This window comes from Gopherus flavomarginatus, chromosome 24 (genome assembly GCF_025201925.1).
Source record: "Gopherus flavomarginatus isolate rGopFla2 chromosome 24, rGopFla2.mat.asm, whole genome shotgun sequence".
NCBI lineage: Eukaryota > Metazoa > Chordata > Testudines > Testudinidae > Gopherus > Gopherus flavomarginatus.
Window position 1 is genome coordinate 5406067 of NC_066640.1, and position 69935 is coordinate 5476001.

General features: G+C 53.6%; 2 protein-coding genes and 1 long non-coding RNA gene across 6 annotated transcripts; 1 reads left to right on the forward strand and 2 right to left on the reverse strand.

The window, feature by feature from the left end:
- Positions 1-2412: 2412 nt before the first annotated feature.
- ABHD17A (abhydrolase domain containing 17A, depalmitoylase) lies at positions 2413-26169 on the reverse strand. Its single transcript, XM_050933812.1, has 5 exons — positions 25870-26169; positions 22782-23318; positions 11790-11984; positions 5564-5743; positions 2413-3576 (listed from the first exon to the last, which is right to left on the reverse strand). The coding sequence occupies exons 2-5, from the start codon at positions 23087-23089 to the stop codon at positions 3351-3353; spliced, it is 909 nt and encodes a 302-aa protein (XP_050789769.1). The 5' UTR covers positions 23090-23318; positions 25870-26169; the 3' UTR covers positions 2413-3350.
- Positions 26170-26917: 748 nt separating this feature from the next.
- LOC127040086 (uncharacterized) lies at positions 26918-35232 on the forward strand. 3 transcript variants are annotated; one of them, XR_007771337.1, is made up of 4 exons: positions 26918-27462; positions 31878-32207; positions 32465-32656; positions 32907-35232. It is a non-coding gene; the product is annotated as an uncharacterized LOC127040086 (long non-coding RNA). The 3 variants fall into 3 exon arrangements; XR_007771335.1 differs by having other exon boundaries at positions 31878-32656; XR_007771336.1 differs by having other exon boundaries at positions 31878-32656; positions 33099-35232.
- A 6313-nt stretch (positions 35233-41545) lies between these two features.
- On the reverse strand, positions 41546-57292 carry LOC127040063 (AN1-type zinc finger protein 5-like). Of its 2 annotated transcripts, none has more exons than XM_050933832.1 (7): positions 57183-57292; positions 55718-55819; positions 53213-53377; positions 51840-51933; positions 50279-50397; positions 48319-48429; positions 41546-43313 (listed from the first exon to the last, which is right to left on the reverse strand). In XM_050933832.1, exons 3-7 carry the CDS (start codon positions 53361-53363, stop codon positions 43165-43167), a joined length of 624 nt encoding a protein of 207 aa, XP_050789789.1. In that variant the 5' UTR covers positions 53364-53377; positions 55718-55819; positions 57183-57292; the 3' UTR covers positions 41546-43164. The 2 variants fall into 2 exon arrangements, with proteins under 2 accessions (XP_050789789.1, XP_050789790.1); XM_050933833.1 differs by having other exon boundaries at positions 51840-51930; positions 57183-57291.
- Between the last annotated feature and the right edge of the window lie 12643 nt (positions 57293-69935).

The following is a 69935-nucleotide window of genomic DNA, read 5'->3' on the forward strand; positions in this document are numbered from 1 at the left end:
CCGCCATAAGCAAAGGGGCCGGGGATGCACAGAGGGGCCAGGCCAGGCGGAGTCACCCACAGCCTGATTCGAAGAGACAGTTTGTTCCCAGCTTCCCTGGCGCTGCAGATTATTGTTCCCAGGAGCGGGGGCTGCAGACGGGCAGGGGCTCCTTGCAGGCCAGCCAGGAAGGCAGGAGATGGGTGATTCCAGAGAACCGGGTGGGTCCATTTCAAAACCCACCCCACACACATCAGGTTTCTTCTCCTCCCCCAGGCGTGGGGTTAACAGCAGCCCTCAGCCTAGCAATCAGGGCTGCTGCAGCTGGCAAAGGCTGGGCCAGACCTTAGGGCCTGGGTCACTATCTGTGGTTGCTTTGACCAGTCTCAGGGCTTGGGGCTTCCAGCCCCTCCCTCAGAGTGCTCCTGGGTGTGCACGTACATGGCCGTGGGTGTGAGTACACATGTGTGTGCATGCATGGGGGGGCACATGGGGGGGGACGTGGGCTCTTATAATTATGGCTGGGAGTGGAGGTGGGTGTGTACTCCCATGTGTGCAAATGTAAGTGTGCACACGGGTGAGCGTGAACACAGGGAGGTATACGTATGAGTGCACGTGGGGAGTATGCACATAGGGGGACAGGTGTGACCCTGTGGTGAGGGTGAATGCAGGGGTGTGCGGTGGACATGTCTCTCCCCCACATGCTGCCCCAGACAGAGGAAGGCCCCATCCCTCCTGCCACCCCTAGCGCTGTCGGGACTCAGAGCCACCAGACAGAGCCAGGCGCCAGGGCACCTGGGGCACAAGGCTTTCGCTGGCTGTTAGTTTGGCTTGTCTCCCTCCCTTCCCCCACCTCTCCCAGCCCCCCTCCTCTGCTCTGGGTCCCCTTTACAAGCTCCCCCTCCTGCAGGGCGGGATGTGCCAGCTCCCAGCATGTCTGCACAGATGTCAGTCCTGTCGCACTGACCCGCCCCCTGCCCCATCAAGGTTGCTGGTCATCAGAAGAGCTGGTAGGGGGAGCCTGGGGCTGTGGGGCACCGGCAGAGCTGGGGTGGGGGAGACCCCAGGCCTAGCAGAGCAGGGGGTGCAGATCAGGACAGGGGCACCAGCAAAGCTGTGTGGAGAACGCTTGCAGAACACCAGCCCTCCCGGCTTAGCTCCCACCAGCTTGACTAATCCCTCGTTCTCCTGAGTGCCACATTCACCCCGCTAGTTTTCTGTGCAGTACTGGCTGCCTTTGAGGTTAAAACTCAGCCCTGTGGCTAGGAGGATGCACATGAGGGCAGAATTGAGGGGCTGAGGCCTGGTCTGTCTTTGCTCCTCTTGCACTGGTTCTCACCTGCAGGAATGCGACCGGGCCCGAAGGGCCGGTGACTGCTTCACGCCAGCCCCGTGCCCAGCAATGGGGAGAAAACGCCAGCACAGCCAGAGAGCTCTGGAGAGGCTCCAAGCCTTCCATGCAGCACATCAGGAACTCACCTGGGGCAGAGATTCTGTTGTGGACTCTAATAAATGGGGCAAAGGGGGGAGTCTAGGTCAGGGGGACACATTCTAAACTGGGATAATTTCCACCCCTCAGGCCAGTCTGCTCCCTCCGGTCCCCCTACGCTGCTCTGGGGGCACAGAGGGGCCGTTATGTTGCAAGGCTCTGGAGGTGAATTCCCTAGCACGAGCCCAGCACAGAGCTGCCATAAGCAGCCACACAGTGCCTGCTTCACAAGCCCCAGAGCACACGGTATCAGAGATTCTGCACTGGCCCACCCTTCTGGGGAGAGGCCAGGCTGGGGTGCTAGCTGGTTCATTTCCCTGCTTGGCTACACACTCGCTGGGGGATCTTTGCTGAACTCCCACTACAATCAGCCCGAGATAGTCTCTTGGTGCCTCAGTTTCCCCTCTGTAACATGGGGATAAAAGCCCTGCTCTGTCTCCTGGGGGGCTTAGGATAAATATGTTAGTGATCGTGAGGGGCTTGGCTACTGCAGGGAGGGAAGCCAGAAATTGGAGCACAGATTGCCAGAGATTTTGAGCAGCCCAGGGCTGCTCTGACTTAGCCTGGGGGCAGGTTCAGTCCCAGCATGCGGAGGGCAACAGAAGTGGCATAAAGCTCCTATGCCCCTTTGCCCTGGTAGCACAGCCCAGAATGGAGAAGGCAAAGGGGGGATGCCCCAGTGGCTTCCATCCACCTCAGAGAGGAGGGCATGAGTGTGTGGGGGGGGGGGGGGAGAAGCGGGGGGGGGGAGGGTGGCTGCCCTGCTGGTGAACTCGTACTGTGCTCACAGGCCTGCAGTTGTGAGCTCGAGAGGAAGGGGGAAATCAGGCCTCTGGCACAACAAATCACGATGCAAAGCGCCATAAATCGCCCCTTGTGCTGGGCTCTAAAACCACCGTTCTCGGACCCCTCGAGATGTAAAAAAAGCTCAGATGGGCACCTGGTGAGAAGTCTTGTAAAATTTTACATCTTAAATCTTTATTCTTCTTTTCCCTGCTTCCAGTGTGACGTGAGGGATCTGTCTGTAGATATTTGGAGTAAAGAAAGGGGGTGCCCCAAATATAGGGGAGTCCTGTGGAAAGAGAAAACAGGCCGGATGCCGGAGATCGGGGACAGCGCACGTCTCCTAGCCACGCCTGCCCAACCCCTTTCAGAGAGCAGGGACTACACGGCAGGGCCATTCCTTCCCAGCAGGGAGATCAAATGCCGCTCGGTTCCCTCCATCCCTGCCCTCCCGGTTCTCACTGGTGTTCGATCCAAGAGAAGCTTTGCTCAGGGCCAGAGAGCCCTGCTCCTCCATTCTGATGCTACTGAATTGGGTAAGGCAGATGGGGGGTGAATCATGCAGTGATCAGATCCCAGATAGGAAAAGGCATGGGGCTCTGCAGGGATAATTAACCCCCTCAAATCTGCAGCCAGGCCAGGACTCCAAGCCATCTCATTGCTAATGTCCGAACAGCTGCATGATGGGAAAAGGAATAAGATGGCTCCCGAGCTGTTTGCAGTGGGATGGGGTGACAGAACCCACGGCAAGCTCCGGAGACGGATCGAAAGTGGCCTCAGCACTCGGAGCAGGAGTCGGGAAGGTGAAGCCGGTCTCCTCCCCACTGCATGGGGACTCCTCTAGCTGGGGCTGCCCAGGTTGAAATGGGATCCACCCAGCATGTCCCATCTGTAGTGTGTGGCTGGGAGGCGGAGGGTAACCCAAGCCGGGAGCACCGTGCCTTGAAACACAACGTACATTTGAGGACTGGCCACTTCCCACCAGCTCGCCAACCTCAGTGTGGGCTGGAGCTGGGGCCGCCCAAGTTTGTTACACCTCCATGGGGGCAGCATGGCCTGATCCCTCCTCCGGGTCAGAGTCCGGGATGGCAGCTGGGGCTCAGTTGCGTTGGCTGGCCAGCTCCTGGGAGATGAACTTCCGCAGGCGCTCGAGGTACTGGCTGTACAGTTCAATGTCATTGTGGCCAGCCCCCTCCACCCACAGGGGCTCCACGGCCTTGGGGCAGCGCTCGTACAGCGCCAGGCCGTGCGAGAAGTCGATGACCTCATCTTCGGTACCGTGGATGATGAGGACGGGTGAAGTGATCTTGGACACCTTCTCGATGCTGCAGGGAGGAGAGAAGCAAACAACCCCCTGAGCAAACGCTGCCCTGCATCAAGCACCTCCTGTCACCAGGGGCGCCCCAGAACAGGCTGCAGTCCAGACCCCATCACTGAAATGCAGCCACCTCTGGGGTGGAGGAGGAGAAGCAACCTACTAGCTCATAGCCTGGTGCACAATTTGTTGGGGTGGAGGGCCTGAGGAATTACAGTAAGGACTCACAGCAAACCCCACTCTGGCTCCCCCCCCCACACCATTCTCAGCTAGACTGTAAACCCCTCACAACAGGGGCTGTGTATCCTCTAACACCCCACAGACCAGTGTTAGCCCACAATAATGGGCTTGCTAGGAGTGCCAGGAAACCTGGGGCTAGGGCTCCACATGGACTGGCCATCAGGGTACGTCTTCACTGCCAAAGAGGTGTGTTCTGAACTCGGGTTGAAATAGCACATGGCAGCTCAGGCTGACAGCTCAAGATTCAGCCTGGGCTCCATCTGCATCTGCTCAGCCCAGTCCAAAGCCAAGCTGCCACGCCCTCACTACTGTTTTCACCTGGTTCGCTGACCTGAGTTCAGAACGCACCTCTTCTGCAGCGAAGACGAACCCCAGGGACTCTGGCTCTGCCATGCTCTGACTACAAGGGAAAACAGGGGGCTTCTCCAAGCCAGCGCTGTCAACTCCTAGATTCCAAGGCCAGAAGAGACTGGTGTGGTCATCTGCTCTGACCTCCTGCATGCACGGGTCAGAGGATTTCCCCCAGTGCTTCCTGCAATGGGCTCAGAACTCGGACAACCTGAGCGCATCCTTTAGAAAGAGCCGACTGATCACCAGTTAGAGATTCCAAGTGATGGAGGATCCATCACCTCTCTTGGCACAGTTCCCCAGGGATTTTCCTTTCGATATATCCCTGTTCCTGGAGGGTTTTAAGAATAGGTTGGACAAAAACCTGTCTAGATTTACTTAGTCCTGGCTCAGCCCCGGTGGCTGGACTAGACAACCTTCCCGGGTCCCTTCCAGCCCGACACTTCCATGAGTCTGTGATTGACGTTGCCTGTAACTGACCATTATGTGTACACGGCTATAGAATACCCGTGGCTGGCCTGGGTCAGCTGACTTGGGCTCGCAGAGCCATCAAATTGCAGTAGATATTCTGGCCCCAGCTGGAACGCTGGGACCCTCTCCCCTTTGCGGGGTCTCAGAGCTCAGCTTCCAGCCCGAACATCTACTCCACAATTTTACAGACCCACAGCCTGAGTCAGTGGACCAGGGCCAGTGTTTTACTGCAGTGTAGACGTACAAACTAGGCCACGGCTGTCACTGTGATTACACAGGGGCGCTGCCCGGAACATAACAACCCATTCTGCTGATGCTGCACAAAGCAGGAAAAACCTCCCACGCCCACTTGGGCAACTAATGTCTGCAAGGCGGGTCGAGGGCCCCAGGCTGTGGTTCCAATGCAAGCGGGGTGCTGAGGGTACAAAGTAGCGCGGTGCAGGCATCCCGGGATCTCACTGTTTGGGGGGACCCGTTGCCACTTCTAGAGGAGAATCTGCCTTCGGTCCCCAGGCTGGCTCTGGTGCCCAGCAGACGTGGCAGCAGCATGAGAATGGGGGAGGGTGGGATTAAACCGGTGCCTCCCCTCCCCCTTCCAGGGGTGTCTGAATTTCCAGAGGGGCGGCTGGCAGCCAGAGGGGCACCAATTTTCAGACCTAGGTTCTTTAACAGGTTGTCTGCAACCTGCCATCTGGGACCGATGGACATCCATGCACACCTGCGGAGACGGGCACCTCCCAGGGGATAAGCAGGTGTCACAGCCACACAGAAAGCAGCCCCAAGGCTCACCTTTTACCTACAATCCCTTGTGCTGCCCCACACCCCTCCAAGGGCCAGCTGCAGTTGGAGCCCATGTGGACACTGGGCCATCGTCCCCTGGCAGCTCGAGCTGAGCTCACTCCCCAGCTGGGGAGGGGCAGGGTGGAGGAAACACTCACTTGGGGAAGGCGTCGAAGCAGTACGTCTTCTTAGTGTCGGGGAAGGCAACCCTCATGCCCGAGGTGAGGGGCGAGTGGAGCACCACGGCGGCACACTCGTAGCGGGAGGCCAGGTCCACGGTGGGCACCGTGCCGATGCTCTGCCCATACAGGATGATGTTCTCTGGGCTGATCCCGTACCTGGGCAGGAAGGAAATCTGGGGGGTTAATTCCCAGGCGCTGTCCAACTGGGGGAGACATTCTCCCTGCAGCCCCGAAACCACAGGCTGATGGTGAACAAGGAACTGTCTCGCCCAGGCCAGGAGAAGGTCCCATAGGCCCAGATCCTATGACTCCCTGAGAGTGGGGGTCCTTGGGCAGAGGACAATAGTTGGCGGGATTCCCCCCTGCCCATCAGGGACCCCAGTACAGGGCAATGCAAAGGGCTGCCCGAGCTGGCTATCTCCCTGTAGGCCACCTCGGCAAAAGGCAGGTTAACCACCCCCAACCACAGAGACTGAGTGACTCCCCCATGCTCTCATAGCCTTGTACCCCGGACTCCCAGCCACGCAGCAGCCTGTTTCCATCCTTCCCAAGGAGGTGTTGCTGGGTGTGGCTCTGCACTCCCCCTGGGAGCCGCAGCAGGGAACCGAACCCTGCACTCAAGCTTGTGGCACTGATTTGCCTCCTAGCGAGGGGGGGGGGAGGGGGCCAGCCCCCAACACACAGGCCCCCCACCCTCGGCCCTGATCCCCCTCCTCCTGGCCGCTGCAACGGAGCTCAGGGCACAACTGAAACAAACACCCATCGCCAGGCCAACATACACGCAGGCACCGCAGAGACTGCCATGGTGACTGGCTTATTCCCTCTGGGTTTCGGGCCCCGCCCCTTCCACAGGTAGCTGGCTCCCCCCTCGCCCCCCGATTCAATCAGACCAGCCTGAGGTGCCTCCCCACTCAGTCCTGGGCACGCTAAGATCCTTGGGGCTGAGCTGCCCTGGCTCATTCCCCACAGTGAACATGACTGAGTCCCGTACACACCCTTTGCCCGTGCAGGCTTGTGGGGCTGATGTAGGGCAGGGAAAGCTGGGGAGGACGGAGGGGGAAGTGGGCAGAGGAGGGGATGGCTGCTCCAGCTGGGGGCATGGGCCCAGGGAGGTGCTGAGGGTGCGGGGGTGGGGGGAAGTGTTGGGAGTCGGAGCAGAGGCAGCAGCAAGGCAGGGAGGGCCATGGACGGGAGGGCGGCCCAGCCAGGAGCCAGCAGAGGGACTGTTGGGTGCAGGAGAGGCAGGGGCCATGGATGGCTGGGACGAGCCACCAGGTGTGGGGGGCTCCTTGTCCCACCCAGGATTTTAAGCAAGACATTGGGCAGGCCCAGGCGGGGGGCTGGCCCTGCAGCTGGAACTGTCGAAGTCAGCCTCCGAGCTAGCCAACCCCAGGCTCCCAGCCCTCCCCGCCAGCAGACGGCTGCAGCAACACGCCAGCCCCATGGTCTGCTCCAAGCCGCAGGGATTCTCTGGATTACGAGCCCTGTAGGACGAGGACTGGTCACCTGCCTGGCAGTGACCTACTTCTGCACAATGCCGAGGGCAGAGGCAGGGCCGCACGCGGGACCCAGGCAGACGCTGAGCAATTAGCAACGTCAGCGACTCCAGTGTTCATTTCCCCGGGGCGTTCAGTGCTGGGGAAAGATGCCACGTTGGCAGCCGTGGGGATAGAGGCTTCTGTTTACCCGCAGCCTGGGCAACAACCAGGCAAACTACCTCCCCCGATGTCCTCTGCTCCAGAAGGACACACCTCTCCGGTTGGATCACTGAGGCCCGGTCAGCACAGGGGGCTTGGTCTTTCCCCCGAGTTTGGAGCCTTCCCTCTGGGTGAAATACAACTGAATTGCCAGTTGGTTTTCTCGGTGCCAGTGCAGCCTGCTCTGGAGAGGGATACTGGTACTGAGGGACTGGCCAGCGAGCCCCACTCAGGGCTGGGAGCCTTGACTGGGCCACAGACCAACCTGCTAAAGTGCTGTGTGCCAGGAGGCTTCCAGTCATTTCTGCCCTGGGGCAGAGCTGGAACCTGGAGAGGGAAGTTGGCTCCTGTTGCTGAGTGCCCAGCCCCACTCTGTGGCTTCTCTCTTTTAACGGAGCCCAGCCCACGTCCTGCCTTCTCCCAAACCGGAAGGCTCCCCACGGTGCCGGGATATGAGTCACCCCAGGGCAGAGCTGCTGGGTGGGCTGGGACTGTCTAGCGCCACCATATAAATCGCGGCCTCCGGCCTCTCCCTCCTGCTTCCCCCTCTGCAGAGACGCCGGCCCCTGCCTGTGACTGCCCGGATGACAGGGCCTGGGGCTGTGACACCCCGGCCGCAGTGCAGGCTGCTCTCTGAACAGGCACTAGGCCACCAGGGGAGGGACAGGCGGCCTCCTCCAAAGACCACAGGAGGAACCCGCCTCCCTGCTGAGTAGCACGAGTGTAGCCGAGTGGTAGCACAGCAGCTTGGGACTCAGAAGAGCTGGGTTCTGTTCCTAGTGCTGCCACTGAATGGCCATGGGCAAGTCCCTACCCTGTGCCTCAGTTTCCCTTCCTGCCCTTTGTCTCTGTTGTCTAGCTAGGCCGTGAGTGCTCTGGGGCTAGGACTATCTCACTCCGTGTCTGTGCTGCACCCGGGACAATGGGCCCAGGTTTAGCTGGGCTCTAATACAACTAGTAATAAAGGGAATCTGGAGGGGAGTGTGGCATCCTCTAACGACAAGCAGAAAAGGTCTGAAGCTTTATTTGTTCCCTTGTGTGCTTTGTTACATTGGGAACTCAGGGGTCCTGGCCTGGTTAGACACTGAGCAACAGCAGAATCAACAGGGTTAGCCACGGGCAGCCTGTGCCCAGGGACTTCTACTCAGGCTGTTTCCACCACTTCCCTTATCACCTTATTTCCTGTAGGAGAAACACTCCCTGGAAAGAAGATTCAGCAATTCTGCCCAACCAGTTCAAAACTCCCGCTGCACATCTCAGAGTCACCCCAGGAGTTCTCCAGCTAAACCAGACCTGCCACCCCCGCCAGACCCCAAACCAGGCAGAACAAACCTTCCAGGCCCTTTTCCTACTGTATCAAAAGGGGCACAAACCTCCCCACAGCCCCTTGCTGGGCACCTTCCAGAGCAGCCTCAGAGACTCCCAGCCTCACTTCTGCAAGCCCCCAGCATCCAATCCACGTAGCCCCCCTTGGCGCTGATCGGTGCGTGACAGGAGAAAGCATCCAGGCCCGTCCCTTCATGCCAAGTCAGCAGGGCTCATGTACCATGGCTGGTTCTCCAGGATGCTTCTTTTTGCCACCTGTCCCCCAGCATCCCGCTCACCTGCCCCTGCTCCCCACGTGCTCCCATGGAGAGCTGCCAGCCTGCACTGGGAGTGGGATGGGAACGCCCTCCAGAGCCTGCTTGTTAAACCACCTGCAAGAGGTGCTGGGGAGACACAGGAGGTGCCCTGCCCTCCACCAGCTGAGCGCCACTCACACTGTCCTTCCAGCTGCAGTCCTGGCTGCCTGGGGCGTGAGCTTTCCCCATGCCTGATGCTGCCCCTGTCCCTGATCATACCCTGCCCAGGAAGGAGGGGTTCAGCCTCTGGGGCCCGGGCAGCCCTTGGCCTCCTCGCTGAGGCCAGTTAAAGCCACTATGGCCACTGGCCCTGCCCCCTGGAAGCTGAGCTGGGACTAGGGTGACCAAACAGCAAGTGTGAAAATTTTGGACAGGGAGTGTGGGGTAAGAGGAGCCTATATAAGAAAAAGACCCAAAGATCAGGACTGTCCCTATAAAATCGGTTCATGTGGTCACCCTACTGGGACCCACCAGCCCTGGACCACAGTCACACTGGCCACCCCAAGGGGAAGGCTCCGTCCCCACGGTTCCCCCGTAGCCTGCCCACCCCCGCCGCCCTGTGCTTTAGCTCAGCCCTGTCCCCACCCCACCAGCAGCCTCCCCTGCGAGCCCCTTCCGAGCGGCTGTCTCGCCCAGCGAGGTTTCCTGTTTTCCACAGCGCAGGCCACGGGGCTTTCCTGGCCCTCCCCGCCCCCACGGCACTCTCTGCAGCGACCTCGAGCTGGGCTGTCTGTATCTCATCAGGAGTGACGGGCTCCCAGCCACCTGAAATGCAGAGCCACTACACTGCTGCCTTCTATGCCAGCTGGGCCTCCTCCGGGCACGCGGCTGCCCTAGCGAGCTGCAGCAGTGGCTGCTTGATGTCTTGGATGTCCCTGTGGCCACATCTGGCTGTGACAGCTGCCATCTCGGCCAATGCACCGGGGGGCAAACCGGGGACTTCCAGAGCTAAAAGCGTGCCAGGGCTGCTACCGCCTGAGCAATTCTCCCAGCTGGGGCTGGAACAGACTCAGATCTAGAGCTGGGAGAGAAATGGAGTTTGGGGGTCGCTGGCTAGCTGTAAAACACTGGGGAAAAATTGCTGCGGGTCGCCTCAAACCCAAACCATTCTGATGTCTTCAGCAACTCGCAGAGTCAAAATAATTAGTCAAGTCTTTTTGATGTTGAGCTTCGTCATCCTCCATCCTCTCCCACACCCCCGTTTTTTCATTTTTTAAGAACAATTAAAACTCATTCTCAATCGTAAAATGAGATTCAGTTTCAAAAACGTCATAATAAAACATTGCTGCTTCTTCGGATTTTGGAGGGGGGGAGGGGGATTGAGACATTTTTTTCTGACCAAAACAATTTGCAGAACTCAAAGTGAATTCGCAAAATGTTTTGGTCAACCCAAATCTGCCTCTTTTGCTGAAAAAAGTTTTGGCGGGAACATTTCCCCAGCTCTCCTTGTACCAGCTGTGGCTTGGGCACGGAGAGGGAGCATCACACATGCACTCCCATATTGAGCATCCAACAACCCCCCTGTAGCCTGAGTCGGGGGATGCTGGGATTAGGAGAGCTCTCCTCACTCTGCATTGTCTGCCCTCTGCCTCAGCCACTTGCCTTTCACGCTGGTGCAGATCTAGGCTGACCTAGAGACCTGGGAGATGGGGCTCCTTGCTGGTGGAGGGGCAGAGCCAGGTGGCGGCCGCATGCTGCAGCCAGCGTTGCTTTGCCAGATCGCCTGACAGTTTCATGTTGCAGGGTGAGAAGATGGAGCCTGGTGAGACTCCATAGAAACATGAGATTTCCCAGCAACACTGGACAGTTCATCCCAGCAGAGCAAGCCTGGGTCCTCCCCGTTGAACACATGGGGAAACAGAGGCATCGCAAGGTGGAAGTGACATGATCCACTGAGTCGATGGCAGAGACAGAAAGAGAACCCAGGAGTCCTAGCTCTCTGAGATTTAAGCCAAAAGGCTGTCTCTCCTCTGTAAATAGCTGAGAAATCTGCCCATCCCCCTCAAAATACTCCCCCATTTTTAGCCCAACGCTCAGGCTTTGAAACCTGAACCTTTTTTCCAGGCTCACAAAGGTGTGTAGTGGGTTCCCTCCTATCACTCCCCATTATATCAGTGACACGTCTGTGCTCTCTGGCTCCCCGCAGAGCGGCTCTGCGACCGCAGGGAAAGCTGCTCTCCGATACTGCGCACACGACTGCAAGCCCCAGAAATCTCACCCTACAGCTGCCCCAAAGGAGCAAAAATCCATCCCACCAGGTAACAGTCGTCCAGATCATAAATAACCCTTGGCCCTGCTCTAGCACGTGACCTGATCTGAGGCTCTCAAAGAACTTGATGCACAATAAGCAAAACCCGTCATCGCATCTCCTACGAGACAGGTGGGTATCGTTCTCCCTGTTTTACATGGGGGAAACTGAGGCACGGAGGGGTGACATGCCTAAAGTCACAGAGTGGGACTCGGCTCTCTGAAGGCCTATCCACTGGGCCACGGTGCCTCTCTCAACCCTAACCTGCAGCTCTCCCTCTCCCACGTGCTTCTGGCCCTGAGCTCCGCACATGTCCCTCAAACCTGAGCCACAGCTCCCATGCTATGCCAGCCCTTGGATCCCCCCAGCTCTGCCAATACCTCCCAGTCCTGACCTGCAGCCCCCTGCTATCTTGGCTGTGGGGGTCCTTCCTGTCCACAGCTCTGCTGATGCCCCTCAATCCCGACCCATAGCCCCCATTATGCCAGGCCTGGGGTCCCCAGGCACTGACTGCCTGAGAAGGACTCCGGGAAGGCCAGATCTTCCTGTATTCATTTCCCTTTACGACCCCCTCCACAGCAGTCTTGGGCCTGTGGGGCCACTGGGGAGGCTAGCCGGCTCCAGGGGGAGCTCACCTCGTTCTCAGGGCCTGCCAGGCCGCGTCGATGTCGGCGTAGAGATTCTTCTCCGAGGGCTTCCCCGTGCTCACGCCGTAGCCCGAGTAGTCGTAGGAAAAGATGTTGCAATTGATGCGGGTGCCCAGGCCGATGTAGAAGCTGCTCATCTGGCCCAGGTCCACGGCGTTGCCATGGGAGAAGAGCACCGTGAACCTGCCGGGGCAGAGCCGAGGGTTAATAAACAGGGAGAGGCGGCCAGAGGCCCTGGGGCACTGCTGGACACCGCAGCCTCCCGCCAACTGTCCTGCTGCCACAGGGACCCAGCACAGGGCTGGGGAGCCACTAGCAGCACCTCGCTAGCCAAGGGCAGGGGGAGCCACAGGAGGGGGCATGGGGGAGGGGAGTTTGGGGAGGGAAGAGGATGCAGGGGAGATCAGGGGGCACGGAGGAGCCGGGGGGGGCAAAGGAGCCCAGGGTGCAGGGGAGGGCCGGTGCCAATGTCATTCCAGAGGAGAACAGGGAGGAGGTGGGAGATGGAAAGGTAAGTCCAGCAGAATGGAACTCAACCCCTCCCCATCACCAGCCCCCTCCCCAACCGCCAGCTCAACACTGCCCCCCCTCGCTCAGTCTAACTAACGTTCTCCTAGGCCCCCCCGCCCCCCCGCATGCTTCTAGTGGGGGGGGCAAGAGGCTGGAGGCTGCACACCCCGACGGCACAGACCCCGTGAGCGCAGGGGGCTGGGCCCATCCAGTGCCCAGAGAGGGCAACCACCTTCCATTGAAATGAACAGCGACGTCTCCCAGACGCTGCCCCCTTCCCCACCCCATTGTCACTGCCCCAGGGGGCGGCATCTAGGGCCAGTGCAAGACACGCCTGGGGGGGGCTCTGAAGGAAGTGGTGACCAGGCACTAGGTGGCGCTCTCCCTTCTGAGTTCGCACTGGGCTGACGCCATGGGGTGGGCTAAGAACCTCCACATTAGAGGGAGGGGAGTGGGTGACTCTTCCCATCGGTTGTTTGCAGTGTAGTTGTAGCCGTGTGGGTCCCAGGATACCAGAGAGACAAGGTGGGGGAGGAGGAAACAGCTTTTACGGGGAACATTCCCACATTAGCGACAACTTCCTGGACACGAGGATCAGCTTCCAGAATGGAACCCTACAGACAACCATATATAAGACACCGCAGGATCTCCCCACCTACCTTCACAGATCCAGTAACCACCCCGAACATGCCAAGAACTCTGTTCTCTGCAGCCAGGCACTCAGACACCACAGAACATGCTCAACGGGGTAAGTCCGGGATACACACCTTAACACATTTAAACCCGCCATCATCAAACTAGGACATGCCAGCAGAGAAGTAGATCGCATTATGGAACGGGCCACCCCAAAACCTCAAGAGAACCTGCTTCAGGTCAGAAATAAACCCCCTCCAACTGCAGACCTCTAGTTTTCACCTACCATCCGACACTGGAATCCAACGGGGTGTCATCAAACAACTATAACCCATACTCAGTGGGGACCCCCCATGAAAGAAATAATTCCTGAACCTCCATTTCTGGCCTTCAACCCTTAACCTCTTCAAGATGACCATCAGACGCAAGCTCCCCACACCAACGCAAAGGGGCCCCAGACCCAGCCAGAACAACAGATGCAAAACCTGCAGAGAGATCTTCACCGCTACAATGATCAACACCCCCCAGCCCAACACACTTTTCCAGATCCACGGGTCCTACACCTGCCTGCCACAGCATGTGGTGTGCCTCCTCCAGCACACTAAATGCCACAATAACAGCTGTGTGGGTGAAACCAAACAATCACTATACTTCGAATGAGCTCACACAGGGAAACGATAAAAGCCAAACACACCCCATCACTCTGTAGGTGGACACTTTTCACAAAGCGATCACTCTATACCTGACCTGTCAGTCCCAGTCCTCAAAGGAAACCTGCACAATGCTTTCAAAAGATGAGCCTGGGAGCTTAAATGCATAACTTTGCTAGACACTAAAAATCACAAACAGCAGAGACACTGGATTTATGGCTATGACAACGATCTGTAACCCGCTAACCCCCCCCTTTTTGTCTTATGACTGCAGAGGTGTTAATGGACAACTCTGACTTGAATGGCCCCTTACTTACAATACATGCTAATCAAACTGTTCCCACCTTGCATTTTGCTGGGAGGCTGGAAGGACCTTTCCCAACCCTGAAGAGCCCTGTGTGGCTGGAAAGCTCCTCTCTCTCACCAACGAAGTTGGTCCAATAAGAAGCATTACCTTGCCCACCTTGTCTCTCTTTCCGCTGGGGCAGAGCTAACTTCAGTTCCGTGCTTAGGAGTGCTGTGCTCCGGGGTCCTTTCAGTGCCTTTGTAAGATGGGGGGCACTCCTCCCCTTCGGCATGTTGTGAGCCTCAAAGTGCGAATGCTGCTCAGAGCGAGGACGGGGGACGTGACTCGGCCTTACTCCGAGGGGAGAGCAGATCTTCAAAATGCACCAGGGAAAATCAGCTCCTGAGCAGTCCACAGCCCAGGGGAAGGGAGGGGCAGGGAGCCACACGCTCCCTGGATCCCAGCAGCCAGAGAGAAGATCAGAGACCGAGCACCTGGCAACCAGATGGGGCCGGCGTCTATGAGGCCGCCAAAATCGACAAGGCAGAGAGGCTTGGCCGGCAGCATCTGTAGCCGGACCACGTGCTAACACACTTGGTCGGCTTAGAGGCAAAGAAATCCCCTGCAATCCCGGCCTGTCCTAACGGTGCGCTAAACCCAGGAGCCTGCAAAACAAAATGGGGGCAGGTCTGTGCTTAGATCAGCTCTTTATGGCACTAATGGTACGACTGGCACATTTGGAGGCAGAAATCATGCTCGTGGGCAGCCAGTTCCTCTTTGCCAACCCCGGGCCCCCCTCGCCCTGCCTGCTCCGCCGCTGGGTCACAGCGCTGCCTGCAGGACAGCCCCACAGGACAGACGTGCAGTGACACATCCCAAAATCCGGGGCTTCTAGGCCTGGATGCAAGGTGGAAGGAACCCCGACCAGAGCTGGTGTCTCTGACAGACGGCGGGGTGACCTCATGCCAGCCATGGAGAGCCTGAACTGCCCATCGGCGCCAACCGTGCTGGAGGATGGGACGGGACGGGAAGGGGGCCAGGCAGCAGGTGGCCTGGTTGGGAGTGCAGCCCCCAGAGCAGCATCCAGCCCCAGACCTCTCCCACAGCTTCAAACCGTCAGAAATGGACTACGCGAAAACCTCCCATTTCTGCTTTGCTCAGCTCTTCAATTCTGTCCCCCTCAGCCTCCCCCAGCATTTAAAGTCAGGTCCTAAAGCCTAAATGGAAAGCTGAGTGGTTTTTAAAAATCTTGGTCATAGTAGCAAAGGGCTTTTAATCTAGACAAACAGTAACTGGGCTAATTTAAGTCAAACGGTTTCTAAATTAATTTAGATCAAACAGCCCTCTGGTGTGGACACTCTTAAAGCATGTTCAAGAGGGCCTCCTCTTGGGAAAAACTTAATTTGGTTTGTTACCAAATTCAGAATCTAGTTTAGCTAAAATCACTGTAGTTTCTGCATGCAGAGCAGGCCTCGGGCGCTGGAATTTACAGGTGGAGGAATACCAAAAAATAAGTCCCATTAAAATGTCTAAATCCATTTCTAGCATACAGTAGAACCTCAGAGTTACGAACAGACCAGCCAACCACACACCTCATTTGGAACAGGAAGTACGCGATCAGGCAGCAGAAGAGACCAAAAAAAAAGCAAATACAGTACAGTACTGTGTTAAACAGAAACTACTAAAAAAATAAAGGGAATGCAGCATTTTTCTTCTGCATAGTAGAGTTTCAAAGCTGTATTAAGTCAATGGCCAGTTGTAAATGTTCAATTACAAACATTTCAGAGTTACGAACAACCTCCCTTCCTGAGGGGTTTGGAACTCGGAGGTTCTGCTGTAGTTTCTCCTGTGACATGTGGTATACACTGGTTGCATGATGGTGGGAAACGGGATGTCGGCTTTATTAGCACTCATCTGGATACTCTATATACCTTACTTGTGTAATGGGCTTTCCAAACTCAGGCTGAGAAAACCTCTCTAGTATCATCCGGCATTCTCTGCTGACCCTGCTGTACGCTTACATTTCAGATCGACCTAGTCACATCACTTGGGGGGGGGGGGTGAAAAGTTCAGGCTCTCGTGCCGTAGTTCAGCCAACCTAACCCCCAGCGTACGCAACTGAAGAAGCAGTTACTTCCCTTAAGCTGTAACTGCAGTTCTTCAGGATGTATGTCCGTAGGGGCGCTCCACTTCAGATGTGCGTGCGCTTCTCGTGCCCTTGATGGGAGATTTTCTGATAGCAATGCCCGTTCAGCCCGCGCATGTACCCTTCAACGCCTCCTGCTGGACACCGAGGCTATACAGGGGTACGTCGGCAAACTGCCCTCCGTGCCTTCTCCACTCAAACGTCTCCGCAGAGAACCGTCTGAAGCAGAGGGGAAGGAGAACAAGTAGGGGAGCACCCATAGGGACACACATAGATTCACAGACTGTAGGGCTGGAAGGGACCCTGAGAGGTCACTGAGTCCAGTCCCCTGCCCTCATGGCAGGACCAAATACTGTCTAGACCATCCTGGATAGACATTTATCTAACCTACTCTTAAATATCTCCAGAGATGGAGATTCCACAACCTCCCTAGGCAATTTATTCCAGTGTTTAACCACCCTGACAGTTAGGAACTTTTTCCTAATGTCCAACCTAAATCTCCCTTGCTGCAGTTTAAGCCCGTTGCTTCTTGTCCTGTCCTTAGAGGCTAAGGTGAACAAGTTTTCTCCTTCCTCATGACACCCTTTTAGATACCTGAAAACTGCTATCATGTCCCCTCTCAGTCTTCTCTTTTCCAAACTAAACAAACCCAATTCTTTCAGCCTTCCTTCATAGGTCATGTTCTCTAGACCTTTCATCATTCTTGTTGCTCTTCTCTGGACCCTCTTCAATTTCTCCACATCTTTCTTGAAATGCGGTGCTCAGAACTGGACACAATACTCCAGTTGAGGCCTAAACAGTGCAGAGTAGAGTGGAAGACTGACTTCCCATGTCTTGCTCACAACACACCTGTTAATGCATCCCAGAATCAAGTTTGCTTTTTTGCAACAGCATCACACTGTTGACTCATAGGTAGCTTATGGTCTACTATAAACCCTAGATCCCTTTCTGCCATACTCCTTCCTAGACAGTCTCTTGCCATTCTGTATGTGTGAAACTGATTGCTCCTTCCTAAGTGGAACACTTTGCATTTGTCTTTATTAAACTTCATCCTGTTTACCTCAGACCATTTCTCCAGTTTGTCCAGATCATTTTGAATTTTGACCCTGTCCTCCAAAGCAGTTGCAATCCCTTCCAGTTTGGTATCATCTGCAAACTTAATAAGCATACTTTCTATGCCAATATCACATCTCGAAGAACTGTAGTCACTGCACAAGGTGAGTAATCTCTTCTTCAAATAGTGTCCCTATGAGTGCTCCTCTTCAGGGGACTTCTGAGTGATTTCCCCACAGGCAGGAGGAAGCTTCAGAACTGAGTCCAGAACTGAAAATAGTACTTCTGTACCCTGAGCCCCATCAGATCTGATGGCCTGTATCAAGGCGTAGTGCTTCGAAAATGTATGTACTGAAGCCCACGTGGTAGCCCTACATAACTCAAGACATCGGATGTTCTTAAGCAATGCTGTGGATGTTTCTTGTGATTTGGTAGAATGTCCTGTCACCTTTTGAGGATGATGAACGCTTGCGATCTCCTAACAAGTGACAATACATCCAGCTATCCACTTCGACAGTCTCTGAGCAGCAAACGCAGATCCCTTGGATATATCCGCGGAGGAGATGAACGGCCTGGGGGACCTCTGAAATCACTCGGTCCTATCCAAGTAGAAGGCCAGTGCTCTTCAAACATCCAGGGTATGAAAACAGAACTCCTACAGAGGTCTATGGCTCTTGGAAAACCAATGACATATGAATAGATTGGTTGGGGTGGAACTCTGAGAGAACCTTAGGTAAGAATTTAGGGCATGGGTGTAAAGAAATCGTATTCTTGTAAAGGGGAGATCCGCCATCAAAGTGCCAATCTCCTCAACTATACGGGCATTGTGATGGCTCCTAAAAAGGCTGTCTTCATAGATAAATGGAGTAGAGAACAGGTTGCCATAAGTTCAAATGTTTCATAAAGTAACTGAGTACCAGATTGAGGTCCCGGGTTGGGGTCAGGTCTCTCTAGTCTGGGGATAGAGATTCCCCAAACCCATAAAAAATCTAGATACAGGAAGAGCCAATATGGAAAATCCCTCTATATTTGGATGAAAGGCTGATATTGCAGCCAAATGGACCTTAACGGAGTTAAGTGATAACCTCAATTTCTTCAAATCCTGCAGATAATCCAGGATTGCCTCCTGTCGGGGATCAGCAGCCACTACCGCCAGACCCTCGGAGAACACCCTTGGGACCAAGGAGAGATCCAAGAGGACGCTAGGGCTCTGTCTCAGGCCAAGGTGCTGGAGAAGGAACTGAGGGCGGTTCACCCGCTCGTCCCTATGTGACCTCGGTGTTCGGCAGGAGGAGGCACAGGGTGCACGCATGGCCTAAATGGACACTGCTAGTGGAAAAGTCTCCGATCAAGGGCTCAAGAGGCACCTGAAGTGGAGCAGCCACAGGGACACTACTTGAAGAAGAATTTTTCCATCAACCTAGCCACTGCCGCTCAGAGAGTTGGGTTAACTTCCATTGCTTTAGGAAACATCTACACTACAGGGCTACAGTGGCGTAGACGGGGCCTTAGTCTCATGCTGTTAACGCTGTCAAAGCCCTTCACAAATGCCCTTTCATTAAGTTTAATTACAAGCAGGAACTGTACACCAATTGGGACCTTTTCAGCCACCACTAAAAGGCACCCACCTCTGGCAGCTGTTTAACCCTGCACTGGCACGCTGTGTAATCATTTAGGACAGGAAGTGTGCAATACCCTGCAGGGAGGATTCGCTTCAGAAGAAGGTAACTACCTGAGAAAGGATTCAACCAGGACCAGGAGCCAGGTCTAACATGGACAGAAAGACCCACTTCCACCCACACAGCGTGAGGCAGCACTGCCTCTGAGAGGGGAGTGCCCCCTGCTGAGTCACTGACGTCTGGACGTCTCCGATCCAAAGAGCAACCCATTTTGAGAGACCCAGTGCCCAAGGTGGCCCAAGCAACAGACATCACGCCGCACGTCAGCCATCAGGAACAAAGGCAGTGACACAGGAATTCCAAAGGCAGCTGCGAAGCTCTCGGCTGTGCAGACAGCTTACGCAGCAGCTGCTGGCTCCCAAACTCAGCCATGCCCCTGCAAGCCCTAACCACAGGCAGGATGAACGGCAGCCTCCAGGGCAGGCCACTTACAACATGAGGTAGCCTCGGTGCTGCTCCCTTGTCTGCCCTTCCCCAGCTGTCATTGCCAGGTGCAGCCACAAATGTTAGAGGTTTAGGAGTGGGCCAGGCAAGTCCCACTCCAGCCTACGGGGGCAGCAGGGAGCCTCGGAGAAGACTGGCACAATTTCAGCCCCACGCAGGCTAGCAAAACATACCAGCCCAGGCACAAAATCAACTGCATTGAGCACAACGGTGCCGCTAGATGCTCCTGTGTAATACACAGAATAAACACGCTCAGGAGAAAGGCACTCAGATACCACAGTGATGGGTAAGGAATCAGAACCTATATAGCACAGAATCATGGGGGGCAGATGGGGAACTAGTGATATTTCACTTGTCCATGACAAATAGTTGCCAGCCTGGGCATGTAGAAGGTTGTTAAGTATTTGAGACGCCCTCTATCTCGGGACTATTCTGCCGTGCAAGGCAGGTTGACAGCAAAGACCTAGGTCTCTACGTGTTAAGATGTTATTCACAGGGAACAAATCTATAATAACGGGCTCTTCAATCTACAGAGAAAGGTCTAACACGATCCGATGGCTGGAAGTTAAAGCTAGACACATGCCAACTGGACATAAGTGGCATATTTTTAACGGTGAGCGTAATTAACAACTGGAACAATTTACCAAGAGTCATGGTGGATTCTCCATCACTGAGAGTTTTCAAACCAAGATTGGATGTTTTTTTTTTACAAGACCTGCTCTAGGAATTATTTGGAGGCAGCACATTATGCACGAGGTCAGACTAGATGATCCACAGTGGTCCCAACTGGCCTTGAATCTATGATCCCAAATCAAACAGAAGGGGCAAAGTAGGAAAAAATATATTTATTTTATATATATATAAAATCATATTTGTGACTTTAAATCCCGTCTTTGTTTTTTGTTTGTTTTTTCCTATTTAGAAATAAAATCTCTAACATTTTAGACCCAAATTTGCCAAAGCAGCTCCTGATTCTGTTGGCTCCTATTATCACCACTTCAGACACCTAGGGAAGCCTAGTGATCAACCCCTGGAGCAAGCTACCAGGTGGACATCATCTCTGGATATCTTCAAATCTAGACCCAATGCCCTTCTGCAAGATGCTTTAGCCCAGGGGTTTTCAACCTTTTTTCAGTTGCAGGCCCCTAAAGTATTTCAAATGGACATGCAGACCCCCGTAGTCTGCGGATCTCCCGGGGCCTGTGGACCCCAGGCTGAAAACCACTGCTTTAGCCAAACACAAGTGATTTGGCTCAATACTGGGTGCAATTCTCTGGCCTGTGATACACATGAGGTCAGAGAAGATGTTCTAATGGTCCCTACTGGCCTTAAACTCTATGAATCTAAATCCCGGCTCGATTGAAGTCAATGGCAAAACTCCCACTTTTGCAGGGCCAGGACATCAGCCCACGGGTGTCGTTTTCAGAGATGGTGAGCATCAGCAGAGCCCAATGACACCAGCTGGGGTCCTGGGCGCCCAGCACTCCCCAGCAGTCTCAGGCTGGGCACCTGGAGATGGTGAGTTGTGAGTTCTCATCCCGAGGGTCACATTACCCCTGCCTGCCCCATATTGCTATGTGGGAGGGGAATCCTGACTTAGAGGGGGCGGGACCCCGAGACAGACCAGGTTGGGAAGCATTGGCTGGAACAAACACGGAGCATGCAGTCAGCGGTGCTGGAGAGCAACGGCCCCTCTGTGCAGTACATCCATAGCCCACGCCAGCCATGGGCCTGGACTGACTTGGGAAGGGCTGGCACTGGGATCGCACTTGGCCGGCACTTGGCCTGACTGCTGCATGGTCGGCAAGGGCGTCGAAGGGTGGCTCTTCCATTGTGGACACCAACCAACCACTGGGCTGAGACCCACCCCTGCATACACAGCGGATGGAGAGGTACTGAAAAGACGCCTGCCTTGAGGAGAAGGCAACCCCAGCCCTTCATCAGGGCTAGGGAAAGGCTGTGCGCTCTCTGTGGGCGGTGGGTGGGCCTGGGGAGGGAAGGGAAGGGGTTAATTGACACCGACATTCTGTGGCGCTCATTGGCCTCCTTATATGCTCCCCGCTGCCAGCAGAAAGGGTCTTCTCACTGCCCGTCGCACCACAGCTCTGATCCCAGCTCAGCGCCTCTGAGGGACCCTGCTTTGGTTTCTCAAGGCTCAATCTGGGCACCCCGACGGCAGTGGGAAGGAGTAGGGCACCGTGGAAGGGAGGGAGACGTGACTGCTGGATTGGGGACATGCACTTTTGAAACCCGAGCAGCTCATGGGCTGATCTGTGGCAGTAGGGTGACAATGGGAGGAAGAGACACCCGGGCAGATGCCTGGGTAGGTGGGGCTTGCAAATCATGGCATGAGGGGCACAGAGGGCTGGGGGGAGGGGATGCGATGCCACTGAGACTCCTAGCTCAGGAGAGCAGCTGGGGCTCCAGGTGAGAGTCAGGGCCTAGAAACCCCGGACTCAGCTAACGAGACTAATGAGCCCAGCCCGCTAAGTGGGGCAGGGGAGTGGAGCTGAAGATCGGGTGGGGACAGGGACAGAGAAAGGACCCAGCGCTGGGCCACAGTCCATAAATAAAGCTACCACTTGCTCCGCCCCTCCCTGCCCCCAGCTCTGCCACCTGAAGCAAGGGGCCAGCAAGCCGGAGGCCAGTCCCCTACGCTCAGGTGAGGGAAAACCCGGCCAATCAGAAGTGGGCAACAAGGCCTTGCCTTGCAACCCATCCTTGGGAGCCTGGAATTGGCCTCCAGGGCCCCCAAACGAGCTGTGAATGTCTCCGGCAAAGGGGTAGGGCCCCCACAGGAGCCTGGACACCCCTGGCGCAGCACAACTCACCCATTCGCCTGATTCAGCCTCGGCATTATTAGTCAATAACCTTCTGCCCTGCGCCAGCAGCATCCACTGGCGGATCTTACAGTACTTCACAACAATCAGCTAAGTAGGCAGAACAATCCCCCCTCCCCCCGGTATAGCATCATTTCCCTCATTCTACAGATGGGGGAAACTGAGTCACAGAGCAGGGGAAGCAATTTGCTCAAGGTCAGCAGCAGGGCTGAAAATGGAACCCAGGAGTCCGGGTCAGCAGCAGGGCTGGGGACGGAAGCCAGGAGTCCGGGTCAGCAGCAGCGCTGGGGACGGAAGCCAGGAGTCCGGGTCAGCAGCAGGGCTGGAAATGGAAAACAGGATCCGTGCCCCAAGCTCTGTGCTTTTTCCTACCTCCCCCTCCTTCGATCTTTTTGTTTAATTCCATCCCCACTTCAAGTTATGAGCAAAACAGGTTTTGAGAGCCAACCCCCAGTGAGCATTCGCCAGGGCATCTCCAAATCTCTGTGACTGGGCATCTCGCTTGGGAAGGTGCCAGATTTGGCACAGGGTCGCTGCAGGTCAGGAAGTGGCGCCATGTCGGAGCTGCATTGGCACAGAATGGCACGCTGCCTACAAAGTGTTCCAGACAGAGGATCTGCAGGACCCCTGGTCCAACTGAGTTGGAAACGCTATAACCAGCAGCAGTCAACACCTGCGGTTGTGCCCTGCTCTGCAAAGAGGGCTCAGCTCCCAGCCCCATCCACAGCCTGCCACTCACCTGGCTCCGGGCACACACCGGATATACATGCAGCCGACCCGGTTCCCCCGGCCACTCTTGGTTAGAAACACCTCGATGGTGTCCAGCTCCCGCTGGGCGTACTGGAAATCCGCCCGGTCCGTCAAATGCAGCTTCCATCGCCCCGCGGTGCCTCCTCTCAGGGAGCTGGTGCTGCCCACGGGCTCCGGCTCGGGGACGACGGTGTAAGTAGGCTCCGGGGGGAGGAACGCCAGCTTGGCCGCTATCCGGCTGGGGCAGGGCGGGCAGCAGAAGAGGCAGCACAGCTCACTCACCGACAGTCCGTTCATGGCGACGGAATCAAGCGTGGAGCTCAGTTTATTTTTCAAATTCACAAACAAAATCAAAAGGTTTTTTTTTTTTAAATCAGCAGATCCGGCCTGGTAACAACCCGTCTCCTTAGCCTCCCTTCGGCACGGCGGCCGTCAGAACCAATGGGCCAGGCATGTCCTGTGCGCCACGGCACTGGTCGAGGTAGGGTGGGCCACCCTCTGGCCTTCTGCACCTGTCGGCAATGCCCTAGGACCGAAGGGGATGGATAAGGGGTTCATGAGAAAGGACGTGCAGTGCAACATGGCAAAACCAGCATCCCAGCCCACGCTCTGAAAGCTACACAGCACACAACCACACAATACACACCCCTCCCCAGAAAAAACACAAAACACAACTGCACAATACACACCCCTCCCCAGAAAAGCACACAGCACAACTGCACAATACACACCCCTCCCCAGAAAACACAACCAAACAATACACACCACTCCCCAGAAAATCACACATAACACACCCTCTTCACTGAAAAACACATAACACTCATCACCTCACCAAAAACATGTTTTATACCTACACAATACAACCCTCTTGCTGCAAAATGCACAATAGACACAAAAAAATTTACCACCCTCACTCCAAACCCCACAAAACACAACACATACTCACACAACACCCTCCTCCCAAAAAGCACATATTACACAGCCCTCCCGTAAAATACACACAATACGCCCACACAACACATATTGGTCACCAAAACCCACATACCCACACCGAAAACCACAAAAAAATACCCCCACGCAGTCCTCTGCTCACACATAATTCACCCACCCAACATCCACCCGCCACCAAAACCCACACACGGTAGGTACAGCCACACAACACACCGAAAACCACACATACATTCATACTGACAAAAACCACATACAGCCCATAGCACTCACCTACCGAAGCCACACTCTGACCAACGCACGCTGATCACCAACACACACGGCATACCTCCTGCGTCTCAAACCCCACACACAACACAATACACAATGCCCACCATGGCCCTGATTCTGCAGTCTGGTTCCCTGCCCCCTCCCGCAAAGCTCAGATGACGGGACATGGGGCTAGCATGTTGCAGGTGCTACCATCATCCCCATAGTAGCATGGCACCACATCTACTCCAGAAATTACACAACGCCCCACACATGGGCAGCAATTCTGCTGCACATGCTCACAATCAGGAGACAGAACGTAACACACACACCAAAGTGGTTTCTGCAAGTTTGGGCAGAGCCTCCCGACTGAGGAATGTTAAACTAGCCCAGACCCCGAGGAATTCTACTCCAGCTGCTTCCGCAGGCGGGGAAAGAAGAGGAAAGGGTGGAGGGAAAGAGGACCGCGAAATCGAAGGCTTATATGGAAATATTTCTATCTCAAATAACCGGATCCCCCCACTCCCAGAATAACTGGATTACTGCACACACACATCTCCAGTTTGGGACTTGTTTTACATTAGGGGCCAAATTCTGATCTCACCCCAGTGTAAATCCTGAGTAGCTGTGCTGAAGACAATGGAGTTCCTCGGGATTTAGGCCTGTGTAGGCAAAAGCAGGATTGGGCCTCTGATGTGACTTCCCCCTGCCTCCCAACACAAGCTGACGGGGGGCAGGAGGGAGATGGAAAATCATCTATTCAGCCCCTACCCCCATACCCCCCCAATAGGTCCCAGGATCAGCGGCTCACTTCCTTCCATTTCATTGTGCAGTTACTTAGCAGAACAGATCCTTCTCTCCCATTATATAAATGCTACATTAGAGACATGCAACATAGAGAAACACACCTGTTCACACTAGACATATGTGTCTGCCACACAGACATGACAGATGCACCAATATACATGTGCCATTAGACACACGTACTGCCGCATGACCCATCTGCACGATACACACGCATTGCTTTATCAGACACATGTACACAAACGCACCATGTATGACAGGCACACACTGTGGAGATGCACACACAAACACTAATGTACGCTCATTTTTCACGGCCACATGCACGAGACAAAACCAGAATACATGATCACACACCCAATCACCTGTATTACAGGCACACACTTCTGCGTTGTACTATAGACACATGCAGGATAGAAACAGTAAAGGCTCACGCCCACACTGGTCTACACTACAGACATGCAGAACAGAAAAACCACACACACATATACACCCATCTACACTACACACGCACAGTTTTCTACACTACAGCTTGACAAAGCCTTGGCTGGGATGATTTAGTTGGGGACTGGTCCTGCTTTGAGCAGGGGGTTGGACTAGATACCTCCTGAGGTCCCTTCCAACCCTGCTACAGACAGTCACACGCCTGTCTGTACTAGACTTGTGCAGCATTAAGATACACACACTTATCTACACTGCAGACAGATACAGCACCATTACAGTGCTACAAAACGCAGGAAAGTATCTATGCTACAGACAGACACTTATCTCTGTTCCCAGACACCAATGCATCGGCCCTGACAACAGTATTTTTGGGGCAGAAGAAGGGACCAGCCACCGGGGGAAACGACTGCTTAAAAGAAAAGAAAACTAGCCTCCCCCACTCCTGCAAGGGTCAAACTCCAAACTTAGTGGGAGCGGGGGGGGGAGGGGGGCCGGACACAGCATTTGGATTTACACAAGCTGGCTGCGATCCTGCCCTTGCAGAAGTCAATGCCAGGAAAGGGACCTCCCCCCACCCCCACTGACCAGTGCTCCCCCGCCTCCCCCCCAGCACGCTAGAAAACTGGGATAATCACCCCCACATCCTGCAGGCGCCTCGGGCTCTGCTGAGCAGGGCAAGTTCGGAGCTGGAGATATTGAAGGAGCTGAGGAAGGAAGACACCAGCAGCCCGGGGTGGGGGGCAGGGGGAAAGAAGGGGCGAGGGGGGAAATCAGCTGCTAATGGGACTGGGGGGGGTGATCGCAGCTGGGGGAGGCGGTACGGGGGAGATTGAATCAGCTCCCAGATGGGCTGGAGGCTGCAGCGGGATGGTGGGCTGCAGAGGGCTGGGGGCTACAGCGGGACGGGGGCTGCGGGGGATCGGGCTGGGGGCTGCAGCGGGACGAGGGGTTGCAGGGGATCGGGCTGGGGGCTGCAGAGGGACAGGGGACTGCAAAGGGCTGGGGGCTGCAGCGGGACGGGGGTTGCAGGGGATCGGGCTGGGGGCTGCAGCGGGACGGGGGCTGCAGGGGATCGGGCTGGGGGCTGCAGCGGGACGGGGGCTGCGGGGGATCGGGCTGGGGGCTGCAGCGGGACGGGGGTTGCAGGGGATCGGGCTGGGGGCTGCAGCGGGACGGGGGCTGCGGGGGATCGGGCTGGGGGCTGCAGAGGGACAGGGGACTGCAAAGGGCTGGGGGCTGCAGCGGGACGGGGGTTGCAGGGGATCGGGCTGGGGGCTGCAGCGGGACGGGGGGCTGCGGGGGATCGGGCTGGGGGCTCCTAGGCAGGGCACCTCGGTCCCTTATCCGCTGCAATCTCCGAAGCGGGGAGCATCCAGGATCCGAGCCGGTACCGGGCCCCACTCCGACCCGGGCCGCTGCTGCACGCTCGAGCCGGTCCCGGGCCCGCTGAGCAGCTTGAGCCGAGCGCGGCCTCCCGCATCCCCCCCGGGGGCCCCTCCGGGCTGGGCCCGGCGCGCCGCGCTGCTCCCGGACGCTCCAGGCTCCTGGGCCGGTGCAGCCAGCGTCTCCTCCCGTCGCTCCGAGCGGCCAGCGGCGGATGTGACCGCAGCGCAGCCCGCACTGGAAGTGACGCCTCCTCCCGAGTCCTGCTCGCTGCAAAGCCCCCGGGGAAGGAGGAGCGGGAGCCTGGTGCACAGGGAAGGGGGCTGCGCGCTCCCCGGGCTGCTGCAACGACACCCCAGCTGCCCCCATGCTGCGGTGTGTGCAGCGGGGTGCATGCTTCATTGCTTCGTGCATGTCGGATGCATAATTCATAAACTGCAGTAATCCCCCCTTTCCCCCCCCCCCCCGGGTTTGCATGGCTGCTATTTCCGTGCTTAATTGGATGAACTATTCACCCCACCCTTCGCAAGCCCCAGCTTGCTTCATTTGCGGCAGCGAACTCCCTGTAGGCTAGGTGCATGCTTTGTGCTTGGATCCCCCGCCCCGCCCCGGTACTCTGGAAGCTGTGCAAAATGGGGCGGCGAGGTATTCACACTTCCTGCGCTCTCTGTAGTGACACTCTCCCCACTTCCTTATTTGCAGGCTGCGCACGAGGTTGGGGCTTCTTGTACAGGAACATGGGTGACAGAGGCTGCAGTTTCCCTCAAGCGGCATTAAAAACTCCTCGGATCTCGGATTAGCAAGAAGAGGCCACTCCAGCCACGTGGTGAGCCGGGAGGGTTCAGGTGAGGTGACCTGTCCCATTCCGAGCACGCCGGGTGTATCCCCTGTGCCACGGGTCCCTGCTGAACCAGGGATAAAACGACAACCCTGAGCAACTTCCCTGAGTTTTTCGTCGGTGGATCTCAAAGCGCTTTACAGAATGGGAAACTGGGGCACCTGGGTGCGTGTCAGAGCCAGAGCTAGAATCCAGGTGGCAATGTAGACAGGAGTCTGGGTTCTCTTCCTGGTTCTGCTATGCAACCCTGGACCAGTCACTTCTCTGCCTCCCCTGTATGTGACATCTATTTCGGGGGTGAGCTCTTCGGGACAGGTACTGTCTCTTACTACCTGGATGTATGGCATCCTGCACAACCAGGCCTCGAAGCGCTACCATAACACCGACAACAGCTCTCCTGGTCCGGTACCCTATCTCATAACGCCCAATCAATAACAGGTTCTACCTCTGGTGCTTAACTGGCCCCTGCGTTACCCCAATATCGGAGCAACTCCCAGTCTTTCACATACGCCAGGCAGGGCAACAATCCCCCTTGAACCGATGGGGGGAGCCGAGACGCAGGGAGACGACGTGACGTGTCCAAGGGCCATGCAAAGAATCCGTGACAGAGCAGCAATTTGACCCCTGATCTCCCACCTCCTAGACTAGCGCCCTACCCAGCCTTCGCCACTCATGCAGGAGTGATCCAGTTGTACTACACGTGTCAACCTATTTTGGCGTTTTAATTTGCATGCTCCAGAGAGGCTCTGCTGTGCCACAGCCCCAGTGATCTTAGCATGATCCACGCGGGCGCCACCTGGATGGCACGGGTCCCATTATTTTAGCAGGGATGTTGGGTCCTCTCAGCTCTGCACGCAGACGGCTGTTTTCAGAGCCAGGAATAACATACAGCTCCCAAAAAGGAAGCCTCATTTGTAAAAGTAACAGAGCAGTAAACTAAGGGCACGCGTACGCGGCGTTGGGGCCGATCGAATAGCCTCGCATCACATGGACGTGTGTCTAGGATTCTTCAGGCGTGGCTACACCAGAAAGTTGCACCAGTTTAGCTTCAATGGGTTTTATAATCGCTGTAGTGAAATCAGCGAAGAACCCTGTATGGACGCTCTTACTTCGGTTTGACGGCAGCTTAGTGGGGAGGCCCTGCAGCCTAGTGGACAGAGACTGGGACGCAGGAGACCTATGTTCTATTCCTGGCTCTGCTGCTGGGTGACCTTGCACAAGTCATTGCCCTTCTCTGTGCCTCAGTTTCCCCATCTGTAAAATGGGGATCATGATACTGACCTTGTTTTTAAAGCGTTTTGAGCGCAGCTGATGAAAAGCTGTATAAGAGCCCAGGACAGAAAACTTGACAGTTCTGCTGAGACCACAGCCTATCGTGCTAAGCAATACTGTCCTCGTACTCCATGCCTGCAGTTGTCTCTTAACTCATACTTAGATCGTAAGCTCCTTGGGGGCAGGGACTGTCCCTTTGCTCTGTGTTTGTAATAATAATGGCAATAATATGTAAGACAAAGAATGATATAAGCCACTCAAACTGAAATAGGGGTCTCCCCACAGCATTTTGCCCCAGTCTAAATCAGTTTACATTCACCCCTGTAGTTTAACTGCTGCAGCTTCCCCCTGCAGACCAGCTCTTACTACAACCCAATGTGTCTAAACCATTTTAAAAAGTCACTGCACTTAATAAGCCTCAGGCATCTGGTTCAAATGTTGACACCAGGAAGTGCAGGTGTTTGAAATATTCATAGCCTGATTCTCAGTTACGCCAAGGCCCCTGGATGCCAATCTGGCAGTGCAAAGGAGCCCTAACGTGAGTGGATTTTGGTCCCAGGGCTCTAAACAGCCCTGCCTTCAGTCCCCAGCATAGGGGCATATCAGGGGTGTGGCTAGAGTGCTCTGCACTGTGGCTGTTCTCAGCTCCCTGTGGCCTATAGGAAGTAGAGCATAAGTTAGAGCAGCTTGAGGGCTGCTCTAATTACACCAGAAGCTAAACAGGTCCTAGAATACAGGGAGTGCAAAGGTGATGTAAGGTCATCTTTGCCTTTCCCCCACCCTTCCATCCCTGCCTTACATGCAGTGAGGGAAGAACTGAGAACCAGGCCCTGAATGTGCAGATTCGTAGCATTTCTATGTCCCATTATAAAACCCGAGGTGCCCCCCCAGGGGTTGGATATTTAGAGTGCTCCAGCTGTCATGACAACCAGAATGGGCATCAGAGTCCAGACCTTCCTGAAAATCACCCTTTCCAGCACTTCCAGCGGCAGCCTTGTTCACGCCCAGCAGCCACATCCTGAGCGCTGGCAGACCCCGTTACCCAGTGGGCATTGCACAGGGGAGGAGGGGACTGGGGTGCTGGGCCTGCGGGTATGAGGAGCACACAGGGTGGGTCGAGTGCAAAAATCATTCACAAGCTTCAGAAGGCAGAGCTACGCTGCCGCCAGTGGCTGAAATCACAGCCTCCAGCCTGGAGGATCACAGTGCAGCCAAGGTATGTGAGCCTCTGCTCTAACCACACCCTCAGAAGGGTGCATCTTCACTGCAAGGCTTTGCCCTTAACCCAGCTCCCGTCCACACACGAATCCCTCTGACCTGAGTGGAGTGGTGCTTTCAACCCAGGCTAGCTGGCCCGGTGGAGGGGCTAGGCCAACGCGTGGGTGCTTCTTTCACTAGGGCTGGTAAACCCACCCCATTGTGCAGTGAGGATGCAGGGTAAGCCACCTGAGTGTGATAGTCCTCCAAGCACTTTCCCACAATTCCCCATCTGCCCAAAAGACCAAGTTCTCCCTCAGTTCACTAGGAAAGAGTCACAGAGCAGCTCAGTCTATTGCCCAGGGATATAGCCCCACAAGTCCTAGCAGCACACACTGGCAAGTGGCCAGTACCAGCTGCTTCAGTGCAAGATGCAAGAAACCCCTCAGTGGACATATATGGAATAATTTGCCCACGGGGGACATTACTTCCTGACCACTGCAGCCAATTAAAGCTCTGAAGCATGAAAGTGTGTTTCTTATAATCTCCCATTGAATGGGATGGTGGCTGCTCTATTTTTTCAAAATGTTTTTTGTTCCTGAAACTCTGTTTTTCATCAAAAAAATTTCATCCACCTCTAGTCCCCACTCATCCTGCTGGGCCAGCCCACCAAGCCCCCTTCTGTCTTCCTAGCTCTTCACCCACCACCCCCACTAGCCCCATTCAAACTGCTCCTCAGTCTGAATCCTGACCTGATTTGATCCACCTCCCTACTGCTGGCCTGCTGAGGGAGCTGTCAGGGAGGGCATCATGTCAGGAGGTGGGGCAGTGCCCCAAACCCCCTTTCCCAGCATAGCCCTCCCTAGTGGAAGCCCCGGGGAACAACCTCCCTCCCTCCTGGGTGGCATCCACTTGGGAATTAACCAGCCTCCCAGATGCTGCTCAGTGCTTGCAAAGGGCTTTGATGCTCCCAGAGGAAAGGAGAGCTACAGGCCTGCAGAACTGGTTACCGTCTTCCTTCTCTAGGGCTGGCCCAGGCTTGCAAACCCCACACACCTACTGGTCCCAGCTCAGAGACGTGTCTATACCCCTCTCTGTTCACTCAGAGCCTCAACCTCGTTTATAAGCCTGAGTCTGATTTACCTCGAGTGACTAATTCAGTCTGGGTATAAAATGCAGGTCAGTCTGCTCACAGGCCCCTTCCATCCCCCGGCTGACCCCCTGCCAGCTGCCCCCAATACTAGCTGTGGGGGGGGCCACAGATTGTGCCCACAGCCAGCCCCAGGACCAGTTGGGGTCAAATGACCGCTCAGACTAGACCGAAGAGCTCCTCTTCCCAGAGATGAAAGTAAGCCGGTCCGGTCCGGCACAGCGTACCGGCAAGAGCCAGTATACTGTGCTGGACCGTACCGGCTTCTGCGGCAGGGATTTAAAGGTCTCTGGGCTCCCTGTGGCTGCGGGGAGCCCAGAGCCCTTTGAATCCTGCTCGCGGCTTCGGGGGCTGGGGCTGGATTCAAAGGGCTCAGAGCTCCCGCGGCTGCAAGCAGCCCAGAGCCCTTTGAATCCTGCCCGTGGCTCCAGCGGCTGGGCTGAGGCCGGGATTTAAAGGGCTCAGAGCTCCCTGCAGTGGCAGGAGCTCCAGGCCCTTTAAATCCTGGCCCCAGCCCGGCAAGGCTCGGGGCGGTGGGGATTTAAAGGGCCCGGAGCTCCACGGCTGTGGGAGTCCTGGGCCCTTTAATTTGCCCCTGAGCCCTGGGGGCTCCCAGCTACCTCTGCAGCTGGGAGCCCCAGGGTGATATAAACACCCTGGAGCTCCCAGCCACAGCTGGTGCCCCAGGGCCTTTAAATCTTGAGAGGCCCCGCCTCTTCCGGGTGAGGCCACGCCCCCTCAGGTCTCTGGCAGTACCAGTAAGTTCTGTAAGTTACTTTCACCCCTGCCTCTTCCCCGTTAAGGTGGTGACAATAAGGGCAACGCAGGGCGCTACACAGCCGGTCTAAGCGAGGCAGATGTGTCACAGCAGACGGGACCCGTAGCCCCAGCTGACCCAGAGAGGATTAACTGGCCTGGCAAACCCAGTCTGGAAACCGGCACACCTAGATGGAGCATGGAGCCAGCCAGACTTTGACAATAGACTGGGATCTCCTGGCCTGGGGAAACACCCTCAGCAAACAGCAGAGGAACATTGGATCAATACAGACAAGGTGTCACCTGTCCTTGGAGTCTCTCAGCCAAAAGTGCTTGGTAAACATGTTAACGGAGTCTCACAACATCCCCTTGGTAAGGTGAGTTGCATTGGGCTGGCTGGGACTTCATGCAACAGAGACATTCCCTGAGCTGTGTGGTTATTAAAGATCCCATGGTGCATCGCATCATGGTAGCAGTTGAGCCAAGGCTCAGATTTTGCAGTGTGTTGTCCACGGGCTGCCTCCTGGCAGGCACGCTCCACCCTAGAGGGGGTGCATGTCGGTGGTGGGGGACGGGTGGTGTTACTCAGCTTGGCCACAGTCTTAAGGGCCTAAGCACCTTCTGCTCCCTGCAGTGAGCAGCACTGTACAGGATTGGGCCCGTGGAGCCAGCCGGTTCCGTCACATTTGTTCCCTTCCACCCAGGGCAGAGAGGCCAACTTTGGAGCACGGCAGAGGCACCTCAGCGCGGTGCACCTCACAGGCACCTCAGCGTGCTCTCCCCCACCCAAGCCAGATAGAAGGCTGGGAATTCCTATCACAGGCTGGTGAGTGAAGACAGGCTGAGAACCGGCCTCTGGTTCCCTCTTACTTGGCTGGCAGAGCGCACCCCCTCCTGGCAGAGCCATGACTCAGAGTGGAGGGTAAGGCCATGCTAGTCAGAGCAGGTTCTGCCCCTTCTCCAGCTACAGTGCTACAAGGCCTTGCACCCCCTTACTGCTGCAAACTGTACCAAGCAAGGTCGGTGGGGAGAGGGAATAGCTAGGTCCCGTCTCCCTCTCCCGTATTGTTCCCCAGTGGCACAGCCCTTGCCGACACCCCAGCTGGCACCTCCCAGACACGTTCCTGCTCAGGCCCGGAGGTTGGCTGCCAGGAGAGCAGACGGCAGAGCCCTCAGAGGAGGAGAGCTTTGCACCAGCAAAGGGTGTGAGCAACTGGTGAGTATGACACAGCAGGCTGGAGGGGCTTCTGAGTCTAGCCTCCCTGCAGGCTGGGATCCCTCGCCTGCCCTGGAACGAGGACACAGCCCCGTCCCACAGGAGGGAAGGAGCTTGAAGCTGTAAAACGGCACCTGTGCTGATGGGGTTTGGGGAATGACGATGGCCCTTGGCCCTTCTCCAGCACCATCCTTCCACGGCTCTCAGAGCGTCGCACCAACAAGAATGAATCAGCCCCAGGGCTGGGTCATAGCGATGGCCCCATTTGACACGGGGCCTCCTGAGCCCGGAGAGGGGATGTGACTTACATGAGGTCACCCCACGAGTCAGTAGCGGAGCCAGGAACAGAACCCAGGAGTCCAGACGCCCATGGCTTAAAATGGTCCAAAAAAAGTCGGGGGGGGAGGGGAAAGAATCATTGTCTACAGCAAGGGAAGTGACATTGCATCTGCCTACCCCGCATCAGTTCTGTGCCCCTCCCACCTCAGCTCCTCGGGCAGCTGCTGGGATTCCTTGCCCCCCAGCCCTTCCCAGGTGGGTGCTGCAGGGAGAGGAGCCACCCGGTCCCCATTGCTCCCAGGAAGGGAGCAGGGAGCCAACTCACCCTGCGCTGATGGGCTCTTTACCTCCCTCCTCTCCTGTGAGAACAGTGGGGGCTCACGATCGTACCGCCTGCCTCTGATTGGCTGCTCTATCCCAGGGGGTGGGGCAGTCAGGAAGGCAGCCAATCAGAGGGGGTTTTCCCGCAGGCTCAGCTGACGCGTGCACCCCTCAGTGACTCAGCTCCAGTTGTAAAAACGTTATTTCCCATGGTCCTTGTGAGCTGGTGCCCTCGAAGCCCTGCCAGTGCCCCCGTCCTGTACGAGCCACACGACCGCCCACCCTGCGGTAACCAAAGCACCCTAACACACCCAGCCGAGGCTGCAAGGCCCCCTCAGCCCTTGGGCTCCAAAGGAAGAGCTGGCATGTCTAAGTGCCGTTATTTGCAGTTATTGGGCATCTCTGACTTAAGCTATTTACCTGGGCCAGGCTTTTCAAAGAGGAGGCCCTAAGTGATGCCCACAGGAGCTGCCGGCTCACCCAAAATCCTGGCCCCAAAGGTGGGCGCTGAGCCCTTAGAAAGCTGGCCCTGGGCTCTGCCACGAAGACAAAACACCCAGCCTGTGTCAGACGACCCAGTCCTAATCCCTCTGCCAAGCTCCCAGCATCACAGATGGCAGGAGATCCCTTCCAGCTGGAGCTCAAGGGAAAGGTGACTTCTCCTGACCCTCCAGCTCTGATCCCAACCCCATAGGGCGGCAGCTGGCTGGACCTGCCGCAAAGCAGTAAGGAACTGGCCTGGAGAGTGTGCTGAGCCCAATCTAGCTCCATGCACTTTCTGGGCTAAGAATGAGCACAATAATAACAAGGCCTAACTGATATATAGCGCTTTTAAGCCATGGATCTCAAAGCATTTTACCAAGGAAGTCAGTATCAGGTGGAGAGATGGAGGCACAGAGCGGGGAAATTATTTGCCCACAGTCACCCAGAAGGCCAGTGGCAGAGCCAGGAATAAAACCCAGTTTCCTCAGTCCCAGGTGAGTGCTTTATCCACTAGGCTACACTGTTTTGCACTGCGCAGCAATTGCAGCTGGGACTGAGCTGTTAGTCCAGCTCCCAAGGCCAGTGCAGGATCGTTCCCTGCAGTGTATCACCCTGGGCATTTTTTTAGTCTAGTTTAGATTCAAAGACTCAAGTCCTACGGCTCCCACCACATCCTCTGGGATGATTCCACCCACTCCCAGTCTGCACCAGGAGGAAGTTTTTCCTGCTATCTCAACTATCTTTTCCTTTCATCCGATCGCCTCTAATTATATGCCCTCTGAACACCCTAAAATCATTCCTCCCTCACATCCGTCAGCACCTGGTCAGCCATCCCCCCTTCAACCACACTGGCTGAAACACGTTTTTGTCTTTTGTAAATGGCATCTAGCCAGGCTCAGAAAAACGGGCTACACCCTGGGGCTATCCAAGGAGGGGCAGCTCATTACCTGGATTTCTGCAGCCAGGAAAAGAGAAACAGGTCCCGAGGTCTTTTAACTGATCACTCCCGCTGCTGCATTGGAGCAACACAGTGTCAGGGTCTAGGAGAAAATCCCCTGCCCCAAACAGCTCGTGAATCTAGCAGAGAGGCAGACAAGGACTGATGGCTGGATCCTGAAGTCAGACGCATTCAGATTAGAAATCAGGCCCATGTTTGTCTCCGTGAGGGGAGGAACCACAGGAACAAATGCCCAAGATTCTCCATGTCCTGCTCTCTTCAAGTCCCCGACACTGGGAGAGATGCTTTGGCCAAACACAAGTTTTTGGGCTCTAGGCAGGGCTAACTGGGTGACATTCCCGTGTAGGAGGTCAGACTAGAAATCCCCAGCACTTTTCACTCAGAGATCTCAAAGCCCTTCACAGAAGAGTGCCATCCTCATTTTACAGATGGGGAAACTGAGGTACAGAGAGGGTTTTCATAGATTCATAGACTTAAGGTCAGAAGGGACCATTATGATCTAGTCTGACTTCCTGCACAATGCAGGCCACAGAATCTCACCCACCCAGTCCTGTAACAAACCTCTAACCTATGTCTGAGTTACTGAAGTCCTCAAATTGTGGTTTAAAGACCTCAAGGTGCAGAGAATCCTCCAGCAAGTGACCCGTGCCCCATGCTGCAGAGGAAGGCAAAAAACCTCCAGGGCCTCTGCCAATCTGCCCTGGAGGAAAATTCCTTCCCGACCCCAAATATGGTGATCAATTAAACCCTGAGCATGTGGGCAAGACTCACCAGCCAGCACCCAGGAAAGAATTCTCTGTAGTAACTCAGATCCCACCTCATCTAACATCCCATCACAGACTACTGGGCATATTTACCTGCTAATAAAGATCAATTAATTGCCAAAAGGTCACCCCGTATGCCGTTGGCAGAGCCAGGACTAGAATCAGTCTCAAGCCAGTGCACTAGCCCTTAGGCCACACTGCCTCTCATTTGGCCTTACAATCTATGACTGACGCCTCTTTCCTTGTCTCCAGGTAAATTCATTTCCATTTATCAGGAGCAAAAAACCAACCCCCTTCTAAACACAGAACTCCTGCACCTGTGCCTGGAAAGCCTCTTGAAGGATTCACAATATCCACCCCCGCCCCACCTTTGAGTCCTTTGCTCTCAGAATGAGCTTCTCTCGAGGCGAGGGCAGAATGAGAATTAACCCTGCAGGGGATTAGAGTCCGATGAAGAGTAAAAATAAACAAGGGTGCGGGGGACAATAGAGGTGAGCGAGGGAGACAGGGAAACTGGCGGACAGGACTCCTGGGTTCCATTCCCAGCACTGGGAGGTAGTGGCTAGAGCAGGGAACCTGTTACTTGCTGTGAGAATGGGGCTCCTCACGTCTCCTTCCTGTGCATCAGTTTCCCCAACATTAAAGACGGGGGTGACAAGTGAGCTGCCTTTGTAGAACCTCAGCTGAAATAAACTAGACAGCTGCCTAGGATTAATATAAACTGCTCACTGTGCATGGCTCTCAGGCATGGGCCCCAAATGCACCCTCCTCCCTGCACCCATCCTTGTCCTTTTCCACTAGAGGTGGCTGAGGCATCAACTTATCTTCAGCCCTGGGAGAACTAGGATGCAAAAAGGGTTTGTAACACTGGCAGAGACTCAGAAAACTGGAGTGAACGGAGAGGTGAGGAGAGATTAAACGGGAGACCTGAAGTCATCGTTTTCAGGCTCCCTCCCATAGGCCAAAAGGTGTTTTGATGGGGGTGCAGGACCAGAAGGATCAATAGATGTCAGGTCCAGAAGGCACCATTTTGATCATCTAACAAAGGCCAGAGAATTTCACCCTTTTGGTCTGCGTCTCATCCAGGGATTTTCCTGCGCAGCCACTTCCGAATGCCGCAGGGAGTAGCATTGAGCATGCTCAGTGCAGACGGCTTGTCAGGCAATTTTAGCAGCAAGCTGTGCTGAGCGTAACACGTACAGCGACTGGTGGGTTCGGACAGCTTGTAATTCAGCCAGATCCAAACGGATCATTACAGAGCCAACAGCAGCGCCTCCCTGACACCACACATCACCTCCTAGCAAATTTCAAAGTCCTGCTGCCAATCACAATGGTGCTAAAGCTCTTCCAACAGTGGCTGGAAAATTGTATAATGGTAGATATTAGGCAGTCTTAGGACAAGAGACACTACTACAAAGCAAGGACTCCTCCAGTGTTCAGACTGGACAATGGCAGGCAACTGATGATCAGAGAAGTTGACAAAGCTGATCCTCTCCTGTTTCTGCTCTGCTTCATCTCTTCCCCAGCCGCTCTCTGGGGCTAGCTAGTGATGCAGCCTTTCCATTGTTTCTTGGCATTGTTCCTGTTCGGCCTTCCCAAATCACATGGGGGCACACCCCCCAAGAGAGCCTCTTTTCACCTGACCAGCTCCTCCACCACTGGGAAATTCCCCTTCTTGTCTTGCCTGTGAAAGCCATCAGCGACAGAGTGTGTGTTCGGGAAGGTGTGGGCCTGATCTTTAGCTGGCACGAATTGGTGTCACTCCACTGACTTCCACCAGCCAAGGACATGGCCCCGCAGCCCCTGCCAACGCTCCAGCCGGCGCTTGTTTTCGGCATGTCCAGAAGCAGAGATTCACATTCGCAGGCTAAGGCACAAAAATGAAACATGGCCAGTTTCCTGAGATCGCTGGAGCAAAGGCCACAGAGGTCATCTCCCTGGCATGCCTTTTAGCTGCAGGATCACAGAGGCTGTATTGTACTTTGCCTTGACTGCATGTGATTCACTAATGCCGGGCGTTTGGAGCCGGGTTATCAGCTTTAGTGACAGGACACAGGGGCCATTGAGCAGCCCGGTCAGGGTTCCAGGGAATCTCCTTGTGTCAGGGAAATGTTGGTCTGGACAGCTCCAGGTGGTGGCTCTAGGCCCAGCAGCATTCTGACACCCCCCTTCCTTTGCTTTCCCCAAGCACATTCCCTGGCAGTGAACGTCTGGCATGAGTTGAGGCCCGGGACATGGACCCAGCTTCAGAAGCTCCCAGGTTGTCGACCAGACCCTCAAAGGCCCAGCTCCTCAAAGGTACTGGGGCTCCTAACTCCCACTGATTTCCAGGGAAGTTGGGTGCCCAAATGTCTTTGAGGATCTGAGCCAAAGCTCCCACAGGAGCCATACAAACTTGAGCCCAATGGCAGCATTTGGCCCTCAGCCCTTTTCATCCACATGAGGTGATTGCCACCAACTCCTTCCTCCCCTGGGACCCAGCCATTGCTTCCACATCCCCCACAGCGAGGTGAGTGACAGGTTATGGCAGCCTTGCTGTGATGGCCACGCTGGCAGCTGAGGAGCAGCGGATGGATCTCAGGCTCTGGCAGCAGGATACTGTGGAGCTCCAGCCTGCTCAGGGCCACGGGGAGCAGAGGAACACAAGCTGCACCCTAGGTCATCATGCACCATGCTTCCAATGGCTTCCGCCAGGCACCACGGATGCGCACCTCCAAGCACCATCCCTGCAAAGCATTCAGGCTGCAGCACCCAGGAACAGAACTATGCGGCCATCGAGAAGGAATGCCTGGCCATGGTGTGGGCCCTTAAGAAACTGGAGCTATATCTCTTTGGGCGACACTTCACCGTGTACACGGACCACTCTCCCCTGACCTGGCTGCACCAGATGAAAGGAGCCAACGCCAAGCTCCTGAGGTGGAGCCTGCTCCTGCAGGACTATAACATGGACATGGTCCATGTGAAGGGAAGTGCCAACCTGATAGTGGACGCATTGTCCCGGAGGGGGGGCCCTGAACTTCCCCAGGTCACTGGGCAGAGTGACCCTACTCAGTTCAGTTTGAGGGGGGAAGAGATGTGATAGAGTAGGGGCTGTCTGTGTGGGGGATGGGAGAACCGGGGATTACTTTAGGTGAGGGACAAGTGCTCAGCCTGTAATGTGAGCCAGGGAACAGGGAGGAGGGTCAACACCTTTGCCCGGGAAGGTGGACAAAGGAATGGGCCGGCTGTAGAGGAGTTAAGTCAGTTTCGGTTTTGGGCTGGGGCGGGGGAATTCAGGGTATCCTAAGCTGGGATCCAAGCACCCTGAAACTCCAGAAGGACTCAACTGAGGGGTCCTGACTGTGCCTGCAAGCTCCGCTGTAACCTGCATTCCTGTTGTCCAATAAACCTTCTGTTTTACTGGCTGGCTAAGAGTTACTGAGAGTCCCAGGAAGAGGGGCACTACAGCGAGTGGCAGCCTGACACTCATCCGGGGCAAGGCCTTGGTTAGGGTTGGGCAAGATAGGCAGGAGAGTTTCAGTAACCCCTTGTAGCTTTGTGTTTCTGGGCTCCAGACGCTTCTCGGGGCATGTCTGCACCACAATCACAGGGTGTGACTGCAGCATGGGCAGACACACCTGAGCTCACTTTAGCCCAGCTAGCTTGGGTATTCCCCAGTAGGGGATGGAACAGCAACTCAGGCACTTTAAAAGACAGCTCCCAAGGCACGACTCATCATGCCCCACTCAGTGGCAGCAAAGCCCCTTTGACCTGAGACGCAGCTTTACTGCAGCCATCCCCAGCCACCTGGAGATCATCTGAAAGTGTATGATAAAGCAGGAGCGTCACAGGGCCTGATTCTGAGCTCATTTGTGTCAGTCTAATGCTGCTGGCCCCCCACACCCCTTGCACATTGTCCCTCCATTTACATCAGTGCAAAGTGGGTGTGTAAAACACGTAAGAACGGCCGTACAGGGTCAGACCAATGGTTTATCCAGCCCAGTATCCTGTCTTCCGACAGTGGCCAATGCCACATGCCCCGGGGGAATGAACAGAAATTCACAGGCAATTCAGAATGCCACTGTTTTAACAGTCACTTTACACAGCTCTAAATGACCCAAGGAACAAGGCAAAGAATCAGGCCTGCTGATTCCAATGGAGCTACTCCTGATTTATGTTGGGATGAGGGAGATAAGAAACAGGTGCAATGCGTTTTGGGGAAAAGCCCACCCAGGCGCTCATCAGAATACCCGGCTCTTCTACGGCGCTTGTCACCAGGAGATCTCAAAGCGCGCTGCCAATGATGACTGGAGATGAACAAGACAGTGGCACCCTTCATCACGCAGCTATTCCTGGGGTAGTCAGCAGTTCACCCGCAAAACATCAGCTCAACTGGCGGGTGGCCAGAGAGGTCCCGAGCCACAGCAAGACAAAGAGCAGTTGACACCATCCAAGCAAACTAGAATATATTAATATTTACATATCTGGTATCAGACTTTCTAGGAAGAAGACAGAGATAGAGGAAGTCGTGGAGAAACAGAGGGCTGGTTTATCACTGCTTGGGCTTCCCTTCACAATGAACTGCCCCTTCCCCCCGTTAAGAATTCCCAGGCTTAATGTGAACGTTACTGACAGTGTGTGATCGGAGAATGGTTCCAGGGCTCCCATGGCCATGCTGGAACCAAGGCTGGGGACCAAGCCAGCCACGGTGCAGCAGGCCCTTTTCACCAATGACAATGTCTCTCCATAAGGAAGTGGGGTTTCTGCTGGGCTCAAGATGGGCGTGGGCACCAGGAAGCGTATGGTGGGAGGAAGAAACCGCTAGCATTCACCCTCCTGGCTTGAATTAAACACAAGACCAAACGAGCCCACTTAGGCTAAAAGGATGGCGCAGAAGGAAACCAATCCCCGACACTGGTTATATGGCCCCAAACTGCTGGAGACCAGATGCTGGTCTCAGAAGCACCCATGTATACCCAGAATGACTCCAGCAGAGAGATTCCAGCTTTCTGCACCTATGAGAACACAGCTGCTCTGCGTTTACAGCCTGGCCCTGATTCAGTGCCATGTTACCTTGGCACGTACCTAGAGCGCCTCTACGGAAACCAAAACAAGACTTGGAATTTGCCATGTAGTCAGCAATGCTACTTAGGATTGATGCTCCAGGCTGGATCCTCCAGCCCAGTAGCTAGCCCGGCGTGTCTCTGCTGAAGTCAACGGAGCTACTCCGGATTTGCAGAGCGGATCAGATTCACCAATGCGTTACTCCAGTTTTATGCACTAGCTCCATGCAGATCAATGGAGTCACACCAGGGTAAGACTGGAGAGGGCAGCACTAGCGAATGAGGATCTCTATCTCCACTGTAGTTACTCTGGATTTACACCAGTGTTACTGAGCCCAGAATGTAGCTCTTGTATTCTTTCCCCATGGTACCTTCTGCAGGGAATGCTGCTAGGACAAGGAGGGGAGAGACTGATTTGGCTGGATCCAGGTAGAAAAATTAAAAATCTTTATCCTCAGCTGGTGTGAATGGGCCAGGCCGCGTGGATTTCAGGATTGCTTTACAGCAGCTCAGGTCTGGCGCGGTGAATTGAACTGCTTCTTGCACTTTTACTATACAGTTGATGTTTAAGGGAACAATTTATCAGGTGGGATAGTTTCAAAGTGGGACAGAGGCATTTTAGTTGCTTCTAGGGGGGCTCGTTCTAGGGGGGCTCCGGGGGCTCATTTCGCTTCCTTTGCTTCTAGAATTGGGGGCTCGTTCAGTTTGTTGGGTCCTGTAAACAGCCCAGAAACGAGCCACCTCCTAACGCTCCCAGCCGAGAGCTCCCCTCAAAGCAGCAATGGCAGCCTGATTCCTAGGCTCCTAGCTGCTGCGGGGCCCGGGTGAAATTCACTCCTCTGCAGAGAGCCTGCCCAGCGCCTACATACCGAATCCTGCTCATCACAGGAATGTAAGTGGGATTTCAATGGCGCAGGGGTGTGGGGCTGGTGCGCTGCATAGGAGTAGATTTCACACCCACCCCTGCCCCGAATCCTCTTTTCAAATCTAATCGAGGGCCAGATCCTGTGAGTTTCCAACATTCCTCTCCATCTAGGATCAGAACCTCAATCTGGGTCCCAGAGGTGCCCAAATTCAGCCCTTTTGATCCACATCTGGGAACTGGGGGGGGACCTGTATGGCTCAGAACGGTAGAAGTTCTTTAGCAGGCTGCTATGAGGCAACGGAGCAGCCCTGATTCACAACAGCTGAGGATCTGCCATTACCGCTGCACTTGGGGAACAAGCAGTGAGCTAGGAGAGGTCGGCGGCTCAGTGTGATTTCCCATCAGATCCACCCACTCGAGAGAGAGGCTCACTGAATATCAGCGAGGCCTAGAGGGAGGACAGAGCTCTCTGAGATTTGCATGCGTGCAGCAAAGAGAGGAGGAGGAGGAGGAGGATTGCTGGTCTGAGTTTTGCGCACAACCCTGATAAGAGAGAATCACACAGTAAGGCAGAAGGTAAAGAGTGGGAGGGGCGGAAGGGAATCATTGGCGCGTGAGCTTCGGTGGGGCTACAATCGGCCTTCCTCGGTAAGCAGCCAACAACTGCACATGGGCGAGTCTGAAACACGAGGCTAGCGCTGGGCGTCCCACCGGAGCGTTGAAAGCAGCCCCCGCCGCTGAGCCCAGCATCCCACAAAGCCTGGGGAAGGGCAAGAGGCATTTGTGGGTTTCTCCTTAACGTTCCTGGCTCATGGGTGTAACGCTCACATTTGGCTGCAGCGTCCACGAGCCACGAGCTCCTTATGCTGCACCAGCCGCCGCTGCTTCACGATTCTGTCGCGACACCAACCGCTGCTTAAGGGGAAGAGGGAAAACTCAGAGCTGTAACGGGACAGAATCCTTGTTCTGTGTCTGAGCCCGAGCCCAAATGGGAGCCTCAGTGGGTGAGGAGATGACGTTTGCTGCTGAGCAAGGTGCTGCAGTGACTCACCAACGCTCACAGCAGGCTCCTGTTTCCAAAGCCCGGGGCTGTCGCACAGACAGAACGGAAGGGCTGCTGAACTCCTCCACGCCGTGAGCTGTGTGCGCAGCCCTGCTGGAAGACAAGTCCAAAGCTCTTAACAGGGGGGTGGGCGGGGTAGGTGCAGATCCCTTTTCTGGTTGAAAACGGGTTAAAAACACGTCAACTGAGCGACGGGTAGAGGAAAAGAAGTGGGGAGAAAGGAGCCACGGGGTTGCTGAGTCTCCTCGCCTCCTGGCAGGATCCCAGACACCTTGGGGGGAAGGGAAGGGGAGTGAGAGGAGTGCCACGCCACAAGGCTCAAGTACTCGATGCTCAGCTTCCTTCACAACTTCTGGATCTTCTCTGCCACAATGATGGGGTTCTCCTTGCGGATCTTCTCGGCCGCCTCCGCCTTGTAATCATACGGGCAGCTATGCATGTCAGAGTACCGGTGGATGGCACAGAACAGGTTCCCGCAGCGGCAGTCGAAACCTGGATAGGCGAATTCCAGAGAGACAAAGCAGAGTTAATCATGAACTATCAGGATGGGGAGGTGACACAAACAGGGCGAGAGGGTTGGCTCTTAGCACACACTGATGCCCCATTTATGCCTAAAAAAGATCAGATTAGGCACTAACTGCCTGCGAGTCCTCTGTTGATCATCCCCTCTCCCCACCCATCCGGGGCGGCTCAGCTGCTCCCACGGAGCAGGCTTGGCCATCACTTCATTTGATTTCCTGTGACTAGGCCAGCTGTCCCAAACGGGTGGGAAAAGATTTTTAACAGGGCCTACTGCCCCTGCGCTCCCACATTCACTGGAGAGGAGGAGGGCTAGTGAACCAATCAGAAGCCAAGGTTGGAGGTCACAGCATGTCACCAGGCTTCCAATAAAGATGGAGCTTCCTGTTCTCACATTTCTGCTGACCAGGAGTCAGCTTTTTTGTGCCCCGATGGCAGGAGGAGTGGCTCAAAATACAACATGCCATGTTAGATTTACAGCACAACCCATTCAGCAAAGGGCAAACCGAAGGCCGCAGTGGCACTAGAAGCATTTGAATAACCAAAGATAATGGACTATGAGAAAATGAGTCTGTTTTGGAAACCAGTTTGCTGAAGCTCAGATAATTGAGGTTGTGCTGCATTTTGATGGATCTCGCTAAATACTAGGTAACAGCCTGGTTGCTACTTGGACATTTTAGGTTTGCTTTATCCACAGAACCGTGTTAGCTACAACTGTGTCCCATTCTGATCATTGGTCCCCTTGAAAACTTTCCAGAGAACTGGGTTTTATGGCTAATGTCTCTGGTGCCTTTGGATGGAGTCAACTACACATGTGAACTACCTAAGCCTTGGAAGTCTATCGTTTAATCGTTTAGCTTTGCTCTTAGACAATACTTTTCAAAGGTGTTTTAACCAGTACCATTATTCCAGTGTCAGTAATCTGCTCCAGTTCAGCAGCCAAGCAAAACCCCAGTCTCCTAACCTCAGTTCAGCACTTTAACCACCAGACAATGCTGCAGCCTGTAGCACCTTTCTGGAAGCACCATGCTATGGAACAATTTCCAAGACACTGGTGGAATGTATGAATTTATCCTCATGTGAGGATCCAAGGACACGAGTACTAACTTGCCTTACCCTACCCTAATACACAGAATTCTTGTGAGTTACCCAATATGTTTATTCCCATAAGAAGGGGTGGGGGGTGTTAGACTTTTTAAACATGCTGGGTAAGAAAGCAGCTTCGCTTCCAAGACATCCGGTTGCCTACAGATCTGGAAAGCCTGCACAAAGAGTGTATTTTCCCTCCTCTGTGTACCTGGAGTGGACTTGCTAATAACATTTATATGATAGCGCCCAACGGCTGCAAATCGAGATCAGGGCTTCGTTGTGCCAGGCACTGCACAAACACCTCGGGCTTATCTCACGCATGGGACCTTAATGCCGGTGAAAGCAAAGGCTCGTGTGTAAATTTCACGTTGCTAATCACAATCTACAACTAGGTTAAAGAGAAGAGCGCTCTGTTCAAACAGCATGACCGCCGCAGCTCTGGAGTTAACTTTTTCCAGGGAAAGATTAAATGGTGGAGTAATTTGAGGGGAGTACTGTTTCGGTAAGGAAACATAGCCAAGTTATTTGCTTAGTGAATTTTCTTGCCTGTAACATCTTACAGGACCTGATTAATGATGCTTGCCCGGAAGAACCCTGTTACTTTTTCACCATCAAGCTCCACAGGCTCATAACGAATAGCCTGATCTTGCTTTCACTGAACAGTCAGAGTCCAGTTGATTTTCAGCAGCAGGCAGGGGATTGGGGGGATTTTCAAGTGCTCATTCCTGGCCTAACTTTGCCCCTGTTACTCTCAGTGGGGATTTGACCACTGACTTCAATAGAAGCAGGCCAACACGGAGTGCTTTTGAAAAACCCAGCCTAGAGCATCAGTCCCATGTTACACTGATCATGGTTATTACATTAGTGGCTAAGGACCAACCAAAAAGGGAGCCCCACTGGGCCAGGCGCTGTAGAAACCCAGAGTAGCAGACAGTCCTGGGGTATGTTGGGAGTCGCTGGTAGATGGGACCCTAGGCTGGACAAAAGACTGACTGACTATACCACGGCTGAAGGGTAGAGGGCCCAGCCAGCTGGCAAATCAAGCTCCTTCTTTCCAAGGAACGGCTGTATATGTAAGTGAAGGGAGTGCTAGGGAACGGTGCAGAACTGACAGCCCTGGAGAATGAAGAACCGGTACCAGCAGGGAAAGCCCTCCCTTTCCCTGCCCCTCTGACAATGTGTCTCACTGGACCTCAGACTCCTAGACCAGGGTAGGCAACCTATGGCACGTGTGTCAAAGGCAGCACGAGAGCTGATTTTCAGTGGCACTCACACTGCCCAGGTCCTGGCCACCGGTCCAGGGGGCTCTGCATTTTAATTTAATTTTCAATGAAGCCTCTTAAACATTTTAAAAATCTTATTTACTTTACATACAACAATAGTTAGTTATATATTATAGAATTATAAAAATGAGACCTTCTAAAAACATTAAAACGTATTACTGGCACACGAAACCTTAAATTAGAGTGAATAAATGAAGACTTGGCACACCGCTTCTGAAAGGCTGCCGACCCCTGTCCTAGACTTTACAGCCAGAAGGGACCATCGTCATCATCCACTCTGACCTCCTGCACATCGCAGGCTGCAGAACCTCACCCACCCACTCCTGAATTGACCTCTGGTTGAGTTACTGATGTCCTCAAATCATGGCTTAAAGGCTTCAAGTTACAGATAATCTACTGTTTAAACTTCCAAGTGACCCGTGCTGCAGAAGGCGGCGAAAACCCCCCAGGGTCTCTGCCAAACTGACCTGGGGGGAACTTCCTTCCTGACCCCAATATGGTGCTCAGCTAAACCCTGAGCATGTGGGCGAGCCCCAGCAGCCAGACACCTGAGCAAGGATTCTCTGTAGTAACTCAGAGCCCTTCCCACCTAGTGTCCCATCACCGGCCGCTGGAGGGATTTGCGGCTAGCAGTCGCAGATCGGCTACACGCCATGGTAGGCAGACTCATCATCCCATCCCCTCCAGAAACTTATCAAGCTCAGGCTTGAAGACAGGTTAAGATTTTTTGTCCCCACCACTCCCCTTGGAAGGCTGTTCCAGACCTGGACTCCCAGTGAATGAATTCCAAACATCCCTATTTTGCAAAATAAATGTGTAGATACTGTGACAGGGTCAGGCCAAATGGATACAGGAGAGTGTTCCTTTGGAGTACTGGGACGTGACTGCTGAAAACCCCTCCTCCCTCCTAGGGAGAGGCCACTAAACCCATCACTCCTCAAAAACACAGAGAGAGCCGGTGGTCGTTGCCCAGAGGAACTCTGCCTGGATACATGAACGGACGGAGGATCGGAAATTGGCCCCACATTGGAAATAGGCCCCACATACAAGAGAGTGTTAGAAGACAGATATTAGTCCCAGAATTAAGTAGATCCCTTTTCCCTGGGTAAGGTAACAGGGTCAGTTCCAGAACAAGCAGGAACTTGCTGGAACCAATTAAGGCAGGCAGGCTAATTAGGACACCTGGAGCCAATTGAGAAGAAAATGCTAGAATCAGTTAGGACAGGCTGGCTAATCAGGGCACCTGAGTTTAAAAAGGATCTCACTTCAGTTTGTAGTGTGCAGGTGAGGAGCTGCGAGCAAGAGGCACTAGGAGCTGAGTGGGAAGGTGTATTGCTGGAGGATTGAAGAGCACAAGCATTATCAGACACCCGGAGGAAGGTCCGGTGGTGAGGATAAAGAAGGTGTTTGGAGGAGGCCATGGGGAAGTAGCCCAGGGAGGTGTAGCTGTCACATAACTGTTCCAGGAGGCACTATAGACAGCTGCAATCCACAGGGCCCTGGGCTGGAACCTGGAGTAGAGGGCGGGCCCGGGTTCCCCCCAAACCTCTCAACTCCTGATCAGACACAGGAGAAATTGACCTGGACTGTGGGTTCTACCAGAGGGGAAGGTCTCTGGGCTGCTCCCTGACCCACATGGTAAATCTCTGAGGCAAACAAACGTGCCAATAAGCACAGGACCCAACAAGATAGAGGAGGAACTTTGTCATAATACATTCTTATATTACCCAAGCTTCCCTATAGCTGGTCTTAACTGAGTTCAGCTTGTGCCCAGGCCTTGTCTGTCCTTCGCCACATCCACAAGCTGCATGAGGCTCACATTTCCTCAGTGGCCTCTCAGCATTAGGGAGAAAGTACAAAGGGCTTAAAAAAATCCACACACATACTTGCCTCCTTCTCTGGCAAGCCAGGGGTCTAGCGCATCACTTTAGCTTTCCCCTGAAATACACAGACCAAGGTTTTCCGGAGTGACTAGAAATTTTAGGTACCGCCATTTCTGAGGGTCCAACTTGCGAAATCTTAAAAGGGCCTGATTTTCAGAGGGTGGGTATGAGGCCCTTTCTGAAGATCAGACCCTTTTAAAATGTCTCAGATAGGGTACCCAACTACCGAGGCACCCACAATCACCAGCTGTCCTCCCAATTCTGCAGAAAGCCAGCCCCATTGCCTTTGCTTCTGCACGAAGCTTTGCCGGGCAGCAGCAGAGCGAAACTGAGAGGTGCTGCTCAGCTTGCTATTGGAATGCTCAGAGCAGCAAGGAAACAGATGAGAATTGTGTCACTTGCACGCTGCCACTGCTTGGGAAAGCTAAGGCTGTGGGTTCAGTATTGGTCAAAGGACAGCATCCTGCGGACCAATTCGCCCACATTTCTCACGATACCAACACATCCCTCAGAAATTTCACCTCTAAACACTGACCCACTCCAACTCTGCTTATCTTGTGAAATCAGAGAAGATCACAGAACCAGGGGATATGACTGTATGCTTATGAAACCCTACAATAACGTCTGAAAACCGATACCACCTCAGGGATTCAAAAATCAGCTCTCCCTAAAGCAGGCAGGTGCCGTTCTTGGCCACAGACGGCTTTCCCCATTACGTCTTACCAGTTAGCCCGATCTTCTTCCGGCAAGTAAAACAGCGATTCTTTTTCTGTTTGGGTTTTTCTGAAGTCTTCTCACCCTCAGCAGAGTTCTGGGATATTTCAAGGAGGGTCTCTGGGACAAAAATAGGAGGGGAGAATTTCCTTACCTCCCTTCCACACCAGGGAACATTTCTATGTATTGTTTTTGTTACATTAGCACCTAGAGGCCCTAATGGAGATTGGGACCGCACTGTGCTAGGAGCTGTACATATGTACAGTGAGATAAAATACCCAGCCTAAAGAGCTTACCATCTAGACAACATAGAAAGGGGAGAGAGATTATCTCCATTTTACAGGCGGAGAATTGAGGCAAAGAGATCACATGACTTGTCTGAGATCCAGATCTCTCGAGTCCCAGTTCAGGGCTTTAGCTTAGTTAAATAAATGAATGGTCACACTTCCATAGCATGTTTCACCCGTAGATCTCACAATGCTTTACATACGTAAGTAAGCCCCACTATCCCATCTCTACTGGTGGGAACCCTGAGGCTCTAAGGGCCAGGTTTTCAAAGGTATTTAGAAATCGCTGGATTTCCAAAAGCACCTAAGCAGGCTGGCACCTGTCTCCCACTGAGATCCATGGGAGTTCGGTGCCTAACCAGCCTAGGCACTTTGGAAACTCCCACTAGGCACCTATCTGCATCTTCAGGTGCCTAAACACCTTAGAAAATCTAGCCCTAGAAGACGAAGGCTATGTCTATACTGTAGCTGGGGGTGTGATCTGTGGCTTGTGCAGACGTACCCACACTAGCTTTAACCTCGTTAGCTCACTGAAAACAGCCAGAAGGATGCAGTGGCGTGAACTTCAGTGCAGGCAGCACAAGCAAGTACACACCCCAAAGGTAGGGACGACTTGTGCAGCCCACGCTGTCACATACTCAAGTCTGCTGATCTAGCAAGCTAGCTAAAGTGCAGCTAGTGCAGGTCCATCTACATGAATGGCAAATCATCCCCCCCCCGCTGCAGTGCAGACCTACCTTCAGCAGTGACTTTGCTGATGATCATGCAATGAGTCCGTGGCCAGGAACAGAAGCCAGGTCTCTCAAGTCCCTGCCCAGTGCTTTTTCCATCAGACTAGGCTACCTCTGTCTTTGCGCCACTTGCCAGAAACCACCACCAGCCTCACCTACTCTTTCCAAGTTCTTGCCCTGCGCCCGTAAGAAAAGGACTCCCGCCACCATACTTGAGCCAATGGTTCAATCTGGCAGCAGGATTTACTTTCTTTAATGGCCATCAACACTCCATTTTAAAAAACAGCGTTTGTACAGGAACAAATGGGTGGTGTGGGTTAAATAACTGTAGCTTCAGATTGCAGGAGAGCATCTCCATGGCAGCATGTGGTGCTGTTATGGCTCCAAATCAACTGTAACGGATCAACCAGAAGCTGCTCCCGACTTAGCACTGACACTTGCACTTCTCCACTGTACAAACATCTCTGTGAGGCATGCGGGTATTAATGTGGCCATTTCACAGATCAGTAAAGTGAGGAACGCAACAGAGGGAGTCACCAGTATAGCCAGAAATAGAACCCAGGAGTCCCATTTCCTAGTCCTCTGCCATTAACCTGCACTGGATCGATCGCCACTTGTCCCCCGAGAAAAGCAGAATAGAACTGCAGCATGCAGCCACCTAGAGGAGCACACCAGGCAGTGGGTTGCTTCCAGGTGTTCTGACATTTAAAAAGACAGAAATCATGGAAGATTATTTGGCTGCCAGGTATCTGAAGGTTGGTGGCTAGTCAGTTCTCAGCCCATAGAGTGATCTATTAGGCTTCGTCCTCAGGCAATGAGGAAACTGCCCTTCCAACGCTTTCCGCTAGATCTTAGCTACAGATCTTCCCTGTGTTCCTGGCTAGTATTCTATTTGCTGCTTAAAACTGGATTGCCATTTATACTCGTGCCAAGTCTTGATCAGCTAACTACCTGATGAGGAAGATGCTGATGAGGTTTCGTCTGTGCTAATGTATCCGACTGTCTCGCTGCTGGTATCCTCTCTGGATATGCTCATGGCCGTCATCTGATGGGTCACAGGAGTCTGAGTGCTTGGAGCATTAACAACAAACAAACAAACATTTTCCTCAGATGAGCAGTTACGCGAGATGCATCTCCAGCCCACAAAATTAACTTCATTACATTCACAGAAAGCACAGCGGCACGGTAGGTCAATCATTTAACCTCTCTTCTCTGGAGACTTGGGTTTATGTTTCTCTTAGGACTCAAATGGAATGAATTTGTGATGATCTCAGCCTCCCTCCTCCCCGCTACATCCCAAAGCCATGGACATGAATCACGGTCCATAGAGAGAGATCCAGGACTGGAACTGCATGGCTATGGCAGAGCTGAGCGAGAATAGCAGGAGTGGTGTGAATTATGAAGCAGCTGGGACAAACTGGGATTTGAATACAGCAGGTGTTTTGGATTCCGGCTAGGGTGCACAGGCAGAGCTGTGTGCATACAAACTTGTATTTACTATATTTGTAAGTTGTATTTACAACTTCTATTTACTACAGCTTAGTATTCTAGGTCAGAAATCCACCTGATTTTTCTACCTCAAAGAGTCTGAGCCCTGGATTTATTTCCTTCCATTTATTAAAGTCTGTTTCAGACACATCTGTATCATTGGTTTTGAATTTAATACTATCTGGAGCCTTTGAAAGCTATGAGCAGAATTCAACCCAGGGTGAAGAGCACTGGGCCATCAATGGAATTACAGTGGGGATGGATTTGATCCGGTGGGTTTTTTAGTCCAGCTAGAAAAGAGGCAAGGTCAGTTTCTCTCTTTTATCAACAGCTCCTTCCAATCAGAAGCTGGGTTGGCCACCCCTGCATTCAGCCGCTGAAGTGAACATACCCAGGCAGTCAGCTCCCTCAATCAAGTTAAGGACAGGACTCTGCTGAACTTTACAGCAATGTACTGGAGAAAATAGGTCTGAGTCTCCTGTCTCATTCCAGCCCTCTGGGGGTTTTCTAGAACGCCCATCACCCTTGCATCCAGGTGCTGCACTGGTAAATTAGCTATACATAGGGAGGTCTATTGTGGACATCACAAAGTATTTTATTCTTCTCATTCACAGCATTTTTACACCAATATAGTTAAACTGACGTCAATGTAATTACTCTTTACATCAGCCTGAGAGGGGAATCAGGCCCTGTGGCTTGTCTGTACAGCCAGGACGCTCCTCTGAAATGAAGCAGGTGGAGAGGAAAAGGATCAGCAAAGCTCCAAGCAGCGGGGGCATGGGGGTGGAAGGACACTCACAGGTGTATGCCTTTTCATACCAGACCCCACGTCAGCTAGTCACCTTTGGGGCACTAGAAGTTTAGAGGCTGGCCCTGCTATCAGAGAGGTGAACATTGAGTCAGTGACCTCTTTAGATCCAGACTGTTTTACAAAAGCTAATCAGCTGCAAGGCAGAGAATAAAAGCCTCTCTCCTGGTCCCACAGCTATTGCCGATAGATCCGCATAGAGTTTCTTGCCCCTACCTGGTTTTAACATCTTCAGGCGTCGGGTCTCCCTCTGTGCCCTGTCCTGGGATGGAATCTGAAGCCGCGGGGCTGTTGCTGGGACCACTTGCTGCTAAGACAAAACCCCACATTCCCAGTGAACTCTCAGAAACATCAGCAAGCCGCACAGGCATTAACCAGTAGCCAAAGGGACAGCAGGCAAGGCTCAGGAATGAATTCCTGATTCACTTGGTGTCCTTCAGACCCAGGATCACATAACCCTTCTCACTAACTCAAGACGTTTTTGCCACAAGAGCCAAAGGGATCATCCATGGAGGTTTTGGCTGCTCCTCAGGCTTTGACAAATGATGAAGAGAACATATCCACAAAGGTTCAGAGTGCAAATCGCCCTCAACTCCCATTGGCTTCAATGGAAGGCTGTTCAGCTCCCCACAGGCCTCTTCTTTGAGAGTCCGCCTCTCAGTTTCTTGGTACTGAGAAACCAAGCTGCCCCATTCTCCACCTCAAGACAGACATGACCTTTGAAAGGGCCCTTAAAGGGACACTGCAGGCACCTACGTTACCTAGAACCCAAATGTTATTTTGCCACTGCTTAAAGCCAAAGGACCAGATTCTCAGCTGCTGTAAACCAGCGTCATTCCACTAGCTACAAAAGAAACAATGATTTACACCGGCTGAGGATCTAAACCAAACTCTTTAGTGAATTCTCTAATCCTCCTTAAGGAATAACAACCTCCTTAGTGTACCATCCCCTGCAGTGAAATCAAGTACAGCATTGCTATGCTGGGGATAAAAATATACAAGGGATTTATCAGGCATCTCTCACGTTGCCATCTAAGTACCTGTACACTCAGTGTCTGCACAAGCCCACAGCAGGGGTGAATCCTGCTAATGATGGGAAGAGCAGAGTTTGTCTTCACAGCTGCCTCTCTGTTCAGTCACACGTCTAATGTGTTTAGTAGCAAGGATCAGATCTTTAATTTCACTTCCCTGGCTTGTCAGCACTATTGAGATGAGAAAACTAGACAACCCAAGTGGCCAGTTTCATCCCTGGTGCCATTTCACTGACTTCAGCGGGTTTGCACCGGGGATGAATCTGGCCCGGTGTTTCTGGTGGTAACTGGGGAGCTCAAGGAGCAGCTGAACAGCATTGAGTCTCACTGTCAGGACATGCGACGTACTGGAGCGTGATGAATGGGAGCCATGTCTAACGAACAACTTGGATCAGGGTGGATACAACTAAGGTAGTGCAGGATTGTGGGATCCTGGCTCATATGCCGAGGCAGAGACCTCTCAGATCGGCTGAGAGGCAGCGCTACATTTCATTCGTTCTGTTCTGGCTTTATAAAATATCACGCACTCAGACTTCCAATCAATGGACTTTCCTCTACCTGGGGGGCTTATCCGGCCATTGCTCTGCTGCCTCTGTAGATACTCTTTATAGCAAACTGAGCACATCCCATTAGTCCGGGGGCTGCCGTAGAATCCACAGCCGGTGGTACACAGCATAGGCACCTGTGTTTGATTAGTCTCCTGAGCCATTGTCTCTCCTCCAACTATAAAGCAGGAACAAGAAAGACACAGCAGTTACATATCCGCGGGACATTTTCTTGTACACTATGGCTGACCCAGGAAGAAAATGCACAAAGGACCCAAGAGAGGTGTGATCTTGTGCAATTTTACTCTCCTACGCTCATGCACAAGTGTTTGCTAGATCGGTGCCCTTGCCAACCCTGCAAGCCATATTCACAAGTGGCCTCGTCCTGCATCACTAATGTCAAAAGAAGCAGGATTATAAGTAGTCCCTACTCACGCAAGTAGGCCTACTAAAGTCACTGGATACCTGCATGAGTAAGGACTACTTGTGCGAGTAAGAGCTGCATGATCAGGTCCCAAATATCAATCAAAAATTCCCTTACATGTGTTAGTAGCAGCTCCCTCGATCTCTAAATCAAAGCATTTAAATGGACCATACTTGGGTGGGTTAGTTACATTTTGCACTTTTACAGTTTTCATTTTCATTTATAGCAAGTTTTTCTTTCTGGTTCTCAGGCACTAGCCCAAGGCTGTGATCTCTAACCTAGAAAATATTGAAAGAGAATGTTTAAATCCAAACAAATATCTGTGTTCTCTGATCAACTGCTTTGAACCATGATGGGAGTGGGCTATGAATGTAAATAAGAGAGAATGCCTATTATTACTAGATTTTGTAAAACCCTTAAAACACACAATTTTTGGCAAGTCTTGTGTTGTTTTTAAAACTCACCCTCAAACTATTTTCACACCCGTGCAGTTTCACTTTCAAATGTGCTGCATTATTCATGTTCCCACTGAATTATTTTAAGGAAAAACCATAAGTAACAGCTCCTGGTAGTAAAATGCAGTGAGATGGAAAGAGATGAAAAACATAGGACACAACCTATAGCACAGATTATAAATTATTCCTATTGCGTGGGCGAGATTCTGCGTCTGTTATGCTGTTGTAAATCTGTAGTAAATTCACTGATCTCAGGGTCGTTATTCTAGGTTTACACTGGTTAAAGGGCAGCTCAGAATCTGGCCCCAAGCTACTCACAGTACAATAAAATAATAGTGATCCAGTGGAAGCAAAGCCTTTAAAAATTCCAACAGGAAATTCCACTCTGCCCTTGCCAAAGCTTTCAGAGAGAGGCGGGCAGCAACCTTCTCCAAGCCCACAGATGTCTCTCCATGTGAAGAGTGCATGTTAGAACTCTGTAGGTTATGGGGTGGATCAGCTGGTGGGAGGGGAGCAGAGCACTGTCCTTAGCAAGCATGTGGCATTTCTTCAACACGCCCCCACAGAAGTTACTGCTGCTTCATTCAGCTTGATGGAAAGATCCCAACAGCCCTGAAAGAGCCATGTGCCTGCAAAACCTTCCCCTAAGGGAACAAGCGTTGGGAACAAGGAACATTTCCCCTCCCGTGAGGTTTTCTGTGGGAGGGAAAATGATTCAGCTCTTACTAGCTCACTCCTCTTTGTCTGTAGATGGGTGATTAGAGTTTCTTTAATATTACCCTGCAGCTTTCCTTAACACAGCACTGATTGGCATTCCCCATGCCCTGCAGGCTACGCTTCCCATCAAACACTTAAACTCTACGTTCAGATAAACCTCCAGATAAACCTCCTCCACACTTGACTATCTAGATGTTGCCCCGTGGATGAGATTAACTCAACTCACCCTGGGAATACTGTAGCAAAGCCCAGGAATATGAGAGGACCTGGATGCAACAACAGTCCTTTTCACCCTCATTTTTTAAAGTGGCCTCTAATTTCGGGCACCCCAACAACAGCTGCCCCTTTTGAATATAAAATCCTTTTGTCCAACGGTACTTGGGGGAATTACATAGAAGTGACAATGACAACAGTACAATACTCATGCTATGAAAGCAGATCAAATGCAAAAAAACAAAGTAGCAGGATCCAAATGGCAGGTCCTACTGAGGAGCCAAATGTGATCAAAGCAGGAAACAGCACTGCAACAGAGGTATGTTCACAAGGAGAGAGCGTTGGCAAGGATTTGGAGAGGGGAGCAAATTCCCCAGTCACCGCACCTCATCCTGGCATGATGTGGCTATCCCTGAAAGCAGGTCTAATTCTCTCCCCTCATTGCCATCATGCCCCACCTTGTCCTGAGCCAGCAGCTTTGTGCAAAGAGGCCTGGGGAGGCTCCTGTGCTGCTGTCACTAAGGAAGGGGTTGATACACCAAAAGCATCACTCCCTAGCAGAGGTCAGGGTCCAGTCATCAGAATGAACCTGACCCACTGCCCAGCTTGCTGGTGCTTCTCTCCCATGCTGGCTCCTGGATTAAACACACCCCACCCAAAGAACTGGGCCCTTTTCATATTCCAGTACCCAGCCTGTAGAAGAAATCACCTTAGCTCAAGAACTGCTCCAGCTGTTGCTTCCTGACTGGGGCAGACGTCACCCCCTATGAGCTGCCTTCTGGCAGGGAGAACAGGGCAACAAAAATCCAACCTAAAAATAAGAGATAAAAGTTAATGTCACAAAACACACACACCAAAGGGGATCACTCGTAAAAGCCCTTCTACGGATAAAAACTGCAGCGTGTGGGCATGCGCGTAGGGCAGGTGGACAACAGAGATAAGTACTTTAATCTGTGGATCCAGAGTTTATTCCCCACAGGCTACTCACATGGTTCTGAGTCTATGATGCCTTTGTAGCGCTCTGGGACACATAGTGCATTTTGTTTTGGGTTGTGCAACACACAGCGTACGTTTATGGGGCTACAGAAACGCTTGGTGGCGACAGGGGCGTGGAGGCATCAACACTGTGCTTGGCAAACAGAAGAGGAATGGGGTGGGGGTTGTACTTTTTAAAGCCAATCCATCATTGGGGAGGTTAAAATGGCCGCATTTAAAGGAGTTGATTAACGATGTCAGTTTATTTTCAGTCACAAGTTCCCTCAAACTTTTGGGGATTGACGCGTGGCCCAGTGGTAAAGACAAAGCAAAGGGGAGTCAGAACTAGGGAGTTCTAGTCACAGATGTGGGAGTAAAGCATGGCCTTGTAATGAAAGCAGCAGGGAGTGGGAGCCAGGCCTTTTATTACCAGGGCAGGGTGCTGTAAGCTAGTGGTTAAGGCAGGGGGCTGGGTACCAGGACTCTAGGGTCCTCCTATTCCTGGCTCTGGCACAGAGTGTGGTCAAGCCAGGCTGTGGGCACCAATGGAGGGGTCATTACTCTGCCCTCCAAGTCCCTCCCCAGCCCGGCCACAGCCTCACCCCGGGCCGTCTGCAAAACAATGCACCTGCCAACCTCCCTGCCCCCCTAACTGACAGGTCCCTCCACCAATCGCGCCGCTAGCCTCAACCCAAAGCCGCCCCCCCGCTCCATGGCAGTCATCGCCTGCACGCCGGTGGGCGGGACGAAATCGCTCCGCTCGCCCCGCACCCGGGGGCGGCCTTGTTTCAAATAGAGCCCGAGGCTTTGCGGCCTGCACTGGTTTTGTGGCCACGCTCCAGCTTAGGGCCACGCAAACGTCCCCCACCTTAATGTGTGTGTGTGGGGGGGGTCTCATCCGGCCTTAATCCCAGCCTCCGCCTTGGGTCATCCCCGGGACCAGGGGCTTCAGGCACCTGCCCCCCACTGCCCCTAGGGGCTTCGGGGACCCCTCCCCGCCTAGCACCCCCGCGCCGGCTCCATGACCGCCGCTCTGGGGGGACCCCGGCCCTGCGCCCCCTCCCTGCCTGTGACCCGCGGGCTTAGGGGCTTCAGGCACCTCCTGTCCCACGTGGCCTGGGACCCCCGGGCCTAGGGGCTTTAGGCACCTCCCCGCATTGCCCCCGGCCCTGCGACCGGCCCCGGCCGCGCGCACTCACCCGCCGCCGCCAGCCGGACCCAGGCGCCGTCGCCGAGCGGGAGCGGCCCGGCCCAGGGGCGGCTGCTCCGTCCAGACACGTCCGGCCGGGGGGTGGGCCCGACCCCGGCACAGGCGGTCACGCAGGGGCGGCTGCCGGCCAGCTCGGGCCCACGCCGGGGAAGGCGGGCTAGGGGCGGCCGGGAAACATGGCGATTGGCAGAGAGCAGCCCCGAACCGCCCCGGCTCCCTCCTCCGCCATGGGGGAGGGGGATATGAGACACCCCCAGCCAGTGGGGGAGGGGGATCTGCGACCCCAGCCATGGGGGGGGGATATGAGACACCCCCCCCCAGGTAGTGGGGAGAGGGGGATCTGCGACCCCCGCCATGGGGGGGGGGATGTGAGACACTCCCCAGCCAGTGGGGGAGGGGGATCTGCGACCCCAGCCATGGGGGGGGATATGAGACACCCCCAGCCAGTGGGGAGAGGGGGATCTGCGACCCCAGCCATGGGGGGGGATATGAGACACCCCCCCCAGGTAGTGGGGAGAGGAGGATCTGCGACCCCCGCCATGGGGGGGGATATGAGACACCCCCCAGGTAGTGGGGAAAGGGGGGGTCTGTGACCCCTGACATGTGGAGGGGGGGATATGAGACACTCCCCAGCCACTGGAGGGGGGGGAGATGAGACACCCCCCAGCCAGTGGGGGGCGGATATGAGACACCTCCAGCCAGTGGGGAGAGGGGGATCTGCGACCCCAGCCATGGGGGGGATATGAGACACTCCCCAGCCAGTGGGGAGGGGAGATGAGACACCCTCCACCCAGTGGGCAGAGGGGGATCTGCGACCCCCACCATGGGGGGGATATGAGACACCCCCCAGCCAGTGGGGGGGGATGAGTCACCCCCCAGCCAGTGGTGGGGGCCTGTGACCCCCTGCCAGGGGGGATATGAAACACCCCCGCAGCCAGTGGGGGGCGGATATGAGACACCCCCCAGCCAGTGAGGAGAGAGGGGGGGTCTGTGACCCCTGACATGTAGACGGGGGGGATATGAGACACCCCCCAGCCATTGAGGAGAAGGGGGGGATATGAGACACCCCCCAGCCAGTGGTGAGGGGGGGATATGAGACACCCCCCAACCAGTGCAGAGGGGGGGAATCTGCGATCCCCGCCATGGGGGGGATATGAGATAGCCCCCAGCCAGTGGGGGGGAGATGAGACACACCCCCCAGCCAGTGGGGAGAGGGGGAGCCTGTGACCCCCTGCCAGGGGGTATATGAAACACCACCCAGCCAGTGGAGGGGGGGGTCTGTGACCCCTGACGTGGAGGGGGGGATATGAGACACCCCCCAGCCAGTGTGGAGGGGGGGGATGAGACAGCCCCCAGCCAGTGGGGAGAGGGGGATCTCTGGCCCCTGCTGGGGGGGATATGAAACACCCCCCAGCCAGTGGAGAGAGGGGGGTCTGTGACCCCTGACTTGTGGAGGGGGGGAATATGAGACACCCCCCAGCCATTGGGGAGAGGGGGATTTGTGACCTCTGCCATGGGGGGGGGGATATGAGACACCCCCAGCCATTGGGGAGAGGGAGATCTGTGACCCCTGCCATGGGAGGGAGATATGCGATATCCCCCCCCCCCCCAGGCATAGGGGAAGGAGACCTGAGACCCTCTCAGCCATGGGGGAGGGGGATGTGAGATCCCCCAGCCATGGGGGAGGGGGAATATATGAGACCCCTACTGGCATAAGGGAGGGGAATGTAAGACACACACACCCCAGGCATAGGAGAGAGGGACCTGAGACCCTCCCAGCCATGGGGGAGGGGGATCTGCTACCCCCTACTCCCCACCATAGGGGAGAGGAATGTGAGATCCCACAAGCCACGGGGGATCTGCTACTCCTAGCTATAGGGAAGGGGACTGAGATCTGATACCCTCCTGGCTATGGACATGTGGGACTGGGAACAGATACCTTTCCTGCCTCCCTCCCCAGCTGTAGGTGGAGGATTGGGATCTGATATCCTCCCCCCTCCCACACCCTCATCAGAGATGGGGGAAGGCAGGGATCTGATGCCTGCATTCCCAGCCAGATATTGGGAGGAGGGCTGGGATTTGATTCCTTCCCTTCCCCACATACTAGCCAGATAAGGCATGACCTAGGATCTGATACCTCCACCTAGCCAGAAAGAGCCTGCTACGGCAGCCAAGGGGGGTAGCAGCTGAGGGAAAGCTGCAGTGAGAATGCAGGTGTGGTTAGCTCACCAGCACAGTCAAAAACACAGGCCCTGAAATATCAAAGCACTTAAGCCTGTACTTAAATCCCATTGATTTCGATGGGATTTAATCATATGCTTCGGTGGGTTGCTGAGTTGGGGGCATAGTGAATATGGGAGGAGAGTTGGGTCATTTGCCGCACCTCTTTCAAAGGTAAAAAAAAGCTTCCCAGCTCCTACAGTGAGCAGAGAGGGGATTTATCAGCTGTTTGGGATGGGATGTTGCAGGAGAGGATCTAGTCAAATTCCATGCTAGAGAATTTCATCTTTCTTAAAACAAACAAACAAATAGGCAGCAGGTTTAAAACAAAAGGAAGTATTTTTTCCCACAAAGCACAGTCAACCCGTGGAACTCCTTGCCAGAGGATGTTATGAAGGCCAAAACTATGAGAAAGTTCAAAAAAGAACTAGATACGTTCCTGGAGGGTAGGTCCATCAATGGCTACTAGCTAGGATGGGCAGGGATGATGCCAGGAGCTGGGAATGGGCAACAGAGGATGGATCACTCGGTGATTACCTGTTCTGTTCATTCCCTCTGGAGCACCTGGCATTGGCCATTGTCAGAAGACAGGATACTGGGCTTTGGTCTGACCCAATATTCTTAAACAAGAACACCCTAGAAAACTCCATCCAGAAAACTATGCCAAGAGAATATTAAAGTAACTTTAAGCTGCCAGAAACCAGGAACAGGCAAAGGTAAAATTGCCCGTGTAACCTAAGCCCTGCCTCTTGTGTATATGTATTACGATACAGTCTTGAATTATATGATCATGTATTGATTCTCAGTACAAGATGATACCAGATCATTTCTCCTACATCCGTCAATACACACGTGTAGCATCTGGTAATATTTCTTTTCATTCTCTTATACTTACGTTCACTTGTTATTGTGATTGCCTAGACTTTTTATAGGCTAGATTCTCTTCTCTCATAGGTATGCATTTTAATACTTCAGTCAACTGGGTTTTCTAGGTACTTCATAAAAACGTAAGAACGACCATACTGGGTCAGACCAAAGGTCCATCTAGCCCAGTATCCTGTCTTCCAACAGTGGCCAACTTTATTTTCAACCTTCATAGGTTTTCAGGGCAAAGGGTCCATGTGATCATGTAGTCTGGCCTCCTGCATTATTATTATTATTGTATTTGTACTGTAATAACGCCTAGGAGCCCTCCTCATGGGCTAGGACCCCAGTGCGCTAGGCCCTGTACAAACACAGAATAAAGAGCCCCTGCTCCAAAGAGCTGACAGTCTGTTTTCATGGCATGGGTTTCACTCACCCCAGCGTAAATCTATTATTTTCATCTTACTTCCATCCTGAATTTGTTAGGTTTCAATGTCCAGCCATTGGATCTCATTAAGTATTTGCCTGCTGGACAACAGTGTCCTCCGCTATCAGAAATCTTCTCCCTGACCAGGATCAAGGCACTTTTTAGTTGTCTTTTTGATGAGCTAAATAGATTTAAAGCGCTTGAAGTCTCTCTGTGAGGCAGGTGTTTCAGACTGCAAATAATTCTTATGCCTCTTCTCCGAACCCTCTCCAACTGTTTCACACTTTCCGTAGGGGATGACAGACAAGGTGGGACCATTTTTTATTGGACTGTCTTCTGCTGGTGAGAGAGCCAAGCTTTCAAAGCTTACACAGGGTATGTTTAACCTGCAATTAAAAACCCACAGCTAGCCCATTTCATCTGGCTCAGGCGGCTCAGGCTAAGGGGCTGTTTAATTGTGGTTTAGATGTTTGGACTCAGGCAGGAGCCTGGGCTCTAGGACCCTGTGAGGTGGGAGGATGCATTCAGGGATGAGGCATTTAATTACTACACTAATTTATCTGAGAGCTCAGGTGGTTTGTTATATACCTGCAAATCTTCGTTCTTGCTCTGTCATGTTACACATAATCCACAGACCACCCTGTAAGAACGATTTACTGAGCTTTTCATATCGATTACTTTAATGTACTCTTAGTCTCACCGCTTCGAGACAGAACAACTGTATTTAAGGTTGTAAATGAAGATGTATGTTGTTAGAGTGTTTTAGCTGAGAATGAACATGTGTTGATGGAAGGAGAGACTGCATTATAAGGAGCACTCACATGCAGGAGGGGCAGAGTTAAGGTTACACATATCATTTGTAGCTTTATGCCAGTGAATGGGAAACAAAAATCCGAACACCCAGTCCATCTCTCAACGTTGTGTACAGCAAGCTAATGCTGTGATATTAGTGACAGTCATAAACGCTCTGATGAATAGATCTTGGAAAGTAGGCTTGCAGGCTGCCTGAAGTGACTCCACCATCCTTTGTGCGGTTGGTCAGGGGTGTTTTTCCCTTTGCACCCAGACTTTAGGGTTGAGGTTGCAGAATGATCTTATATTTGCTCTGAGACATGCAGCCGCCAAGAGGGTTATGATCTTTGACAGCGTGGTGCTGACACCGCAGAGGCAATGAAGTACAAAGTAATGCTACCCCATGCTAATGCAGTGTGGCACTCGTGCCCTCTAGGGACTGGGAGACGTTTCTGAGTGTGCTACAGCCTATGAGCTGATGCGCTTGGTCCTTTGACCCAGGCAGTGGCTGCTCCTGCTCTCAGAGCTAGCGGTCGCAGGTTCAGTCCCTGCTTGACCTCTGTGTTATACAGTACAGTGGAACCATGCAGGGTTTTTCCCTATGGGAGTAAACATGAGGGTACCGGTGCCTGTTAGTGAGGGTGTTTGGTGCTATGAACAGGCTTCTGCTCCCAGGAGTCGATGGCCCTTTCTGATGTTGGTGGGTGAAACAAAGTTTGGTCTCATCTTACTCCCTAGTGGCCATTTAGCCACAGTATGAGAGGCAGTGTAGTCTAACCCTAAACCAAAACTCAGGAGACCCGAGTTCTAGCCCCATCTCTTACTGAGCTGCTTTTTGGCCATGGGCAAGTCACTTCACTTCTCCCTTCACCCTCCCACCCAAATCTGTATCATATGGATCCAGGGCAGAGGACTGTCTCTCTTTCCGTGTGCACTGCTCAGCCAATGGATGCTACTGTAGGGTCACTTGCATGTTTAAAATAGTGTAAATGGTGAATCCATGACTTGAGGACTTCAGTAACTCGGTCAGAGGTCTATTTCAGGAGTGGGTGAGGTTCTGTGACCTGCGATGTGCAGGAGGTCAGACTAGATGATCACGATGGTCCCTTCTGACCTTCAAGTCGATAAGCAGGACTGAGGCAAAGCTACGCTGGGAGCCCAGCACTGGAATACCAACTGGGGCTGCAGATCAAAGTGGACCGGCACTGGCTGATTTCTGTGCTGCAAGGCCTTGGTTTTGGGAAGGGGGATGGATGGACTTAAATTTGGACTGTCAGGATAAATGTTCTTTCCTAGGTAGGTGAAATTGCTGGCTGGCAGGCAGTTGAGCGTGTCTCGGAGGCATCACTGCGTAGGTGTGTGTGTGTCTGTAGGACGGCAGTAGTATGACTGGTTCTGGGCCACTCATCTGGTGCTCTGGAATAACTTGCCAGGAGACCAAATGGGCTACAGTGAATGAAGGTATTTCCAGGTATCTGTCCCGTGATTTCTGCTTGGGGCTGACAGATGACAGCTTGGCTAACATCAGAATTGGCACTCTGCTCTCCTTAGCCTGTCTTCCACTGAAACTGCTTGTGCCTCTCCGGAGACCTACTGAGCTCCCCAAATGGATCCGATTGCAGGGGGGAAGGGAGAGGCTCTAGCCAATACTGACAGTGCCTCCATTTATGGTTAGCAAGGCCTCACGTAAATGAGCTCGCAGCAGCCTTGGTTTTTAAACACAGCCTGGGCTCCTTGTGGAAGGGAAAACATCCTCACTGTAGCTGGCTTTGTGAGTTATTTCTCCTCCTCTGTTTCATCCTTGGTCTTTTTGCCCCAGGGTTTGAAAGATCGGATTTCTTTAGAGCTCAGGTCAGCTGGGCTGGTTAAAATCTTAAATCGTGGAGCCAGAGCAGCTGGAGATAGAGCCCAACCCTACCCCCCCCCAGGCGCAAACATTTTGCAACTTTGGTTCTGGGTCTAAATGTTACATCTCGGGCTCCCCTCTAATAGCAATGCAGAAGGGGGCGCGCTAGGTACCGCTTCTCCAGACGCTGCCTCCTCTCCCCTCTGGCCAGCAGGTGGCAGCAGTGCGCCAGGGAAACCACAGGCCTCTCAATTGCTCGCCCAGCTATGGGAAGGCAGCCAGCTCTCTGCCCACTCTGGGTGCATCATGCTGGCGCTGCAAACTGGAGCATGTCCCCCTGGTCGAAAGCGGATTCTGGGGAAAGTTCACGGAGCAGAGCTCTGGAGGCAGCCTGGCTCCGTAGCTGGGTTTGCTTTCACGGGTTTGCACCGCTTTGGGTTGCAGAAGTGCCCAGGTGGGGATGGCACGGGGGGTTGTTCTTGCTTTGAGGAAGGTGGTGCCAGACGTTGGGAGTTGGTGGCATCTCTTGGGGATGGATGTCCCGTTGTTGTTTGTCATTGTTGACAAATGCAAAGTAATGGACGTTGGAAAACATAATCCAAACGATGCATATAACATGATGGGGTCTAAATTAGCTGTTACCACTCAGGAAAGAGATCTTGGAGTCACTGTGGATAGTTCTCTGAAAACATCCACTCAATGCACAGCGGCCGTCAGACAAGCTTACAGAATGCTGGGAATCATTAAGAAAGGGATAGATAATCAGACAGAAAAGATCGTATCACCTCTATATAAATCCATGGTACGCCCACACCTTGAATACTATGTGCAGATCTGGTCACCCCGTCTCAGAAAGGATATAGTGGAATTGGAAAAGTTTCAGAAAAGGGCAACAAAAATTATTAGGGATATGGAACAGCTGCTTATGAGGAGAGATTAATAAAACTGGGACTTTTCAGCTTGGAAAAGAGGGGACTAAGGGGGGGATATGATAGAGGTCTATTAAATCATGACAGCTGTGGAGAAAGTACATAAGGAAGGGTTATTTACTCCTTCTCATAACACAAGAACTAGGGGTCACCAAATGAAATTAATAGGCAGCAGGTTTAAAACAAATAAAAGGCAGTAGTTCTTCACACAATGCACAGCCAATCAGTGGACCTCCTTGCCAGAGGATGTTGTGAAGGCAAAGACTATAACAGGATTCAAAAAGGAACTAGATAAGTTAATGGAGGACAGGTCCATCAATGGCGATTAGCCAGGATGGGCAGGGATGGTGTCCCTAGCTTCCGTTCCAGAAGCTGGGAATGGGCGACAGGGGATGGATCACTCGGTGATTCCCTGTTCTGTTCATTCCCTCTGGGGCACTTGGCATTGGCCACTGTCAGAAGACAGGACACTGGGCTAGATGGATCTTTGGTCTGACCCAATGTGGCTGTTCTTATGGTGCAGACGCTGGCTCATGCTCCATGAGGGTGAATTTCAGCCGGAGCCACAGGCTGTGAAAGGCACAAAAAGATCCATTCCCTTGTTCTTTCCCCCAGCTCTGGTAGCTATGCCCAGTCCTTGCTCCAAGCACAGACCAGCAAAGGGAGGATTATTGCCCTGATTCTCCAGACAGGAACGGAAAAACAGATCCCCCTGCCCACTGAATTTAGGGGGCGTTTTTCCATTGATTTTCCAGGGCCCCTGGATCAGGCCCAGAGAGATTAAGCGACTTGCCGAAGACACATAGGGAGTCCGTGGCACTGAAGCAAGATCTCTTGCACCCAGCCTGGTGCCTTAATCACCAGAGTGAACACACGCTTGTCCCACTATGGACAACAAGCCTTTACAGGTCCCTGGAGAATGCATTTCTAGCTAGTCTGGCCCCTAGGAAAGATAAGGAAGGCCTGGTATTGGCTAATGTGTATGTGCCTCCCTGCCCTCTACAGGAAGGGATCGGAATTGCTCAGTCACTTGTCATAGGCCCCATACCGCTGGCAAGAGATTTTCCCTTTAGCTCTTATTGGCGGGGAGTACGTCCTTGGAAAGGAGGATCAGACTTCTACCCCATGCTCTGGTTCAAAAGGGAGTTAATTCGGGGAAGTCCTGGGGTCTGTGCTATGCCGGACGTCACACTAGATCGTCTCTCCTGGCCTTCCAATCTGTGCATGCTCAGTGCTGTGACTTTCTGGGTGGTCCTGACAATGACAACCGTGAAATCCTAGGTGGCCTCAGATTCGTTACAAGGGGCAAGTGAGATTTCCAGAGGCAGGGAGCTGTAAGGATGCGAGAGAGGCTATTGGAGGGGCTGGGAATGGGAGAATGAAATAGGAGCTGTGGAGAAGTAACAGGCGCAAGGTTCCCACCTTCCCCGTCCTAAGAAGTGTAGCAAGAGAGAGAAGGACCCTCACCCAACCCACCAGACAGTGTAGCCTAAGGGAGGTTGCTCAAAGCTCAAGGCTGTAGCGTAGACACTTTCTGCAGCGACAGAAGGGATAGACAGTGTAGTGGTTGTGTCTGATCGGACGCTGAATCTGGCTCAGTCCACTGGGGTGCTGATGATACTCTTAAAGGATTTTGCTAGAAGCTGAGATTCCCTCCAGGACACTCTGTCCTAAATGCCCAATGAGCCCAAACTTCTTGACAGGAGAGAAACCCATGTCCCCAGCCCTCCAGCAAACAGTCCTCTGCATTTAGAATCCCAGCCTGCAGAAAAGTCCACTCCGGCAAGCCAGGGCCCAGGTGGCAGAAGCAGAAAGGTCCCACAAGGCCCTGGCAGTCTTGGAAACTTGCCCGTTATTTGACATTTTTCTTCAAGCCCCACCTGCTGGAGTCAGGTGATTGTGTGAGACTCTCCGTTTTTGTTTAAATTTTTTTTTTTTACATTTCTAGGTCCTCCTAGTTGGCAGAGAAAATTTTGAAACTGGCTCAGAAACCAATAGGCAAATTAACAAGAACCTCACATTCACTATTTTTAAAAAAAAGTCACGATGTTTAAAAGCAAGCTCAGGATTTTGGGGGCCTGACTCAGGATTTTGGAACACTCGGGGATCAAAGCTGCAGTGCTGTAGTACCTAGAGCACTGGAGTATGAGTTAAGAGAGCCGGGTCCTGGTTCTGACCTGCTGTGTAGCCTTTGCAGGTCACACCCCCATGCCTCGGTTTCCCCTCACAGCCTTTGTTTACACTGTAAAATCTTTTGGGGCAGGGACTGTCTCTAGGTATATGTATGTGTAGCACCCAGCCCAGTGGGGTTGGTTGGGGCCGCAGTACAAATAATAGAAATAATTAGCAGGATTTCCCTTGGGGAAGCTCCATCTACTGTGAGAAGGCTCATCTCCTTTGGAGTCCCCATCTCATACAACTGACCCTCTACAGGCAAATGATTCCCAGAGGCTGCCGTATACACAGCCGCGCCCATGCCCAAAGAGACCTCAGGCTGAAAGGAGGAGACAGACATTTCCAATAGGGGAGAGTGTCGAACCTGGGCAGCGCAGAGGATTGTGGGCCATCCATGCAAATCAGCATGGGATGCCCAGGGGCTGGGCGGTTAGTATGTGTCTCCCCACACAGGGCCGGCTCCAGGCACCAGTGCAGGAATCAGGTGCTTGGGGTGGCCAATGGAAAGGGGCGGCTTGTCTGGGTCTTTGGCGGCGTGTCCTTCAGTCCCTCTCGGAGGGAAGGACCGGCCTCTGAATTGCCACTGAAGAACGAAGCGGCACAGTAAAGCTGCCGCCGAAGTGCCGCCGATCGTGGCTTTATCTTTTTTTTTTTCTTCACCACTTGGGGTGGCCAAAAAGCTGGAGCCGACCCTGTTCCCACGATGCTTTGAGTGGTATTATTTTTGGACCTGAAGCCGGCGGGGGTTCCCAGGGGGCTCGCCTTCCTTTACTCCTTTCTTCGCTCCGCCTTGCACCTGGGGCATGGTGCGGCTGTGAGCAGGGTGCGGTGGGACAGAGAAATATTTCCGGAGGCCCCGTCTTCACTCGCTGCCCCCGAGCTCCAAACACCAGTTGAGAAGAGACAGCTAAGCCACCGCTCTCTCTAGCCATTGGCAATCAACATCTGTGAGCATCCCCCCCCCGCCCCGCGTCGGGTTATCTAATGACTATCACAGCACAGCTAAATGTCATTCTACTTAAGGAAGCGAGGCAGCCTAGACGAGCGAGACGGGGGCAGGGGAAGCGAAAGCAAAACAATATTGATGCCTCGCTAATTATCCTGGTTATCAAAGCAGCGCAATTAAAGGGAGAGGACAGAATTTTCCGATATGGTGCCTGGATGTTCTAGGCCAGCAGCGACGGGTTTGTTTCACCTCTCCTCTCACAAATACCGCTTCCAGTTACAGCTCAGCTGGGGCTAATTAGCTTGTTTTTTTCTGCAGCTTCAATCTCCCCCAGTGCCTCGTTCCCCCCACCCCAATGCAATAGGCGCAATCAGGGACATCCAGCAGAGCGCAGTGATGGCCCATTGCTTGAGCCAAGGCAGCACGGCTCTGCTTGAGCAAAGGGTTAAAGATGTGCCGAGGCCTTGAGGAGTTTGAGGCATTTCTCTTCTTCTCAAGGTTCATTCAGACACATGGGCCTCCCTCCCCGGGGGGCCCGTCTCAGGCTGAAGCAGGTTTCTGTATTATTTCCCCCAAGTGGAGGGGATTCAGAATTGCTCCACTGTGTCAGAGGTCCCATACTGCCCCGTCCATGCGCTTCAGACAATTGACACCTACAGCGAGGATGACACCGCCTTGGGCTTCTGCCACCTGAACTGCGGGAGGATGCGCCAGGTGGCTAGCAGTACTAGGTCCCTTATCTCTCTGCTGTCTGGCCACCAGGGGGCAGCATGGCTCAAAGCTAGGATATTGGGTTATTCCCCTCCACTCCTTCTGAGACAGGCAACGTTTGCCTCCTGTCTCTGAGGTTCAGTAAGTGTTTTCCTTCAGCACAAGTGAGACAGGTCCTTTGGCTGCGGCTGGGCAGCTGAGTGACAGCCATGAAGTCGCGGGCAGTCTAGATACCTTTGCCCCCACTGTGTATGGTAGATGGGAAAACCACAAGACAGCCACCGATGGGTGTGAACTCCTATTTGCCAAGCCTCCCTCATCACTAGCTCGCTCCTCCCTCTCCAGGCTGCCAACAGGCCTGGGCACCAGGCTCTGCTGGTGGCTGGGTACAGGATGGGGGCATGGAGCTGTCTGGCTGATTGTATAATTACAGCGTTGCCGCGGGGCTAGTTAGCATGGAGAGACGCAGGATGCTACTTGGGACCCGAGGTAAGTGACGCTCAGAGGGAGGCCCAGGGGGGCTGATAGCTAGGTTAGTGCCTGTGCTGGGTGCTCCTGGTGCACCCCTGGGAGCAGCACAGGAAGGCAGTTTCAGAAGGGATTTACCCATCACAAAATGTTCTGCCTTCAGTTGGTCCTCCCTTTATGCTGGGAAGGGGTGGGGTGGGGGGGTGTCGCCAGCTGGAAGCTTCCCTTTTGCTGCAGGATGGCAGTGAACTGCAGTGCTACCGGTGGGCAGTGAGGTGCAGCAGGCCTCCTTTGTAAAGAGCTTTACGGACATGCCTGGGCAGTGGGCATCATTATCCCTGGTTTACAGATGGGGAAAATGAGGCACAGAGTGGGGGAGTGATTCGCTCCCAGTCCTGGCTCCCAGTCCAGTGCCCAGACCACTGACTCCCCCATGGATGGGAGCAGGCCCCGTTTAAAAAGCTGTTTGTAATCCCAGCCAGGCCAGCCAAGCAGGGTAGGTGTGTTCTTGGTCCCAGGTTTCAACTGAGGCAGGGCTCACCTTGCTGGCTGCTGCCTCAATTCCAGCTGGCCTGTTTCTGAAACCCTGATCGTATCACCTGCCCTTTTTCTGTCCCGTCAGGGGCAATCAACCCCACGCTGCTGGGGGCTTTGTCTGATGGCTTCTGGGCTCAGACTTGAAGCCCATTTCCTGATGCTGCCCTGGCCATGGGTCGCATCCAGCTGTCATAGGGCACTTGGGTTTTTTAAAAATGAACACAGAATATTCATCTAATTAATAAACAATTCAATAGGCTGTGTGATCCATTTCTAAGACACCTATTGCTAGAGCTGTCTACCTATCTATCATCCCCATCTACACCCATCCATCCCCATCCACGTCTTTCTAGCAGTCTAGCCACCTCTACATCATCTATCTATCTATCTGTCTGTCTATCCCCATATACCCCTTCTATCTATCTACCTACCTACCCACCCACCCCATCCCATACACATCTGTCTGTCTGTCTGTCTCTCTGTCTCCATAACACTGAAGAGCCTCTATGCATGTGGTGGGGTGACGCCCGTTGGGAGGGAAAGAAGGCACCAGCTGTCATAGAATCATAGAATCTCAGGGTTGGAAGGGACCTCAGGAGGTATCTTAGCCCAATCTCCTGCTCAAAGCAGGACCAATCCCCAACTAAATCATCCCAGCCAGGGCTTTGTCAAGCCTGACCTTAAAAACCTCTAAGGAAGGAGATTCCACCACCTCCCTAGGTAACCCATTCCAGTGCTTCACCACCCTCCTAGTGAAAAAGTTTTTCCTAACATCCAACTTAAACCTTCCCCACTGCAACTTGGGACCATTGCTCCTTGTTCTGTTA

Bases quoted from the DNA above. Each gene is read 5' to 3' on its own strand.
- ABHD17A (XM_050933812.1), bottom strand. From the start codon at position 23,089: ATGAACGGACTGTCGGTGAGTGAGCTGTGCTGCCTCTTCTGCTGCCCG. The intron at 11,985-22,781 runs GTGAGTGGCAGG...CTGCCCCGGCAG, and splicing joins CGGTGTGTGCCCGGAGCCAG to GTTCACGGTGCTCTTCTCCC. The intron at 5,744-11,789 runs GTGAGCTCCCCC...CTTCCTGCCCAG, and splicing joins TGGCAGGCCCTGAGAACGAG to GTACGGGATCAGCCCAGAGA.
- LOC127040063 (XM_050933832.1), bottom strand. From the start codon at position 53,363: ATGGCTCAGGAGACTAATCAAACACAGGTGCCTATGCTGTGTACCACC. The intron at 50,398-51,839 runs GTAGGGGCAAGA...TAATGCTCCAAG, and splicing joins CCTGAAGATGTTAAAACCAG to CACTCAGACTCCTGTGACCC. The intron at 43,314-48,318 runs GTAAGACGTAAT...TCGCCTATCCAG, and splicing joins GAAGAAGATCGGGCTAACTG to GTTTCGACTGCCGCTGCGGG.